The 61,162-nt window shown below is 42.1% G+C and overlaps 2 protein-coding genes across 7 annotated transcripts; both read right to left on the bottom strand.

Annotated features, from left to right (window-relative positions):
• Window positions 1-4,741: 4,741 nt before the first annotated feature.
• Window positions 4,742-15,991, bottom strand: GTF2H2 (general transcription factor IIH subunit 2). 6 transcript variants are annotated; one of them, XM_009948035.2, is made up of 15 exons: window positions 15,936-15,991; window positions 15,771-15,848; window positions 15,021-15,057; window positions 14,304-14,390; window positions 13,420-13,470; window positions 12,911-12,965; window positions 12,004-12,109; window positions 10,860-10,950; window positions 10,610-10,697; window positions 9,960-10,067; window positions 8,685-8,748; window positions 7,716-7,819; window positions 5,659-5,761; window positions 5,319-5,358; window positions 4,742-4,896 (listed from the first exon to the last, which is right to left on the bottom strand). In XM_009948035.2, exons 1-15 carry the CDS (start codon window positions 15,989-15,991, stop codon window positions 4,777-4,779), a joined length of 1,188 nt encoding a protein of 395 aa, XP_009946337.1. In that variant the 3' UTR covers window positions 4,742-4,776. The 6 variants fall into 6 exon arrangements, with proteins under 6 accessions (XP_009946337.1, XP_086336688.1, XP_086336691.1 ...); XM_086480562.1 differs by having other exon boundaries at window positions 10,613-10,697; XM_086480565.1 differs by lacking the exon at window positions 9,960-10,067.
• A 6,312-nt stretch (window positions 15,992-22,303) lies between these two features.
• On the bottom strand, window positions 22,304-29,282 carry MARVELD2 (MARVEL domain containing 2). Its single transcript, XM_009960717.2, has 6 exons — window positions 28,194-29,282; window positions 26,570-26,602; window positions 25,308-25,444; window positions 24,264-24,435; window positions 23,794-23,844; window positions 22,304-22,420 (listed from the first exon to the last, which is right to left on the bottom strand). The coding sequence occupies exons 1-6, from the start codon at window positions 29,280-29,282 to the stop codon at window positions 22,304-22,306; spliced, it is 1,599 nt and encodes a 532-aa protein (XP_009959019.2).
• Between the last annotated feature and the right edge of the window lie 31,880 nt (window positions 29,283-61,162).

Genomic DNA, 61,162 nt, shown 5'->3' with positions numbered 1-61,162 from the left:
TGTGCTCTGTGTTGGGGTGCCGGGAGTGAAAAGGGTCGCACCTACAGGGAAGAGCGAACCGGACAGGTGACCCAAAACTGACCAACAGAGTATTCCATCCCATAGATGTCATATTCAGTATAAAGCTGAGAGATCACGAGGGCCAAGCTCTCTTCTTCAATGGCCAACATCCGAGCAGGACTCTGTCTGTTCTTCTGTCATCGATCCTGATCCCTGCATCCCTGAATCCAGTGCCTGAGTCCAGCTCCTGCCTCTGTTTCCCATCGGCTGTCGAGTCCAGCCTGGGACTGCCCCAGTGCCAGCCCTGCAGTGTGGTGGTGACGTATCGTCATCAGGGTGGGGGCAGTTGTGTTCAGTATTGGTTTTGTATATATTTGTATCTATTTGTATGTATTTCATTATTTTCTTATTTTTATTGTTTTCTTTTATTGTTATTTTTTCATTAAAACTGTTCTAGTTTTCTTTTCCAAACTGTAAGTCTCTCTCCCTCATTCTCTCTCTCTTCCCCTTCTGGGAGGGGAGAGGGATTAACAGAGAGAGTCTGTCACTTGTTAGTGACCGTCCTAGCTGCAACCCTTGGCAGATTAATTGGCACCCAACCTGGAGCATAACCAGAGCTCCAATAAATTACCTGAATGGCACAAATTCCCATTTGCTCATTTTAAAAGAGCATATTTTTTTCTTCTGAGATTCTTGAACAGCTGGAAATTAAAACAGACAGCTCACAAGATGATAGGCTTCTTAATTTTAATACATGGGGTTCCATACTAGAGTTTGGTTTACAGTTAAGTGCCATGATACCGCCTTATCTGCTATATGCGCTGAATTATTGTTTACTCGTTGTTAGCCTTATCTTTCGGGTTATCTGGTCTGTGTGAAAATTACCACTGTGCTATCTATGGTGCTTACTGCTTGTCTATGCTGGGATAAATTGGCTAGTGAATTTACCTGGGTACATTTTGCACTACATAGTGGATTCTGTTACTAGTTACACTTTCGGTTACACGTTCGGTAACGTGGTAAACCTGGGTAAATTATACTGCTCCCTTCTATAACAAGTTGAGTCCATCAGATTGTGAGGGTTCTGGACATGATTATCGCCATCAGAATATCATGATTTTCTGTATCACACTTTTACTATCGATTCTCCTGAATGTGTTTCAGGGGGTGTGGTAGTATGTTAAATTTCGGTGTAGGTATAGGTCTTATTCATCCACAGTCACTGCAGCTACTCAGACCATGTGAAAGAAACAGCGAGTTAGGGTAACATGCACCACAGCAATTCAGACCCAGCAGGCCCCCCGGCTAAGAGCTGCTGCCGCTGCTCCAGCTCCCGCAGCAATTGCTGCTGCTGCTCCAGCTCCCACAAGCACTGCTGCTGCTCCCACAGCAAGTGCTGCTGCTGCTCAAAATCTGACAGTGAGCGCTGGCACTACTCCAACTCCGACGAGCACCACAGCTATACTGATAACTACTAAGGCTCCCACTAAAGCTGTAGCAGAACCAGTTGCCCCTGTGGCTAGAAGGAAATATACAAAGAACCAGATCATCCAGTGAAAGATGAGGAAGATTCAGATGAGGGTCCTTCTAAAACAAAACCATCAGAGAGGGAGGAGTCAAAGAGGAAAGCAAACCCTTCTCTAGGGAAGAGATGTGTAATGTAAGAAAGGTCTTTAGCCATCATGAAGGAGAGACAATTACCAGCTGGTTGCTCTGATGCTGGGATAATAGGGCCTATACCATAGAGCTGGATGGTAGGGAAGCTAGGCAGCTGGGATCCCTGGCTAAGAATGAAGGCATTGATAAAGCACTTGCGAGAAAGAAAAGCAATGTCAGCCTCTGGAAATGACTCTCAGCAGCTGTAAAGAGCAGGTATCGCTTTAAGGAAGATACTGAGTGCTGTCCAAACAAATGAACACTATGGAAAAAGGCATTAAGTACCTGAGGGAATGAGCTGTGCGAGGGGTGATCTATAGTGACTGGTGAGCAATTATAGATCCTGATGAAATGCCATGTCAGCAACCCATATCGAGGAAGTTTGTACAGAGTGCACCATCAATGTATTCCCACACATTGTCAATGATGGTCTGGGGAGGAGATGCCGAGACACCAACTGTGAATGAGGTGGCTAACAACACAACAGTATGAAGACAGCCTCTGGTCGCATGAAGGCCTGCGTCTCAGCTGTAGCTAAGGAAGTGGCTAAGGGAATATCTAAGGAAATTGAAAACACATATGAGAAACTGTCTAAGAAGAATATATCCCATTTTTCCACTGAATGGACTCGTGTTGAAGCCACTAGGAGAAGACGCTATCCTAGAAGACCAGCTTGAGAGGAACAGTACATGTTCCAAGGTATCGTGTGGTCTTTCCTGCATGAGTATGGAGAGGACATGAGTCAATGGGATGCCAAACCTACTTCTGCCTTGCGGGCTCAAGTACATAGGTTACAAAGAAAAAACAAATAAAGAGAACAGTTGCTTCATTCAGCAGTGAGCAGCCCTCTAGTCTAAATATAAGTAGGGGGAATGACAATGTATTCCACGTAGTTCACTCATAATCTGTAAACCCTGTTAACCTTATAAACCATCCAAGCCTGGTAAGACAGGGAAATGCTGTAAGCCTTGTAAAAAAATTCAAGCTTCACAGACCCAGGGAACACAAACCCATTTGTTGACGGGTACTATGCTAAAAAGTAGGGGGTGCCTGCCTCCAGCCAGGTGGAGGAGAGGGACAACCGAATTTATTGGACTGCGTGGATTCGATGGCCTGACACGTTAGAACCACACAAGTATAAAGCCCTTGTAGGTACTGGCGCACAATGCACCCTAGTGAATTGTAAAGGAACACAAGCTGTTACTATTGCTGGAGTGGCAGGAGGATCTCAAGAACTGACTGCTGTGGAGGCCGAAGCAAGCCTAACTGGGGACAAATGGGAGAAGCACCCTATAGTGACTGGTCCTGATGCTCTGTGCATCCTTGGCATAGACTTTCTCATGAAAGGGTAAAGACCCAAAAGGGCATCAGTGGGCTTTTGGTATAGCACCTGTAGAGGCTACAGAACTGCTAACTTCATGGCCTGAACTTTCAGAGAAGCCCACCACTGTGGGACTGATGAAGGCTGAAGATCAACAGGTGCCAGTTGCTACTAAAACAGTGCATCGATGACAGTATCGGCCCAGCCTCAACCCTTGACAGACTACTAGACTACACCAAAACCCATGAATATGTCCTTTTCCTGCTTGTTTTTAGGAGACCCTCACAGTAACAGGTGCTGCAATCACCTGATAGCACAAAGGGGTTACAGGGATTGTTTGACTCCGCACTAAATAGAAACACAGATGCTGAAACAGTCATTTTTCTGCCAAGAGTAGAATTACTGCATTCCAGCCAGCCTGCAGGCATAAATAGTGGAAAAAGCACAGCAGGATCTATGTTAACAATTGAAAATTTGCATATTTGAAGGACTTCAAATGAGAACTTCCTGTGAAAACTGAAAAGTAGCATGTATTGTTTGTATGTGGTGAGTGTGAAAAACAGAACCCAAGATAGGGGTTTGACTTTTGTGTTTGTTTGTTTGCACTTTTAAGATTCGGTGGTTGTCAGATTAGGAACAGCAATAACTTAACCACCGAATCTTAAAAGTATTAAGTCAGATACATCAGCAACTGAGTTACTCTGGATGTATTACAATGTCACAAGATGACTTCAGGCAACCAGATGTGACATACTGCTTCAGACACCGCACCATCACAACCTCCTCTTACTGAGGTGCACCACGTTACATCCTCACAAGTTCAAACAAACTGCAATCACACTTTGAGCCGACAATGTAAAATGGCAAAGAGTGACTTGCATTTGTCTCAATTTCTATTCTTCAATGTTCAGACAAGGCCACATGCTCCCCCTTCTCCCCTCACCTTCCTGTCTGTTGCTCTGGGGGTCTGGCCAAGGACAGAAGATGACCTGCAGTTCTGGCAATTAATTCCAGCCTCAGAATCAAAACAGCACCACTGCCTTCAACAATGCGACTATCGAACGACAGTCTGTATAAACCTCTGCAAAGGTCTTACACCTTTGCAAATTCATTGCCTTTCAGTAACCTTACACTCCTACAAGGAAGTGAAACTTAATGACACAACTACAGACACAGCAGTAACAGAATTCAGTTAGCTTTGAGTTATGCCGTTAAAACCTAAAGTGCGCTTTCAGCACATTTATAGCAGCTGTATTTGAGTTGCCTACTGAAGGCCAAGGTGAATAGCCACAATCCCCCAAATTAATATTTTAAATGTCCCCCAACTAATTCCTCAAAAACATCTTTGTTAAACCCTTATCAAAAAATATTTTGATCTATAGAACTCGACCATCCACCAAAACCAAGAGCTTATAACAATTGATATATAAAATATACTTTCAGGGCTTCTTTTCTGAACAAATAATGAAACAAAGACGACTCACAACACTATCATAAAAACCAGTTTTATCACTTTCACATTTACAAATACACGTCTCTCACAATAAGAAAAAACCAGAGCTTTTCAGGTAAGAACAAAGACAATAAATCAGATACAGGTAATTCAAGAATATATTAAAAGCAACAAACTCATTAATACATTAGGCAAAAATTAAAGTTTGCTCCCAAGCCAGTGTTCATCCTTCTGTAATCATCTAGGTCCTTCTTGTTTCGAGGTGCCTCAGTGAAAGCTATGGCTGAATAAACAAAATAGATTTATGCAAGAATGACATAGATACAATTCCTAAAAAAGGATGACATCATATAGATATGGGAGCAGGGTGCTCATTAATGCAGCCAGGACAGCAGTGCAGAGAATCATGAACAAACAAATCGCATTCCACGCAAAATGCACTCTGACACACTTTACATCTATAGACCTATGAGGAAAAGATAGAAAAACAAGTCAAATTAGAAAAAATTTATCACCATCATAGCACTCCAGTAGGGCAACAATTGTGTCATCAAGACAGTGTAAATAAGACTGTATTGCTAACATCACAGAAACCCAACAGAATTAAAGTTTCAAACAGCAAATGAGTCCAAAGGGCTGAGCTTGAGTCACTGTAAGTGCTCCCAAACAGCTGAGAATGCAAGCTGATTTATGCAACTCTCTAGGAAATCCCTTCCCACCCTTTTAAAGACTTTGCAGTCTAAAAGGCGTGACTCGACAGAGGACTCCAGTTAACCACGAGATAAACTTGCACAAATATTTTTCTGGTCTTCAGAAGACTATACTAAAGGATCATCTCTACTTCTGACACCCCTCAATGCAAATTCCAGTGCAGTTCAACGTACTTACATTTTGATCTTTCATTTCTCCCTGGCAGCCTTGACAACACCTAAAAGCAAAATTGTGTATTTTAACTGAAAAAAAAGTGTCAAGATTGTGTAAAACAGTGTTTAAAAACCAGTTCATACATAGTAAAAATCTATGGCAATTATTTCGGCCATTCAACTGAACACACAGGATAACTGTTAATGGGAGCCACAAGTATTTCTTACGGCCAGGTGTCCCAAAATGCCCAAACATTCAACAGTGCCTCCAGCAGCCAAGAAGCTGCTGCCAGCTATTCTTACTTTTGTGACAAAAAAATGACAGGGTGCACAAGTAGTCATTATCACAAATATGATTTGCATACCGTTCCCCCTGATATTCTTCCAGTGGAACTTCCTGAAAGGCATCCAAAGGAAACAAGTGATGGTAAGACCGAGCCAGGTGAGGTGCAGACACTAATGTAAGACCTACAAGTAAAGAAACATAAAAATTACTACAAGAGAAGATTTACTAAAAAGCTTGAACAAAGCAAAAAGGAAAAAAAAAAAGAAAAAGTCTTTAGGTACTCAGTGTTCAGAGCTTTTAAGAATTAAATTATTTGTTTGTTAGCTTCCATAACCCAAAGATGTAATCCTTTTCAGAATTAAATCCAAATATAAAGAACAAGTAAATTGCCCAAATTTCCAATTAAAAGGTTTAACTCAGTCTTTTTAAGCACATTTACAATGCACACTTGTAAAGTTAGCAAGTGTTTCATCTTCATGCCATAAACAAAATGCAACCATAAAAGAGTGTTCTGATTAAATTTAAACGCACAATGTCTCTTTGGAAATGACTGTTCCACCGTTTCACATCACCAGTTAAAACGGTGCCTAACCACAAAGCTCTGCCGCAGCCTGCTATAAAAGTGCCAAAGCCACACCATAGCCCTTTTTCAGCTAATACAGGTCTGCTGTCTCTTTGGCTCGGGTAGAGCTAATTTTTTCCACAGTAGCTAGTACGGGGCCATGTCCTGGATTTGTGCCAAACACAACGGTGATAACCCAGGGATGTTTTCGCTACTGCTGAGCAGTGCTCACACAAAGCCAGGGCCTCTTCTGCTTCTCACATCACCCCACCAGTGAGTAGGCTTGGGGTGGGTAAGAAGCTGGGACAGCTGACACCAACGGACCAAATCGGTATTCCATACCACATGACATCATGCTCAGCAATGAAAACTGGGGGAAGAAGGAGGAATGGGGGGACATTCGGCATGATGGTGTTTGCCTTCCCAAGTAACTGTTACATGTGATGGAGTCCTGCTTTCCTGGAGATGGCTGCTGATGGGAAGTAGTGAGTGAATTCCTTACTTTGCTTGGCTTTTGTGCACAGCTTTTGCTTTACCTATTAAACTGTCTTTATCTCAACCCATAAGTTTTCTCACTTTTACCCTTCTGACTCTCTCCCCATCATACAAAGAGAGCATGAGTGAGGGGCTGTGTGGTGCTTAGTGGCCAGCTGGGGTTAAACTACAACAACAGGTGGACTGGGGCATGGGCTGGCACAAACTTCATCTCTCACTCACATGCAGTGTAAACTGATGAGCTCTTGTTCTGCTGACAGCTGCAGCTGTGGAGAATCTGTTGCTGATACACAGGATTTCTCCAGTTACACTATTACCTTGCTGAAACAAAACTCATGCTGACATGAAAACCTTGACATGAAACTAGGACAAGGTGACCCAAAACTAGAATTATTTCATTCTCTTATCAAATACACGTATCTTGATCATACCCATCACGTTTTAATCACATGCCTGCAGAAGCTAACAGGAGGACAGCTGTCGCTCACACAATATTAACACTATAACAAACATTAATCCTCCCTCCTGCCCTCATTAAGCAGAGGCCAGTGCAGGGGGCAGCACCATTGGTCGCACAGACTATTAACATTTATGAGACCCAAGGGCTTCCATTTACAGCTCTACAGCCTGTCATATGTCACTGTGCAGCCTGCCCTTGGGTTCAGCTTTGAAACCTGTCATCCGCACACTCCCAGAGGTGACGGGGTACTTCTGTCCTCTTACTCTAAAGCACTCTTTTATCTTCATGGCCTTGCACTGATGAGCCTAAAACACTAGTGCGTCTGTCAAATCAAGATTCTTGAGGAAAATATTACATTCATATGTGAATCATCCTTCTTCTCGCTTTTGCTTTAGGGCTTTTAGTTTCTAACATTATACTAGGGAACATGATACAGCTTTACTGTTACAGATATAGTCCTGAAAGTCTCTTGTATGAAGCTGACATCTCAGGACACAGGAATGCAGGCTTCTTGAAGCAGAGCTGGCTTTTAATTCCTAAGTATATTTGAATTTTTCTACCCCTTAACTGTCCTACCATTAACTCATAATTCATCTGCCCACCTTTTCTTGCTACTCACCACAGATTTTGCATTCCACAGGAAGTTCACAGTATTTGGCTCTGCACTGGGGACAGAAATACCCACCGAGTGTAAGACCCGGCTCACTGTTGTTTTCCAGTTGCCTAGGGGAGACAGAGACAAAAAGAGGTAACACCATACTACTACATAACTAGAAAAACGATATAGTTCTCACAACAAATACTTTAAAAAGTTTCAGTAGCTTCCAGGCAACAGTTCCACATGTATGGAAGTGTCAGAAAGCAACTGATAGGGCGAGGTATCAGTAACTACATTTTCCCACAGGAACAGAACAAAGACCAAATTTTCCTACATAAAGGAGTCAATATATCTTTAAAAAATAAAGTTATGAAAGGTAACAGAATTAGTATTTCTATTTACACACGCAAAAATACTCTGTATTGACTTTAAGATGCATGTTAGTACCTATTCTTTCAAACAGTAGATGCTGTTTCCTTCTGAAAATTCAGACTCCCTTGTCATCCTTGAAAATTGATTCCTTTCATGGAGAAGAGCACTGGTACACTAATCAAATGGGGCCTCTATTTTAAACTTCCCTTTAAAGTGACGTTAGTAAACAGATACAAAATACTTTATTCCAGATAATACCCTTCATCCTCTTCATTATCTTTACAGTGACAAAAATACTTGAAACAAGAAATGCAAGAAAATTGTATTAATTACTTTAATACCTTGTGGTACCCCTGTGCTCTAATCACTGTACAACACAACTAAAAGCCATTTACTACCTTCAAAAAATTTTAAAAAACTTATTCAACAGAGGTAACTATGGCCACATACCAGATGGGCAAATGGAAATAAAATTTCTGCTGAGAAGTCACAAAGACATTCCTTACTATTGTTTTCCTGTTATTTTGCAATATTTTCATTGACAAGCAGGTTTTCTATATATGGCTAACTATTATTGAATTCTAATCAGCTCATTGAATTCTAACCAACTCTACTTACGCCATGCTAAAGGATGGCTTTGCATCTTGATCAGACAGAGAAGCAATAGTATGCTGAGGAAAACCTGAAGAGAAAAACATCTTGTATTATCAATTTTAAACATGCAAGTAATCTTTCAGTTTCTTACTTCAATGGAGAAATTCAAACATTATTCTAAAGATTAAAGCCTATCTCTGTTTGTTTGTTTGTTATTACAGGAGAAGTAATACATCCTTACTAGGTATCAAATTCTTCTTAAAGATCTCTGCCTACATCAACCAACAAATCCCTCACTATATTTCCCCCAACTGAAAAAAACACTTTTAATAGACATCATATTAACTGAAGCTCACTGGAGCCCCATTTTTGAAGAACAGCTAAAAAGAAAATGATGTGCAATTGTAGGAAAGCAGAAAGAGCACTACATGAATGTTCACTTGAAAAATGGTTTCAAATTAAGGGGAAAGTATTTTTATTTGCAGACATCAAGTGTATATTCACCTTCCAAGAACAGCGTATGACAGATGAGACTATAGCACTTTATGACGGCTGTAACAGATACCATTCTTTCTACCACTTATTTTGTTACAGCTCATGTCAAGTGGGCAGCTAATTTTTCTGACTGCTGCTCAGGCTTTACCTATAACAAGTGTATCTCTTCAGTATTTAAATCTACACATAAAAATACATACATTCTTATCTGTGAAAATGCGTGAATGAAAATGAGAAATCAGTGCTCTAATTTGTGGCATTAAGAGTTCCTACTCTGGTTTAACTCCATGCTTAAATTTATTGAGAAACATATCAGGAGAAGAAAAGGTACCCAATCCATTTGTTGAAAGAACACCACAACAGTGCTCCTAACAAACATGTGCTACATGGCCAAACAGATGGCTTTTACAGTCAATTAAGCTTATAACAGTTGCCTTCTGCAAGGAAAAAAAAAAACAACAGAGAGAGACACAAAATAGGTTTTCATCCTTCATTTCTAAGTCTTACATCTATACCAATTACTGTACAAGCAGTATCATTCCACTTTATTGTTTCCAACTGCAGCTGTCATCTGTCTTACTTGTTTTAATTCCTAACTTTATTCAAAAGCTGACTACTTTGCAGGAACAACATAAAAAAAACTCTATCAACTTAGCAAAATAAAAGTTAAATAAAAAAATGGATCATGTCATGTCTTCTTTATGCTTCTAACTATTTGTATGGATTTCACACACAAGATGCACAGAAAGAAAAAGACAAGATTCACAAATCTTGTGCTAGGAGTTTAACAAAACCATACCCTACCCATTCGAATAAGGGAGCACTCAGAACTTGAACTGGCAGGTGGAGGGCTAACATGATGCATCAGCAGTTCCTTATAATGACTTTCATCTAAAATAACGTGGTATGTTCCTGTCATGAAGAAAGACATGCCTTACTCTCAGATTACGAGCAGATAAGAATGCAATCATGTTCTCCAAATGACAGAAAACTACTTAAGTAACAAAAAATAATTTAGCCAATCCTGTTCCTAAAGAACCATCCTGTTAATGCTACTGAAAATTACAAGTTTTAAAACTAGTAACAATAGAATGTTTAAGCCCATAGCTTTTTCTGCAACACTACGCTGTAGTAATGATACTGTAAGAGTTACCACTGCAGTAATTGATATTAACATGTTACACTAATTAAGTTCCACATCACATAGCTTTATATGTGGAACACTAGGTTTTAAAAACCATGTACTTATCCAGAGATGCAGCTACCAGCTGATAACAATTTCACTAAATACTGTGTATTTTGTAGATTTGAGAAACCCTTAAGTTTTCTGTCAGCACAACAGAATATTCATCTCTAAATATCAAAACACATTAATGAATATATGACAAATTAGTTACTTAATTTTGATTTTAAACTTATATTAGTAGTATAAATACTGAACTTCAGATACATACCACCAGTTTCTCGGGCCAGTACTGTACAAACTCGAACTTCAGCACTTAGGCCAATGACAGACACTCTGATCTTAACTGCTTTTAAGCACTTCAAATGGAAAAAGAAAGCATACTCAAATTCATATGCAGAACACAAACAGTAAAAAGATTCAAAGGTTTAAATGAAAATTAATTGGTGATGACACTGTAACTGTCTTTTTAGTCTAATAGCTTGGACCTTCAACGCAGTAGTCAAACTTCACTTCTGTACCTTAATCAGATCGTAGATGTTGGCTGGATCACATGTCGTCAGACTGCTGAAGACTACCAAAACCTCTCTGCTTGTATGCCCTGGCATGTGCCTAAAGAAAGTGTATAGTTAATTTACTTCCATAGGCTAAGCTACTCGTATGCTAAAGTTTCTAAGTACCAAAGCCAGATGACATAAGTCCCCTACAAATTATAAAAGACCGTGGTAAGAGCCTTCTCTGAGTACCAAAATTTTACCTTCCAAAAGCCAAACCTTTGCAGTATCTAAAATACAGCATTTGATCATGTAGTTATCTGACTGTTTGCTCTAATGCTTAAGTTTTCCCTGTACCTCATCTGAACTCTCACAGGTAACATTCACCTTCAAACTAGCAACACTGCAGTAAGTCTTCTGGACTTCTTAAAATAAAAATCTCTAATCAGTTTATAGGTGTAAATTCATTACTTTTAGTTTTTCATATATATAAATATAAAATAATATATATATATCTAATAATAATAAATACTGCCTTCCAGTTCTTAATGGAAAACTCTCTTCCAATAGTCATTCAAATAACTTTTTGACACTGATGACTAGCTTTGTTCTGTCAGTGTTTCTAGCTATAAATATTTGTTAAAACAGTCTTCCACAAATGTTTATCCCACCTCAATACCTCACATAGCAAAAGTTTTTAAAATCTACCCTCCCCAAAAATCTACCTTTCTAAAGTATGCCAAAACTCCCACCAGATTATTGTGATTCAATGCTGTTTCTTATCCTGTTCATTATTAACCCCTAACTCTGCCCTCTCTCATACCTTAGCCCTTTAGTAAAAAATAATTGCTAGGTCTTTCATCACCATATTCATACACATCATAAAATAATCTACCTTGTTTTAAAACACTGTTGCTTTTTATAAGCAGCACACTCCTAAATAGAAGCATCTTGTGTAAGAAAATTAACTTCTGCGCTACTAGCATATTTAACTTCTTAACAGTTTGTATTGTAAGAGGACATAAAGCTTCCTTCTAAAGACTCAGGTCAGCACAATGCAAGGTGCTACTTGTGAAAAATACTATCTCTGCCCCTACAAAAATGCACAATCAGCATTATGCTGATCATGGAGAACAAAGAAAACAAAAAACCCCTCCATGTATATACTAACTTTAAAGTCTCCATGGCCAAATTTAGGGAATTATATAGAGACGGCTCTCCACTGCAGTTCATATCCACTGCTTTCTTCAGAGCAGTTATGTTCTTTTTCAAGTTACCTGTAAGTGAAAAAAAGAATTCACCTGAAATAGCAAGTTAAAAGAATTGAAATATTTAAAGTATATATTTAGTGAAGTGTACTTGTACAACAACAGTTTTCAAACTGTGACTTGTAACTTTATGCTTCTCCTCAGAAATTTGCCTCTTGAACAGAACGCAGAAAACAGTAAAACAATATATTAACAGAAACGCATTGACTTTACAGGTACCTAATTGTCAGAAACTTTAAGAAGTCAAAAAGAACAAAATCACTGTCGCATATCATTAAGTGCTTAAGAAGAGTGTGAAGTCTCTCACAAAGTGTGTCCACAGAAACAGAGACTTTCCTCTGTTACCCTCAAAGTACTGCTCAAGGATTGACTCAAGTTCCTCAATAAAGTTGCTCCAGTTTTACAAGTCAATAAAGAGAAAAAAGGAAGACTCATCTCTGAAGCCCACAGACTGGTAGTGACAGAAGGCAGGAACCAAAGAATCCTTACTTCTTAACATCTGATCAGTTCTCACAGAACACACAGATGTCATAAAATACAAAATTAACAAACAGGGTGAGAAATTAACTTCAGGGAAAACAAAACATATTTTAGTTGCAATCTGGGTAAGACTTGATCATGAACAAGCACTTGATGACAACTCCAGATCAAAAGACACCAGAAGACCCTAGTTTCAGATAACTTGCAATAGTTTCTCTTTTAATTTAAAATTGAAGTATTATGTTAACACTACTTCACTTTCAGCAGTGTCACCCCGGTAGAACTTAAAAAATCTACAATTTAAAAAAAATAAATATGCTACCTCCCTACCTGAAAGTTCTGTCATTTTTTCAGCTCTTTTACTCTTGGTTACAATTAAGCCAATCTGGAGAAGGGAAAAAGAAGGCAAAAATTTCTTAGCAAGCTGAAAAGTAAATTAATTCACATTTTTGCTATACTTTGCTAAATACTTCTTTATGGATCAGAATTACTTAACTACACAAATTTTTTCTTGTAAGTCTACCAACAGCAGCACAACACTACCCATCAGTTAACATATATTCCTGTATTTCCAGTACTTTTGCCACAAGGTACAAAAAAAAATCTTGTAAAATTCTAAAAGCCTGAAAAAAAAAAAATCAAGTCTTCCGTGTTAGAATTTATGTTTAGGAAAAAGGGAATAGATTACTTCTCATTTTCATTAGTTCAGGCAGAAACAAGAATTTCACTGGACTGAGAAGGAACACATCAACTGAAAACAGTTTACTAGGCAGTGTTAAAACTAAAACTAACTTTTAAAATAGTCTTCAGTTACTTGTTTCTTGCATGGTTGTACATACCTGACTAATAGGATTTTGGTCAAAGTACTCTTCAACAAAATATTCCAGTAACTATAAAGAAAAGACAAAGCTGTTAAAACCAAAATATTTTATTCCACATGCATTAAGTAGGCAGTACTCGCAAAATACCTGGTATCGTTTAAAAAAACCCCAGTAAAACAGTTGGGAAAAAAAAGGGGGTAAGGAGCCCTTCCTTTCCATTCTCCTTTCACCCTAGCGCTTCTGCCCTTCTCCCATGTTACCAAAGCAATGTAAATTTCAGAAACTAGTCACCCCTTATTTTATTCACTTCATATGTTAAAGTTGTAGATTACTGTTGGTTGAAATGCAGTTTTATGATACACCAAAGAGCACTAACCCATACAAGATCACCAAAACCCAGGACTTGAGTGCTTAGTGTACAATACAAGATGTACAGTTGAAGTCCTCCCCAGTCTGAAGCAGCAATCCAATTCTACTCCTGCTTAGCACCCATTCAGACCAGAATTCATCAAAACACAAGTGTAAGTAAAAAAACAAATCACATTCTAGATGTGGAATGAAAGCATGTTTGTTCTTCTTCCATCCCTTCCTACAGGTAATGCTTCAGCTTAATTTCCACTTACTTTTCATAAAGTGTCTTTCCATTATATGTCCTTACAAAGTGTTTTTACTGTGCAGAAGTACTCATGCAAGGCAAACTAACGTCACACAGATTTTACAAAAACCAGAAAAAATAAAGACTAGCAACAGAAACAAGGGGAAAAAAGCAGGGATGAGAGGAGAGATGAAGCTTTGCATATCATCTAGTCACAGGAGATTGCCATTCTTTTAAATGCAAAACCAGAACTGGTTTACAGAGAAACAGTGGATTAATAAGAGAAAAATTCTGAGTACAGAAATACCTTCAAAGTGCAAGTAAGTCTGTTTGGTTTTAAATCTTGGTCCTCCATAGTTCTTGATCCATCAACAACCACGTAAAGGTGACGCATCTGCATTTTCACCATAAGTGATAATCACTCACACAACAGGTATTTAAATGTACTGTTCATTATTCCATTTACTTAAAAAACCAAACCCCTCCTCCCTTACACAGGGAAAACTCAGTATATTGAGCTATGCAATCATCAGCAACTGAAAAAGTAACACATTTTTTTACTTTCCTTCAAAATGAAAAAAAAGGCTATCTTGAAAAATACACACTGTTCTTTTCCTTGAATAGTAAGCCACTAAATACACAGTTTGCACCTTCACCTCTTCATCCAAAGAGCTCAGCTTTGTATAAAGTAATGTAATTTACAACGCATTTAAATTATGCCCATTTTTCATATGAAGAAAAATCAACAGTGCAAGTGTGTGTGATCTGATTGCTTTTGCAATCACACCCTGAAAGAGCAAAGGTTTGGCCCTCCACCTCTGAATACTCATATTTCACATCCCACACTGCTAATGAACAAAGAATGTGTCTGTTTTTGTTTTTTTTTTAAAAAAAAGTTGGTGGAAAATGCAAGCTTTGGTCTCAAGCACATTGAGCCAACAACGGTGTATTTGAGATTAAGAAATACCACCTCTACTCAGGTTGCTTTGGGCTCAAACAGACAAGGGTGAAGACATTAACATACCATTCCAAGTCGAACTTGTCCATGGTGCTCATAGAGTCTAATAAAACACAAAAGGATTTAAGTAAGATGCAAATGAATTAATTGTTCCTAAAAGAAAAGCCTGGAACAAACCCAATACTAGGCTTCTGGCAAACTTGAAACAGTAACAAACCACAGACACTTTACGCTGAAAAAAAGACAATTCAATTACAAACAGATTTCATGCCTCTCAGAAAACAAACAAAAACTATTTCTTCCTACCAGGTTTAATGGAACTTTAAAGTTTCATCAAAATTTGAACATTTTAACATAGTCTGAAATAAAATAAATCTAGATTTCATCTAGCAATTTTCCTGACAATTGGCAACACAAATCTGATACCAAAACCCATCTTGAAGCATGACTTGTATATTAAAAAAAGGTTGAAGGATTTTCTCCAAGCAGTGCAAACTGTAATTGCGGCGCTTTGCACCGTGTTTCACCAGATCAAGGCCTCACCTCTTTGGCCAGTGTACACCTGGGGTGTCTAGCCTGTATACACTCAGTCTCAAGATTAAAGATAAAAATAAATTTTACTATTCTTTCTAGCACAATTGGTAAGTAGCAGGCAAGAAGCATGCAGATGAAGCTGTGAAAGGGTAGGGGCACAAAATATATGGCAGGTGAGCGAACGTGCTTATTCGACCTAGAGGACCCCGTTTCAGAATGATTAAGTCCTTACAACTGACCAAGCCAGTGCTATTAGCAGGCTCGTAGCAGCACATAAAATACCTTTTCCTCTTTGCCTTGAAAAGAATGTCCTCGATCGTCGCTTTCAGTGATCCGGATTCGTCTTCTTTAAGAATTTCCCTACGCAAAACAGACCGTTATTGAGTAGAAGGGAGACCTCTCCCGTCTTTCACCGATCAGAGGGCGCGGGGGGAGAAGGAAGCCTACCATGTTCTCTCGTAGCCTCCTTCCCAGCGCTTAGTCCGCTCAGGTTCGTCATCCATCTCGGCGGCTCGGTCCTGCCGCTGCGGAGGGCAGCGACGGGCGTGCTGCTCGCTGCACGGACAGCCGCTGGCCCCGGCCGGGGAGGCACAGCTCCCGCCCAGGGCGGGGCCCTGTTTCGGTGCCGCACGGCGGGCGAGAGGGCTGCGAGAGGGACCAGCCGGGCCGCCGGGAAGGCTGAGAAGCACCGGACTCGCGCCCCGCCCGCGCCTGCTGCCAGGCCCCGCCGGCCCGGAACCGCCCGCGCCAGCCCTCTTCCGCCCCGGTGCGCCCCCAAAACCTCCCGGCTGCCGCCCGGGCCGCAGAGCGATCGTTCCGGGGGGGGAGGGGGAGGGCGGCAGTCGCCTGCAGCCGGGGGCCTCATGTCCCCGCGCAGGAAAGAGAGCGGCGAGGCCCGGTGGCTGCCGGCGGTAATGCCGCGTTTAACGTGCCCTGAGCTTCAGAACGCCGGGAGGCCGCGCCCGCCCGGCCCAGTCTCGGCGCCGGGCGGGACACGGGCCCTTGGGGAGGCGAGAGCGAAAGCTGCACCTCCTCGCAGCGGCTGAGGAAAATACTGCTGCTGCCACAGTTGAGCACAGGATATTTTTCACACCACCACCGAAACGCTCAAATTGTTAAAAGGATGGTGGCGCAGGGAAAACGCGCCGCGGCTACCTCAGTAGTCCGGGCACGGATCCCGCGGCCGCCGCCCGCCCGGGCAAGCCGGCCCTCGCCCGGCGCTCCAGGCGCGCCCGGCAGGGTAGGGGCGCCGCCTAGGCCTGCGCCGCGTTCCCGTGGTCAGCTGAAGGAATTTCAGTAACCGGCAGACGAGTCCGGGAGCCTGGGAAAAGATCGTTGTTTACATATACTGCAGCACTGAATTTTAATGCATAAGGATGCTCATCAGGTACTTAAAGAAAATAACGACCTATTACTCCGGTAGCAAAAGCCCCGCTTTAACCCTGTTCTGAAACTCGGACTAGACACTAAACGAAAGCATCAAGAAGAAAATCAGCTGCAGTTTTAACACCCAGTAGAAGTACTGGGGTTTTGGCTGGTACATGAGTCCGGCAGGAGCCTTTATTGTTCTCCCCAAAGCAGAAATCCAAAGCACTTGTCGTAGTCACTATCTTCACATGCAGGCAGGGAACAGATTTTGATCCTCACACTCAAAATGCAGTTATACTTATAGGTGTTGACAAATCACCTTTCACAGCTACTGCAGTCAGTAAAGGTTATAAACCTACATTTATCTACGTAACAGCAACTTTCTTCTATTACTTTACTATGCTGAGAAATGGGCAGACAATTCTGCAGTACTACCATACCAGTTGATGCCAAATGAGGCACAACACTGTCCCTACATTCAGGGGTTTACAACAGCAACAAGTTCACATTGTTAAACCTAGAGGATGATTTGTTTGAATACAAGAAAAGCATTTTCAGTTGTATGGATTGATGTCAGAGTACTTGAGAAGAATACATGATGGCAAAATATGATGGATTTGTCTTGGTGAGCATGAAGCGGCAGGGGAAAAAACACAAACACAAGAGTGCAAGGGAGTGGGGGGACAGATTTGTCAGCAGAACAAACTCAATAATAGAAAAACAGGATCAGAACTATGAAACATTCAAAACTACCAAGATCTGAAATCTGATGTGAAAAAAAGAGAATTATTTACATACAATTTACGCATGCCCATATTTAATTTTTCTGCATCTCCAGAACAGAATACTACACACAGTGGTAGAAAAGGAAAATTACTGTAACCACTCAATTATAAGTACAGAGGAAGAAACTCAATGGTATCTACAGAGCGCACATATTTTAGGAATATTAGAGAATACACAATCTTTCAGGTTGAAAGACTACATCATAGCTATTTTACATGTTCTGATAATTCCACAAGGTCTTTATCTATATTTTAACAAAATTATAAGTGCAGGTTCTGACACTGTATGTGTATCTCAAATTTTTATTTTGTTAGAGTGAAAATTACATGTAGTTTTAAAAGCTTGCAAATGTTTGCTTTCCGACAATGCAAGCAAAAAGAAAATGAAGTTACACAAAAGTGTGCTCTTTCACACGCAGAAAGTGTTTAAGATCTTTTCGAATTAACATCAAAATACAGAAAGAGGTAGCAAATTAGTTTTAGGTATTTTGATGTTATGTGATTTGTTTTGCTTCTACCTAAAGAAATTCAGAGCAGCACCAATCCATCTCATGTCACCAAGAGTTTCCATTTCACAAGCATCACAGTGAGGATTAGCTCAATAAAGCTAGACAGACTTTTAGCCAATTTCTCTGCAGAGCAATCATAACTTTACTGGGTGCAGTGGAAGTGTGCCAAGGCCGGGCTTGACTTCTTGAATTACAGGAAAGTTACTGAGCATCCGTTTCTAAGGGGTGTCACTCTGCATCCAAGTGAGACAATATATGAGGAAGAAAACATTTAAACAGTAGTAACATTTCCTTAAATAAGAGTGGGGCAAAACTTACCACTTCTGTATCCTTCAGCCTGTTGCATTTATCAGGAGGAATTTATAAATACATTGGAAACAGAGGAGAAATTAATTAGCTTTCAATTAAACCATACCTTGGAAAAAATTCAAAATATTTTCAAGGAAAGCAATTAAAACTACTGAAGATGGAAAAAGGGGAATTCTTTAGTTTAAGAAATCAAGATTTGCTTCTAGGAACTGAAATAAAATTGGAATTTGATCTACATTAGATCACATGTCATCCTTTCTTAAGAAGGAAAAGGTGCAATTTATAAAGCATCAAAATGAATGACAATTTTAATAGAGGAAGAGAGAAATGAGACTTCTTTCAGAACAGGGATATTTTTTATTGTCAAGGCCAAGAATTTCAATGCTGGACAGGAACGCAGGATATACAATAATTTTGTAGATTATGATTGTCCAAATGCTTCAAATCCCACCACAATTTTGAGATTAATATACTAAATGCTGGATAGCTGTCTCTAAAATCAATTAGATCTTTCATTGCCATCAGTATTTTTAGTTGATATGCTGTCATGAAAACTAGCCCACTCTACTATGCAATACAAACTTTTGGTTATATGTTAGGCACCGCTTTGTCTGCCCTGCAAAAAGGTACAGATTAGTAAAGAGTATGCAGATGTTGCCACAGTTATCTTGGATATCAAGGATATCCAGCTGTTTATCAAGACAAAAAAAAAAAAAGCGCTTTTATTGATTTATTCAAGTCCAGTTTGAAAACTGTCCTGGAAACTGTCAGTCTCTTGGACATTTCCTGGTGTAGACCTGTGGAGCCAGGTGGGCATTTTCCAAGAGGAAGACCGAAGGACAAAAGCTCTTGTTACGTACACTCAGCATCTGAGGACAGTCTACAACTGAAAGCGGACGCTATATGCCCATTGATGTAGGGCAGTATTACTTGGTAAGATTCAGATAAATGTTAACTACCTTCTGCAAAAACCCAGTCACACCACTAAGACCACACAGCAGACTGCTTATGCGTACAGGCAACAACTTATCCACAATGTATTCACAGAGCTGAAACTAGAGAGACTGCACAGAGAGGCCGAGATGGTAATCATCTAATAACTTCAGTTTTGTCTGAGGGATGCCTTCTATTCTTTAATGATAATCAAGAGACCACAGTCCCTGGTAGTTCTGATTGTAACTAATTCTCACACAATTTCCTTCTAATTTCCATCTTGCATTTGACTGGCTGCAACTCCCAGCCATTAATTCTTCTTTCATTAAAAATGTTTCTTGGACTAATATTTTCTCTTTGGCATGTTCAGAGCACTGTGGACGTGACCCTTTTCAGTCCTCCATTGACCGGTTAGAGCAAAACTGGCCGACCTGCGGGACTTCCCAAGCTGTGAAGGTGCATGCCTTCTCCTGGGGCTCTCTGCTCAGCGCGCCCCACTGCCATGCACTGCACTAATCCTACTGGAAGCCCAAAAGGCTGGCAGAAGGGAATATTCATACATCTCTTCCTGCCTTTTGGAAAATCCACTCAGCCACACCTGTGGCACCTTGCTGGGAAGCATGGAGCAATCCACATGCAGCTGACTCTGCTTGGTTCATTTCCTCGTTCCAGCTACAGGCACAGTTTCCCCTTTTCCCAAGCCATTTATTGGGAACTTTGCAGAAAAGGAGAAGTATGACAGCTCTGCAGAGGTGATGCAGGCACTGTCTGAGGGGCCAGGAGTCAGTAATTCAAGAGACTGAAACTCACGAGCACTGTCAAGGGAGCCTGGAGATAGGTGTTCGCATCCTACAGCAAGAAGACCTATTAAGGGTGCAGACTGAATCTTCCAAACAAAACAGTCAGCTTTTTTTTTATCACTTTATAAACATCAGTTGATCCTTAAACTTGGATTAATCGTCTTCTCCTGGTACTGATGCAAGGCCTAGGACTCCCACTGAGAAAAAATGAGACACCTGGGTGTACAGTGAAAGTTCATTTAGATTGCAGGGATCTGGGCAAGGAAGTTTAACAAGTATACAGTACAATAGGTATAAAATACTTGGCCCAGCTCCTTTATAAGGTAGCGAGGTTTCCTCTTCTTTGAAAAGAACAGAAACCTGAATCAGAGAGAGGGGCACCTGAAAAGACAGGGAGAACAAGGGATAGCATTGACTGTATCCAATTTCAGACTGATGAAAATATTGAAACACCTTCCAGGTACACAAGACCAAAGGCTTTCAAATGAGGAGCTGCCAAGTTCTCAAATTCTCTCAGTGCCCATGGTGTCTTGTGTTCATTTGCTAAAACTCTTGGAATTAAGTGGCTGATAAAACTGGAATGTCAACTGTATAAATGTGAAAGTGGGTTTGTAGCTACCAGGACAACAGCGTGAATGATAAGGGCTCAAAAATCAGAACGGACACAGATGCCAGAGTGGGGTATATTAATGCATTTCTAGTACTAAGGAAGAGAGGCAGTATTACCATCACTGTTCTAAACTCAAAAAAGCTTTCCTGATGTCTTGCCTTTGAATTAAGGCAAAAGTTGAAAACTTTCTTTCAAAGAAAAAGTGATTACTGACAGAAGTCTGAAATGATCTTAATCAGAGCATCTTTTTCTAACAAAATGCCTTTATAAGCAGTAGAATAACATGGCTACACTGGTGTTGGTTTTTTTTTTTTTTTCAAATTAAAATACATTTCAGAACAGAGAAATGGCAGTTGTAGAAAACTGTACAAAGCAACTATCAATGCTTCTTACAATTTTACTAAGTAAAAAAAAGGTAAACAAAGATATGAAAAAGGATACAAAGAGAAAATTTTCTGGCTTATTGAAACATTTGCATATACAAAACTATCCCCAAGATAAAATATAAAAATGTATATTGAATTCATGCAGAAATGCTCTGGAAAGCATGTCTATTAAAACATTTTGCCTGGCCTTATAAAGGATACTAATAATTCATACTTTGAATGAGAATTAATTTTGCTGTACTTACTCTCTGAATGCCAAGTTCACAAACAGCTGCTGCCTACACAAAAAGTCCTGTTACTTACTGATGAAGCATAAAGTGTATTGCCTTTACACCCATGGAGTCCTACTAAGATGACCCAGAAGAGGTATGCAGAGCCTATTGCAACAGTAATGGAACACAAACATGAGTCTCATCCTGCACCTCTGTTCCCTTAAGGCCATGTGTAAGTTTGTTGCAACACTTCTAATAATAACAGAAAAATCCCCCAAACCACATCAAAACTTCAACTCTTTTCTCTAATTCTGCACGATGGTTGCTTAAACTGGAAGTTATTTTGCACCTCTTGTTGGGTGAAATTCCAGATAATTTTTGACATATGGCAGAGCATTTGGAAATACAAGACAAAAGGTCTTATTAAACTAATTTTCAACTGGCCAAAATTATTCAATATGATTAAGCACTCCACCAAACCCTATCAAGAAAGAACAGCTCAACTCTTTCTGATATTGTTAAGATGTCACCTATAAACTGTTAACGGAATTTCTGTGCAAACTTTTGACACAGTATTTAGAACTGCTTTCTCTGGTAGGATTTGCAAGCTTGCAAATACAGCATTTTCAAATAAAGTATTCATATTTAAGACGACAGGCTGTGTACTGTCTAAAGAAAACAGAATGTTAGCACAGGTTTTCTAAACTTATCTGATAACTTTGTTACATTGATTTAAAGTTGGATCTGCATACAAAACCTACCAGTATCATACAACATCTGAATAAGTGACGAAGTGATTAAGCAATCCCCATAGGTGTACTGTTCTGACAGTAAATAAATAGTTCAAAATATGCATATTGATTTTCAAAAATAGAAAATATTATCCACGAAGTGAAGATGTAGCTAAGTTTCCACATTCCAATTCATAACTTTATCATAGTCCTGAATTCGTTGTTTTATGTGAGAAAGCTTATTCTTTAGGTATTCACAACGTTCCTTTTTCTCCAGAAATGCAGGATCCTGCCAAAAATACAAAAACCTTTACATTAATATATTACACTTTCAGACTCTTCCAAGAATAGCCTATTACCAATCATATTCTTGATTAAGGACACTATATAAATATCCTCCAAATATTTTTTTTCCCTGGCCACAATTTCTTCTTTCCTGTTTCCCCTTTGTGAAAAAGGCCTGAAAAAGAGGTCCTGCTTTTGAACAGAAATCTGCAAATATAAAGACATCCTACTACATAATTTACATTTTGTAGGTGTGTTGTGGTATGTCTAATAAATGCCCACCCTCTCCCCCCCCCGAAAAAAAAGCAATATATTTTACTAACATGGACTCAAGGTTTAAATTCCATTAAAAACATAATACATTACAAATATATTTTTCTTCCATGGAACACAGGCACACATTTACTGCCTGCATTTAAAAATGACAAAGTGAAACCTCTTGGATTACTCCGAAAATTACTTTTTCAGAGTCTAAGCTCCATGCCGCAAAGAAAATACAAAACTTCTTTCCAATACCTCTCAGTTCAAGGACAGGGAACTGCTTGAATGAGTCCAGCACAGAGCCACGAAGATGGTTAAGGGGGTGGAACATCTCCCTTATGATGAAAGGCTGAGGGAGCTGGGTCTCTTTAGCTTGGGGAAGAGGAGACTGAGGGGGGATCTCATTAAAGTTTATAAATACATAAAGGGCGAGTGTCAGGAGGATGGAGCCGGGCTCTTCTTGGTGATGGCCAATGACAGGACAAGGGGCAGCGGGTGCAAGCTGGAGCACAGGAGGTTCCACATCAACATAAGGAAAAACTTTTTCCCTGTGAGGGTGACAGAGTCCTGGAACAGGCTGCCCAGAGAGGTTGTGGAGTCTCCTTCTCTGGAGACATTCAAAACCCGCCTGGACGTGTTCCTGTGTGATCTACTGTAGGTGGTCCCGCTCTGGCAGCGGGGTTGGACTAGATGATCTTTCGAGGTCCCTTCCAACCTCAAACATTCTGTGATTCTGTGACTATGTTTTCTGTTGTTAATGTTAGCCATGTCAGTCAGTGAATATAACTGAACTGGATCCCCCAAAATAACCAGTCTTCTGAATGCAGAATGCTAAGAGATGAGACATACTCTTAAAAAATGAAAATGCTTAACTGTTGGTTTCCTCCCACCCCCATCTGGCTAATGGAATTATTATTCCAAAACTGGTTGTTGGCATGAATGGAGTGGGTTGTGTCCTGACTTTGCCAAAGTGTTAAAAAAAAAATATGCAAAGCCCTGTAGTAGCTATGGATACCCTGAGCCAGGGAACTGTACCTGGTGTCAGACATGTTGGCTATTTACACTCTCTTAGGTATTCATTAGATCCACTAGCAATGTAAAGCTGAAAGCACTCACATTTTTCTTCTTCTTGTATTCTTCCAGAACTTTTGATATCCTTTCCTGTTCCTAATGAGAGAGACCACACATTTTTAAACACTTTGACTGTGCTCCATATCTTCATGTAAATTCTACAAAATACTTGTCAGAAGTAAAATTCTCATTTGATCACGCATTCCAGTTGTAACACTTTAGTTGTAAATCTTGTACTTGAGAAATGGTGAAAATACATTAACTGTAACTCACTCAAACTTGAAAGCTACTGGCATGAAAAAAAAACCCAACCCAAACCCAGAAAAACATGTATACAACTTAATTGCAACTTGGTATCCTTGACTGATGACCAAACAAGAAATAACGTATCTTGGGAAATTTTCTCTCCCACCGCGTCACCACCAGCATTACAAGACCTTCTGCCCTGGCTAAAGAAGTCACAAACCACCTGACACCACACCCCATTTCCACAAGGCCATTTCACAGGTACTTACATACACGCTTTCAGGATGGTGAGGAAGATGTCTCAGCAATGCATCCAGCTCATCAAACTTTTTTAATACAGCATGAACTTCCACAGACAGTTCTTTATACTCAGCAAACTGATCATTGAATACTGCTTTGTACCGATCTCGCATTTCATTTGTTTGAATTGCTGGGTACTTCCTTAAAAAAAAAAAAAAGAAAAAAAAGAAAAAAGTTTTCAAGGACTAGTTTTAAAGATAGGAATTCAACAAACACATGGCCCTTCACCCTGATAGTGTATTTCTGTGTTGTTTGCTAATCTCATAACCTGCTGAAATTTGCATGTATGTAAAGCACTGAAATCACAGAATGACTGAAGGGTTGAGGTTGGATGGGACCTCTGGAGATCATCTGGTCCAACCCTCCTGCTCAAGCAGGGCCACCTACAGCTGGTGGCCCAGGACTGTGTCCAGGCAGCTTCTGAGTATTTCCAGGGATGGAGAACCCATAACCTCTCTGGGCAATCACTGCTAACCCTGACAGCGAAAAAAAGATTTTCCTAATGTCCAAGTGGAACCTCCTGTATTTCAGTTTGTCCTCTAGTCTATGACAAACAGTATAAAAATTAATTTACCATCTCATACTTCACCATGGAAAGGCCTACCCTTTGAAATGGAGCGTGTTATAGATTTAGCACTTAAAGTCCAAGAGTCATCAAATTTCAGGGCCTAAAAAGACAAGGTATTTCCCATGTATTTTATTTTTTTCTAAATTGTCTGTGTGGTGGTCTTCTGTTCCCTTGGCAGTTATTGTACTTGATAGATTGTGCTTTAACATTTCAGGTTTGCATGGCTTGTTTAAAATTTAAGATTCTTTACTTACATTATCTCTTCTATACAATTGATACCAGGCCCCATCCTCTCTATTTTTAATATTAACTTAATAAAGAATTATGAGTCCCTGTAGCACATGCATGGCAGAGAAACCGTGAGTGTATATTTGAGAAATGCTGAGTGAAAAACATCATTCAAGCATTCCCTGTTAAGTTTGTTCACCAAAGTCAAGTCACTTACGCTAAGTAGTCTGGCATCACGATAGGTTTAGGAATGTGGCCTGCAGGTATATGGCCATTAAGTAGTTCTGGTTTTCTTTCTACTGATTGAAGCCGCCTGTAAGTGACCTCTTCTCTTGGTCTGTCGTCACTTTCATACTGTTTAAAAAAAAAGAAAAGTTCTAAATTAAGTCAGTTTTACTTCAAATGCAGTATACATAAACCACAAAATACTCAACTCATGTGAAGATGGAGGTACAAGTATTGAGCAGAAGTAGAAGCAAATCACAGATATTTCTTACAACTCTACTAATTTCTAACTACAATAAGAGTTAAAGCGATGTTTCTTACACAGTATCCACCTTTAGTTTGTCCTAACCGCAGTACCAGTGACAGGTTAATACTTCTTGGAGCTTGGAAATAATTTGTCTTGTACTTCTTAAGAAAATAACTTAAGGAAGTTTCCTTGGATATCCATCTAATCTGTGAATAAACAGGAATCACTCAGTTCTCCTTTTCCCCTTGTTTCCTATTGCACAGTTCCCTTGATCCAGAAACAAAAGCACATGGAGTCTTTTTGGAACACATAAGAAAGCATCCTGATCCAGTACTGAAGCAATAGAGAAAACAGTGGTAGGAAATTCACAATGTCTAACAGGAGACATTTAAGACTGAAATAAATACACCATAAATTCTCTGGGAATCATCAGTATCTGCTGTTAAGGTCCTCTACAATCTCTGTAGTGTATCCAAGCGCATCTTTGTGCTGCAGAAGCACTGAAATTGCTATTAGTTCAAAATGGGCAAGGAGGTCTTTGGACTAGTCTTGGAGGCACTGGAACAAGCACAACACTCGGAGCACCCACCACTGTGCTCCCACGGGCTCTCCTCCATCAAACGGAGCGGATGGCCAGGATTAAAAAGAGCCTCTGAAACTGAGAGCGCATCAGGTGAACTGCTGTTCCAGCCACGTCTGCCACACTGTGTGATAAATGCGACAGAACTTGTCACTTCATAAAAGAAGGTAACAGCATGCACAGAGGTAGTCATCAGATTTGCTATTCACAGTAAATTTTATAACCTAGCCTAACAAGTAGTAACTTCCTTACAAGCTTCTTCTGAATCTTCTGGGTAGGAGACTGTTGTCTGGACTACGTTAAGGAATTAAGCCTCACCTCTTCCAAGCCAAATGAGTAAACAGATAAGTCAATCAAAATAGTAACAAGAAAAAGAACAACTATTTGGAAATACCAGTAAACAGAAAAATAAATTCCTATTTCCTACCTTCTTTTCTGGAAAAGAGGACTGTGTTTTCATCTATCAAAAAATGGAAAGAACTGTAAGTTTTATTTTCAGCAAAAATAGCATGCAAAAGCACAGACTCTCAAAATCTATGCTTTTTCAAAATTATGCTGTAGAGAGACATTACATTTGTATTAGGTATGAAGAAATTTAGCATAAGAAATATTTTCAGATCAGTTGATTTAAAGACTGTTTAAGAAGAATGGAATGAAAACCACCACCCAAAAGCAAGAACAACGATGGGATCTCCCAGAGCATGGCTGTAAGGAACAGCTTGCAGGAAACACTCCCAGTATACACTTCCCAGTCTCCTTTATGACTTCACATTCCAGCCCACATTAACTCACTAACACTTTGCAACCTAATTCATGGCCTACAAAATACAATAGTGCATGAACCGGCAGCTCAACCAGCAGCTGTTTCGCACAGCACTCTCCAGAGCCTAACCTGTATTATAAAAGTATTCCCTTCAGAAATATTAAGTAACTGGAATAAAAGAACATGAATAGTAACAGGGAAGAGAGACTGAACATCTGTATAATTCCAGCTATCACCTCATTCTTGCCAGACAAATTAAAAAGTTGGTTGATAAAATCTTTTATCAAAGAGCTGCCATGTACTTTTCAAGACAGGAGTATGTTTTATGCAAGACAGTGGAATGCAAACTGGTATTAAATGAAAATGCTGCAAACCAGACAGCAGCCAGAGAGCAGAGGAAATGGAATTTTACACTCGCTCTCTCCTAGTAAAAATCACTTAAATGCCTAACCCCTCCTTAAGTTTATGTAGACTCCACATATGTTAACTTTTATGCTATATTTTTTATTAATTTTTTTAAAGGCTTTTCGGGTGGTGTTTTCACATGAAGGAGGTTTTACACAAATGACTTTGAATTCTCTAGTTGAGAGTGATCAGTCTCTACTATGACAGTTTATCATTAACCAGGTGAGTACTGAATGTTTCAGTAAGGGCAAGGCCAGTAGCCATGCAAAACACTTGATGTGAAAAAGGTGAAGTTGACTGAAATATGAATCACCAAAATCTAGCCAACTCTGCTATAACTATTATTTTCTGGTAACTATTGTAAAGAAAGCTGAAGAGACATAAAGAAGTAGCTTGGAGTTTTGTTTGCCAAGTAAAAATCAGTATTTCATGTTCTGGTGGTCATTCATGCTAGCACTTGATGTGCTGAAAGCAGTCTTCAAATAAATGCTGTATGGCTTTAAGCCCAACCCTACTGAGCCGCTGAACAAGCACACAGTTCATTTCTTCCTTGTTTGGAAAACACACCAGGAAGTAGTTCATCAGCTGATGCAGGAAGAGAGCAAGGCATTACAAAGAGAACAGAGCCAGCTCCTTACAAAGTGGATTAAAAAAAAAAAAGAAAAAGTCCAAGAATTTGGACCAGATATCTTAAAAGATCGGTCTAAAAGATAGGTTAGCGATCCAAAATACTGTTAAGACTGGTTAAAGTTCACCCTCAAAGGCTGTGAGCCTGCTACAGAGAAGACATCTGATAGGGCTCTGTCTACAGCGTGGAACCATCTGGCAACTGCTCCCCACCATACCATACCCAGCAGATACAACGTGATGTCTAACAACTTACCTCCTGTTCCATCAATTCCCTGTGTCTCCTTGCTCCTTCGTGCCTCCATAACTTTAGAGAAACCACTGCACTAATCAGATAGACGATCACTGTGACAAACAAGAAGATGATGGCTGCTGTCTGACCTCCCTCTACACGGCAAAATGATGCATTTATCGGTGTCTTAAAGAATTGGTAATAGCAGAGCCCACCTCGGTTGGTATCGTTTACGTACACGATGGCGGCCGACATGTAGAGAAAGAACAAGGCCACGTTAATGCCGAACTCAGTCAGAGGCCACCAGTTGGAGTCAAGGAGGATGGTCCGGTAGTACATTGACATGCCCAGCACCAGCAGCACTACCGTGACCACCCACGCTGCTCCCGCCACCACCAGGATGAAGGGCGTTTTGGGCCCGCTGTAGGCATAGCCGCCGTAGGCACTGCCGGCCCCGTAGCTGTAGGGCTGCGTGTAGCCGAACATGTTGTACCACTCGTTGTCCTTGTGCACGTAGGCCGTGACGCAGGCGAAGACAGCGGCGCCCAGCAGCAGCTCCACCGCCCCGAGGAGCCTAAGCAGGCCGGCCCAGGACTTCATGTAGCCATACCGCTGGTGGTAGGCCTCCACCCGGTCGCTGTACGTCTGGCCGGTGGCAGCGCGGCGCTCCAGCGAGGCGAAGGGCTGCCCGGGCAGCATGGCCTCGGCCTCCTGCCGCCAGCTGTAGCTCCCACCCGACCCTCCGTAGGGATCCTTGTAGGAGCCGGGCACCGACTTGGTCTGCGGCCGCAGAGGGGCCGGGGAGGGTGGCGGCGAGCACTCGACCCCGTCCGAGACGTACCTAATGTCCGAGGCCGTACCGTCCCAGCTGGAGCCGCGCTGGCGTCTCCCCTTGAAAAAGTTCTTCCACGAGTCCGGGATGAACCGCCGGACCGGCTTCAGCTCGGCCGGCTCGCTCGGGCCGCGGCTGCCCTCCCCGGGGTAGGCGTCGGGGCCGAAGGGGGGCTGCAGGGGGAGCGGGGGAGGCGGCAAGGCGGCAGCGGCGGGGCCGGCCCCGCGGGGCAGCGGGGACCTGCCGGGCCGCCCGCCCTCCGCGCCGGCGCTCCGCGACATGGCCGGCGCTCGGCCCGTCCTCAGGCGCTCCCCGGCCCCGCTCGGCCGCCCCTCGCTCAACCGGCCGCGGGGAGCTGCCACGGAGTCTGAAAGGCAGCCGGCGCCGGACGGAGGAAAAGGGACGGTCCCGCTGGAGAGTGCGCGGGAAGCACGGCCCGGGAGCACCCGTCGCTCCTCTCCGCTCCCGCCGGGCCGCCCACGGCACCTGCGCCCGCCCCGCCCCGGCGGCCTCACCTGCGGCGCCCCAGCGGCCTTCGCCCGGGAGGCGGGAGCTGCGGCCGGCGGGGGGCGGCGGGCCGCCCCAGAGCTTCTGCTGGGCCGGTAACTCTTCACCTGAGTAAATTACGGAGGTGTTTTCAAAAAAGGAGTCCAAAATAATCGACCGTACAACATGTCTTCAATTATATGTATATACTTTTTAAATTTTAAAATGTATGTTCATGTAAACTATTGGGGACGACAGGGCCAGGGATGGCCGTGGGGCTGTCCTCCTGCTCCTCGGCATCACGGGAGCCTGGGAGGTCCATGTGCCGCTGGATCACCTCGCTGCACAGGTCTGCGGCGACAGTGATGAACCCACGCACAAAAGTCACTGTCTGGTCTTGCAGCAATGGCTGCAGGGCCCGTACCAAGGCCTCCTGGTCCAGCCCGTGGCGGCACAGATTTAAGACGATGATGCCCTGTGCTGCACCACCTCCCACCAACGGGCCCTGCACAGCACCGACAGCTCCTGGTTCAGCCAGGGCAGCAGGGGCTCAAGGAACTCCAAGGAGCCCCGGAAAAGGCCTGCCCAGACCTTGGGTGGGAAGCCAGCCACGTAAGCCCTGGGCACTGGCTCCACAGCCCCCTGCTCGTCCTGGTGATCAGCAACTGATTGTGTAAGAAAGATCTCCAAAAAATCTTCCTCTGACCACACAAAGTGAGTGATGGTGTTGACCATCTGCCTAAAAAGGGGGCACAACACGTTCCCCTTTGCCCACCACTTAGCGCAGCCCAGGCAGAACTGCTGGAGACAGGGGTCACATAAGTGATGTCATTTTGAGCATTGTGGCACAAGGGTGAGCTCTACTCTGTCTTCACAGCCATGTTTGCGAGTTGTGGCAGGCTGGGGAGAACTGAGGACAAGGAGCTGCTCCCTGTTGCTGGTATCACATGTTACAAAATGGAGAGAGGCCATGGTCACTCGCTGTCTGGGGTAGGGGAGGAAGAAATGCCCAGGCACCTTGAGAAATCGCTCTGTACCTGCCAAATACTGTTACCCCAAGGCTTGCTTCTGGCTAAGATGCCCCTGCTTGTTGTCCGTGGGTCCTTGACAGCCCTCACTACAGCGAGGTTGACCTGGCTGATGTCAGACAGTGGAGAGAAACAAGAGCAGAAGTGTCGGTAGCTGGGCAGAGAGAAGGAATGGAAGCAGGCTGAGGGCATTGGGCCTGGAGCAAACCCAGCTTTCCCTCCTGCCCTCCCTGCCCTCCACATCTGCTGCGTTGCAGGTGTGCAGCTGCAGCAGGGTTTTCTGTGGGAGGAGACGCCGCTGCTCACATGGCCCTGGGGCTCTGGGGGCCCTTGGCCGTGCCCCCCAGCAGGCTGGTGCCACCCATGGTGGGGCGTGGAGGGCAGGGAAAGGCATCAAGAGAAGCGGGAGAAAGCAGCACCCAGAGACTGGATCAGGGCAGTAGTAGTTTCTTTCTTTCTTTCTTCAATATTTTTTCTTCAATAATAATTTATAGTCATTAGTCCAAGTACTTGTTAATTTTAGAAGAGCATTATGTGCTACTTTAAAGTTTTGGTGAGAGTGAAGGGTGCTGTTTAATTTGCCCACATGGATCTGCCTGTGTTTTCTATTCACAATGCTTCTCATCTACATCAATGGGAGAGGCAAACACATGCAGACATTTCGGGCCAGTCTCTGTGCAATTTTTTTGCCAGTTTGATTTTAAAGTCAGAGTTTTTCCTCCCTACAATCCCACTGGATTGTGGGTGATGAGCACAAGGACACTTTCGTTCTATTTGTAGGGCTTCACAAATTTTCTGCATTGCTTGCCCAGTAAAATGGGTTCTGTTGTTGCTATCTAGTGGTAGGGGAATAATAAAACCAGGAATGACTTCTGTGTGTGATTTTTTTTTGCAACAGTTGTTTCCTCTGGATGTTTACAAGGACAGGCCTCCATCCTGAGAACATATCTGAAATGACAAGGACATACTCAAAATTACAGCATCTAGGCCTCTGAATAAAGTAAATTTGCAAATTTACAAATGGTGCCCAGGGTTCTGGGTGTGCAGCTATACCTGTCTTCTCCTTCTGTCTTACATCATTTTGTTGAAAAATTGTCCTAACCACATGAAGACTTAAGAATTTGAAGGGTACTGTGCTAGTAAACTTCGGTTGTTTACCCCTTAATTTCTGACAAAATGAAAGCCCCTTCCTGATCGTTCAAGCTACAGAACTGTTTGCATAACTAAAAATGTGTATGAATTATACAAATGCTAAATTTATGTGGACTATTGAAAAATAAATAATATTTAAAGTTCTTCAACTTTCCGTTTCCAGTATTAGCTGTATCTTCAGATACAACAGCATTTTAATGGTGTAGTCATTAGCTCAGTGACTTCATTAAAGCCTTCTATTGCTCTCACCCCATTCTGAAATAATGTTGAGAATGGACAGATAACAGAAAAATAGGTGCATAAGCAAAATTTTGGCAAGCCCACCAAAAATGTGGAGCAAACTTATCCTGTCATTGAACTGCAATCAATCCCCCTGTGCTGGTGCCCTGTGCAAGCACAGGCCTGTTTGTTTTTCTTCTTGCTGTACTCCCAAAGCTGCTTTGCCTGCAGCTTACAGGGTGCTGTAGTACAGGCAGGCTCACAACAGGGTATTGTCTGCTACCTTGGGTTGCTGGGTACAATTAGTGGGAATTGATCAAGTGTGCTACAACTTGAAACCAGGGTGGGAGAGAAGGGTTTTTTTTAAGCAGTAGGAGAGTTTCCCTACTTCTCCTTTACCATCTTCTCAGGAATATCTCCTAGGAAGAAATCCCTGGGCACAACACAGGAGTTTGAACAACCCCACCTTCTTCAGCCTTAAATACCTAATCTCTATTGGTGTTGGCTGAGAATGTAGTTTAGTTCATATTCAGTACAAACTGAAACTTACAAAGCAAAGTTCCTTCTGCTTTGGTGAATGAGCCTGGTATTTCTGGTTCTCCATCAAAGGGAGGGTCAGTCTGAGTGTTGTCTCAGCTCTTTCCTTTCACTGGCCCCCTTCAGCGCCAAGGATAGCTCTGAAACTGTCACCTGGCACATCCCTGTGCCTGGATTTTGTCATTCTTAAGGGCAGGGTCTTTTAAGAATCTCTAGAATGGTTCTGGCTGCTTAGGGGTGGAAAAAACCCCATATATGTCCTTGGATCAGGGACTTACCTCAGCATTCTTGGAGATGAGGATCTCTTGTGCCACTGGCAGTCAGACTGGCTGACCCTGGGTTGTCCTGTCCAGCCACCTCTTGTTTACAAGCAGGATGGGGTGCGTTTGTCTAAGGAGGTTTGCATTTCCACTAGGTACATTATTTATGGAGCCCTGTAACACTTCTGAGTGGGGAAAGGAGCCCATCTGCCAGGTTTTGGAGGCTTGAGGAGTGCCCAGCTTGCTCCCCATCAATAAAAGGTTCTACCTCTCCTGGAGTGTGAGTGGCCTTTGGTGGCTGCTGTGCAAGCTGCAGATAGCAGCTATAATTCACACTAGAAAACACTCTCTCTAATGCATATTGGCATACTGGTAATGAGGAATTCAATGAAAATTGCCCCAAGGGAAATTAGAAGAAATATTGGTCTAAGGGTGGATGGAGGTTGGAAGAACTGTAGGCTGTTAAGGAAAGGAAACATGAAGAACACAGTACAGTAACAACCAGGAGGTGCTGTCACTTGGGAAATATCCTGCCTCATACTAAACAGGCCTTTAATCCCACTGATACAAACCCAGAATGACTCCACAGCTCTTGGAGTCATTGCTCATCTTGAACTGATGTAAGATGATCATCTGCCATTGATTCTGCACATCCCTTTCACTCACAAGGATGCGTAAGACATTAAAGGCTGCAGTTCGTACCACACAACGCTTGCTCTTCTCTAGAACAAAAGCCCCAAATATCTGAAAATTCACAGGGCAGAAAATAAGGCTGTGTTCCATCACTTTTACAGATCCCTGGGCCAAGCCCTTAGTGGGTTACACCTCATTAAGTGAGTTGTACGGCAAAGGGAACTTCCACCCACTTTCAAATTCCACCTTAGAAAGAAATCTGCTTGCATTTCAAAATACGATCATGGTATTTGAAAAGCACTGGAAAATAATATTTTCAGTGAAAGTATGTGACGTTTCCGTCAACACATTGCAATTTAGTTTCCATTATAAACTGTTGTTATTTACAACACACTGGAACAGAACACATGAAAAAACATCTGAAGCAATGTATCAAAACAAAGTTTTATCTTGCCAGAATTTCCTTTTGGAAAACATCTTCCTAAAGATTACTATACTTGCATGTAAGAATAATCAAAACCTGAAAGCTCCCCTTAGTTGTACTGTAAAACCCCAGGAGTTGAAAGTTGAGTCTGAAGGCAGGTGAAAGTCCTACATGCACTGCAGTCAGCTGAAGAGGAAAACACTTGTGGGTGTCCTGGAAGTCCCTAGCACTCTGTAGGGTTGAATCTGGGATATCTGTTTCCTGTCCATAACATATTCTCATGACTGTGTGCATGCAGGACTGCTATAAAATAAGATTGCTTCTGAGCATCTGTCTGGAAGCACTGAGTTTAGTGATGCACTTGCTTGAACAAGAGTGTGAAGGAAGAAGCATATTGAATGCACCGAGAAAAAGAAATAGGATAAATGGCACATGTCTGCAAGTGTAAAACCATACAATTCATGAACGCCAAGACAGGGACAGTGCTGCCTACCTTCAGTTCATCTCTGTAGGAGAGCTTGTGAAACCTAATAACCCTCAAACTTGTTGCTTATGCTTTCAGTCCACACAGGCCTGCATGGCAGGTATCATGGATTAAGTTGCTTGGCCAGGGGAGAGGGAGGAGGGCAGATGCAGCAGATCGCTTCCCAGCACTTTGCCAGGCACCTACAGGGACATGGAGCATTGGGCAACTTACAGGTGGCGGTGACTGACAATGATTCAAAACTGTTTCCCAGTGTCTAGCACAAACCTTGAGCCGTCGTCTATGTCTAAAGGACAGCAGATGGCAGTGGAAAACCTGTCTGAGGACAGTGCTACACTCTTGGTATGTCCTAGGACAGAGCAGGCTGCTGCTGATTAATTCCAGCTTCTCAAAAGCCATGGGGAGCAGGTGGAGGGGAACATGTCAGGAAATTGATTTGAAAGGTTTCTTTTTGGTATCTTTTTTTCTCCTGATTTGACTGCTAACAGGCTGTCAGGATTTTCCTTCACTAACTTTTTTTCATGAAACTGCTTTTTAGGTATGAAAAAAACCCCAGATCTTCAGTAGCCTACATTATTAATGCAGTACAGCCAGCAGATGCAAAGAGCCAACTACCGATTTTTCTAGCAACACAGAGAGACTTGCAAGAACAAAAATCGTTACTGAATGACTTACGCACCTAGATTTTTTAGGTAACACAGCATCATAACAAACTCCTGAGGCTGAGTAGCTGCATACTTTGTATGAATCCTTATATTTTCTAGACAAACAAATAATGCTTACCGTGCTCTGCCAGGCACTCTGAGTAAAGGCAGGATTCCGCAGCTTTTATGTACCTCTGACTTCAAGCTCCATTGGTGCTCACTTGCCTTTTCCCCTTAGAACTGGTGTGTATGTTGAAGTTGGCTTGGGTGTTTCCAAACTACAGTGCCCTCAGTTTTGCCTGCCCTGTGGCTGGACTGTAAGACTTCTGTTGAGACATGATTGCTTTGCACTTTTCTGTGTATATATACATAGTGAAGAGAAGAGAGGAGAGGAGAGAGAAGAGAAGAGAAGAGAAGAGAAGAGAAGAGAAGAGAAGAGAAGAGAAGAGAAGAGAAGAGAAGAGAAGAGAAGAGAAGAGAAGAGAAGAGAAGAGAAGAGAAGAGAAATCCAGCCTTAAAGAACCTACAGTTTAACTGGGATAAAATACAGGAAGTGAAGAATGCTCACTTCTATCCACTTCCTGCAGGCAGGAAGAAAAATGCAGCATTTAAAAATGGAACCCACACAATTATTCAGGGACTTTATTTTCATTAATGGAAGTCAGCATCATCTTCCTTTGAAGTCTTGTGGTTATCATAAGGCCAAGCACAGGGAGTGAAACAGTGGCTGAACAGAGACTGACCCTAGACTCCCTTCTCCCCAGCTGTCTTGTAGGGCAGGACCTTCTCCTTCAGCATGCATAGTGAGTGTTTAGCACAATGCATTCAGGCTTAATTATAGAGAGATCCTAGCCTTTCTTGCTCAGCCTGTTGCAACCTGTGTTTGCCAGATAATGTGGCTATGTTGCTCCTCAGCGTTTTTTTTTACAAGGCTAAGAACTTGCAGCATGCTGCTAGCTCACCTTATTTCCAGGAAAAGAGTATGGTTTTGATCTAGGCCCTTTCACAAAGGCAAGGCATTATCAAGGAGAGCCAAATCCCTTGGTGCCCTGTAAGTGATATGTCTTTCTCATGTGACAGTCCTCTGCAAATTACGCCCCCTTTGGACTGCCTGAATTTCCTAGATGAGACTCATCCCACAGCTGGGATCACAGTGCACCTTGAAGGCAGCAGAGAGTGTGAAGAACAGCAAAAAGCAGCTGGTGCTGTCAGGAAATTCTCTTATTAGACCTGGGTAGCTGGGCTTGTGAAATTAAATCACAACCTGCTGTTAGGCTTAAAGGCAGCAGGCACCTTGCAAGATCTAGATCTTTGTACCATTGATGCAGGTAAATGGAAGAGGCTATTTTGGCTGTCAGGCCAGTGGCTGAGGATCAGGACCTTTCATTCATTGAAACACTGCCAATTCCACATGTGAAGCCAGGGATACAGAGAAATCCAGAGTCTTAGTGCCTGAATGAGATGTAGAGAGAAAAGACTTAGATCCATGAAGCACTAGGAAGCCTTCTGGGACAAGAGGAACCTGAACAAGAAGAGAAGGCTGCACTGTGATCATAAGGAAGTGAGGCTTCTGGCACTGAAAATTCAAAGGCTCCTGGAGGAATATTTAAAGTAGAAGCTGGGGGAAAGCACACAGGCGCAGAAGAGCACCCAGTTCAGACTGATGTGATCTAAAAAGTGGATACAGCTAGGATTCCATGTCCTTCAAGAAGTACCAGAAGGGAAATGAAAAGAACAATTGCAATAAATAAAGACATCAAATTAGACTGCTAGTGTCAGTTGACTGACACGTGCAAAATTAAATGTTGGTGTAAGAGCAAAACTTACAGGTGCTGCACACCCATGCATGAAGACTGAAAAAGAAGTTAGAGGGACTGAAATGGTTGCCTTCAAGGAACACCTTGATACAATGTGCATCTCAGAGAGCTGGGATATGGAGGATCAGCGGGATTCGATATTATGTGGCTGCCAGTTTCATAGCAATGATGCAATAAATCGTTCAGAGGGCAGAATGGCACTCTATGTGAAAGACTGAAAGCAGTAACAGCATGAAAACATTACAGAAAATAAAAGCATCACAGTATCTGTGGGTGGAAATCACAAACTGACAGTAAAAGTGTCCTTTTCAGATTGTACCACTGACCTCCTTGATCAGAAAGGACAGAGTGGACAAGAAGTGGCAAGTAGGATTCCCGAAGCTGTGAACTTCATATGGATGATAGGGAGATTCCTACTTTTGGGTGAATGACTCCTCAAGAGTGAAGTGCAGAGAGAACATCTTTGGGTGCAATAAATGACTGCTTCCTAAGACGTCTAGTCCTAGAGCCTGCAGGAGAACATGCCGTACAGGATTTGGTCTGGAGTGGTGCATTACATGCATGCAAATTGAAGAGCTTTTATTACGTGGGCTGTTCTCTAAGAAGAACAAATGTACAACTAATTTTAACTATGGACCAGGGAAGATAGACCAAATAAATGCTACATTCAGGTATTCTTATACTCCTGCTCAAGAAAGGGGGAAAGCACTGTGGATCAAGTAAACACCAAACTCCTCTTCGCCACTCAGTGCAATTTGAGACATAGAGGAAGCCCGATGAAACCACCAGGAGATCAATTTGAAAGATAAAGGGAAAATACTACTTTGCACAGTTGGTGTCAATCTTTTGGAAGCTGTTATCCCAGAAGCCTGTGAAAGCAAGTAGTAGCAGCTGATCCAAAATGGGATTAGGCAAATTCAAAGGCAACAGGTCTATAAACAGACACTGAAAGTCTTGGCAAGCATGTGTTTCTTGTTTCCCCATTCAAAATTGTGCGTCCTGAGGAACCAAAGGTTAATGGACTACAGATAGTGGTCAGAGCCACATGCTCTGCCTAAATAACTTCCCCTTCTGCTACTGCCAGAAACAGAGTACTAGGGCAGCTGTAGCACTGATCTAACCTGGTAGGGCTTACTAGTTTGTAGACTGATATCCTTGTTGTTTTGTTGACTGAAAAGTAGGCATCTGTATTAGAAAGTTGTAATATACATCATAAAAATTAAGCAAGGCTTTCTTTACTATTGCACCGTTGTAGTTTACCTTTTAAATGCTTCCTCAATTCAAGAAGGCTGATTATTAACTACCCATGTGATTTCTCCTGGACTGCTATAGTACTTCAAGTTATGCATTTGCTAAAGTCAATTGCTGGATCAAGGTTTAGGGAGTTAGTTCAATCTCTTTTAAATTATCTATAATGTACATACTACTTTTCAACCATGATGTTGACAAAGGAAATACTAGTATTTCCACTTTACTGAGGCACAGGAATTACTTACTATGGAGAACAACTGCGAAAACAGTAGTAGGATTTGAACTCCTGACAGAATCAGAGTGGTTGTTGTTGGAAGGAACCTCTGGAGGTCATCTTGTCCAAACCCCCTGCTCAAGCAGGGATACCTAGAGCCAGTTGCCCAGGACCATGTCCAGACGGCTTTTGAATATCTCCAAGGGTAGAGACTCTAGCACCTCTCTGGGCAACCTATGACAGTGCTTGGTCACCCTCACAGTGAAAAGGGATGTTCCGAGGGAACATCCTGTGTTTCAATCTGTGCCCATTGCCCCTTGTCCTGTCACTGGGCACCCCTGGAAAAAGCCTGTCTCTGTCTTCTTAACACTTCCTCCTCATCAGATATTTATATACCTTCATCATTTCATCCCTAAGCCTGCTTTTCTTCAGGCTGAACATTCCCAGCTTTCTCAGCCTTCCTCATAGGAGAGTTGCTCCAGTCCCTTAATCATCTCAGTGGCCCTTTGTTGGACTCCCTACAGTATGTCCATGTCTCTTTTCTTTTTATGGGGGAGCGCAGGACTGAACCCAGCACTCCAGGTGTGCCTCACCAGTACTGAGTAGAGAGGAAGGATCACTTCCCTTGACCTCCTAGCAACACTCCTCCTAATGCAACCCAGAACACCATTGGCCTTCTTTGTGGCAAGGGTGCGTTACTGGCTCATGTTCAACTTGGTGTGCATCAAAATCCTGAAGCCTTCTCTGCAGAGGTCCTTTCTAGCTGCCCCAGCATGTCTTGGTGCCTCATGTTGTTCCTCCTCAGGTGCAAGACACTCTACTTTCCCATATTGAACAGCTTGAGGTTCTTGTTGGCTCATTTCTCCAGCCTGTCAATGTCCCTCTTGATGGCAGCTTGACTCTCTGGTGTATCAGCCACTCCTCCCATTTTTGTGTCATCTGTAACCTTGCTGAGGGTACACTCTGCCCCACTAACTAGATCATTAATGAAGATGTTAAACAGGACTGGACTCAGTATTGACACCTGGGGTACACCACTAGCTACTGGCCTCCAAATAGACTGGTCACACCCCTCTGAGCTCAGCTATCCAGACAGTTTTCAATCCAGCTCACTGTCTGCTCATGCAGCCCATAATTCAACAGCTTGTCTGGGAGACATTGTAGAAAGCTTTACTGAAGTGAAGGCAGAGAATATCCACTGCTACTCCCTCATCTACCAAACCGGCCATGTCATGGTAGAAGGTTAGTGAGTTGGTTAAGCATGACTTCTCCTTGGTGAACCCATGCTGAATATTCCTGATGGCTTTCTTGTCATTCACATGCTTGGAAACAGTTTCCAGAATTAGTTGTTCCATAATCTTCCCAGGGGACAAGGTAGATAAGTACTGTGAGTTAGCACAGGGCCTGTGGTAGACTGATAGGATGCTCAGGTAGAGTCTTTCCAAAGCCACACAACACTGCTGCCTTGAGTTTGTACTTCTGTTGCATATAAAATGGGCCATATATTTACTGTCTTTTTAGATATATTCAGTATTTTTTTTTTAGTTAATTATTATTATTTCTCTGTTTCCTGAGTTCTGGGAAATCACTGTTGTTAAAGTAGGCCTGTAGTCTTTTCTGACAGCCCTAGAACCTACCATGTTGTTTCATATTATGGAGTATATTTGCTGAGTTGAATCAAACAACACCCCCCCCCCCCCCCCCCTTGTGCTACCTGTGCATAAAAGGCATGAAAAAACCCCACTGAGTTGTATAGTCTGAAAGCATAAACAGCTAGAAAGAGAGCATTTCACAGGGTAGCCTTGAGATAACAAACGGAGTTACAAGATGGGTAAGTTTGGTCACGTATATCCAAGAAGAGTGAAGAGTTCATAGGGCTTTGTTTCAAAACCACTTCAAACGTTAGGTAACAACAGAACTGGAAAACACATAGACCTCTAACTTAATTGTTTGCATCACTTGTATTCTTGGGGTAATCAGCAGGCACAGGCCAGAGGGTCACCTATTACTGATCTTTGCGACAGAGGAAACATGAGAATCTAGTTCCTTCTGGGCTTCCCCAAAAAAATAGATGATGGCTGGGAGGGGAAATAAAGGTGAGGTGCCTTTACCTGGGGCAGGGGGAACTGGGGCTAAAACCTTGCTGTCCTGTGCCTCACATTGCTGGCTGGAGCATATAGTCCTGTTACAACCTGATGGTAGGCACTACCATGTATGTGAGGCTAAAAGTTTCCAGTCCAATGCTCAGTGCTTCTCTGACCTGAGCAGGTCTTCTCAACTTCCCTTACTTCAGTCTCCCTACGTGTAAAATCAATTTTCTATTATTTTACATAAGTCTGCAATGTGCTCCATCACTTCCAAAGCTGCTATAGGGTTATTTCTGGCAGCTTCTGTGAAAAAGATGAGCCAGGAGTTCTTCATAGCGATTACCTTGTAGGTAGATCAGCCTGAACACATTCAAGTTGCTCACTGAATGTCACCCACCTTTAAAGCAAAACTGTTAGTGCCACTGCTGCAGTGGTGAGCATAAACCAGCAAACCTGAGAATATTCACTCTGGTTGCACTAATGCACTTACATGGCTTTTGAATCGAACTAGCTCATGACTAATTAGAAGAGCAAATTAGCATCCACTTGCAAACTGATCATGTTTCAATTGCCCAAATTTTCCTCTCCTTCATCTCCTTCCTTTCCTTAGCAGAAACGGATTTGCATAAAGTTGTTTGATAATACAAATGGTATGGCACTGCTAAACATTCAGAGGACAGTAAGTGCCAAAAGAAATGCAGCAAAAGAACTTTTACCTACGTATTACAGCCTAGGTTATGTAGGTGCCCTGGTTTGGGCTAAACCAGAACTAATTCTGTTTTAGTGCTTTTACTTTTCAGTTAAGTCTCCTCTAACTAACTGCACTTTCTGAAACAGCAGCAGGTTTTTCCAGACAGTGACTGCTTCTAGCAGTGATAAGGCCTGGTGTTTATAGTTGGTACCAAGGAATGGTGTGCAGAGAGGCCCTTGCTTATACTTGTTCTTACAGTGACCAAGGTCGCTGCTAAATCCTGTGCTCTGTGTTGGGGTGCTGGGAGTGAAAAGGGTCACAGGCACGAAAAAGGTCGCACCTGCAGGGAGGAACGAATGGGAGAGGTGACCCAAACCTGACCAACAGAGTATTCCATCCCATATACGTCGTATTCAGTATAAAGCTGAGGGATCACGAGAGTCTTGCTCTCTTCTTCAATGGCCGACATCCGAGGAGGACTCTGTCTGTTCTTCTGTCTGTGATCCTGATCTGTGTGTCCCTGAATCCAGTGCCTGAGTCCAGCTCCTGCCTCTGGTTCCCGTCTGCTGCTGAGTCCAGCCTGGGACTGCCTCAGTGCCAGCCCTGCAGTGTGGTGGTGACGTATCGTCATCAGGGTGGTGGAAGTCAAGTTCAGTAGTAGTTTTGTAGCTGTTCGTATATTTTTGTACATATTGTATATATTTCATTATTTCCTTATTCTTCTTATTATAATTTCTTTTATTATTACTGTTTCATTAAAGCTGTTCTAGTTTTCTTTTCCAAACTGTAAAGTCTTTCTCTCTTGTTCTCTCTCCTTTTCCCTTTTGGGAGGGGAGAGGGGTTAATAGAGAGCGTCTGTCATTTGTCAGTGGCTGGCCCAGCCTCAACGCATGAAAGTAGGGTGCCATATAATGAGTACGTAGGGTCCTCAATGGAAAATTCTGCAACGTTTCTTCATACAACTCAAAGAAAAAAAAATGAATACCCTACCACGTGGAGACCTCTCAGGTATGCAGCTGATCACTGACTGTGCCCTATCGTGCATGGCTGGCAGGAAGTTGTGTTGTCCTTCCTGTGGGAGCGCACCAGCAAAATGCATTCAGCTACGAAACGTGTACCTGAACAGTGCAGCCTTTTGAAGGGATGGCATCCTTCTATATTGCGTCTCATTTGCTGCATTCCGATCTGGACACTGTCTTGTGGTAAGAGATACAGGCTATGAAAATATTTAGGAAGTCCTGTTCAACAGCCTGTATTGATAGCCAAATGCACAGTTAACAGCAGTGAAGTTCAGGAATGTGGTGTTCCTATCAAGATTACATTTTGCACTCTGTTAAAAACACAGCACAGATGATGACTCCTCAGCAGAAAACTCTGCATCTTGAAAGCAGGAGGATAGCAACAAAGCTACAGTACACTCTCCGCGTCACTCCTTCTCCTGTTAGCTCACCAGCAAAACAGCCTGTCATGCTAAGAAATTCACACCATGGAGGCACAAGGCAGTCGAATTGCTTAAAATCACTGTGTTGCACACCAGTGATGCAGACCAGACCACTTGTGCATATGTCCTGGTTCTTGTCAACAGTTGGGGGGGAAGGTGTGAGTGGGTCAAATTAATCTGCTTGGAAGTATTGCAAAATAAAATCACCTTACGCTTACATAAGATCTTGCCCTGAGGTTTGTAACACAGGTTTTTTAATAAAAATAAAAAACCTTTTGAGAGCTGCTATGGTCAGGTAACCGGACTATTTCCTTCCTAAGCCGAGATGAGTTGCCGTTTCCCCTCAGGTCTCATAACACTTACTCAGTCAAGACCTGTAGCATCCTCTGTATGAACACAATGTAACTTTGCTTTTCTGGAGCTTGATTTGACAACTGTGGAAGTCAAGGGGAGGAACGTGAGAAAGACGTTGCATCTGTCTCATTTAGGGCCTGTGTTAAACTCTTGATTTCATCTCACCACTGGAGGAGCACTCCTCCACAGAACTGTATAGAAAAAGGAGTTTAATCTGGTTTTGACAACGAGAAATCAGGTGATGTTGGATGATTTCGATCACTTCAAGGAAGATGTCCATGGTCTTACTGACAAGCAGAATTATCACTCATCAGCTGTAAATGCAAAGAGACTAACTCGGTGGCTGAGGGAAATAACTCAGTAACGGTAATGAGGATTGCTAAGACTTAGTTTTAAATAATCATTGACGTTAGATGATAATCCCCCTGCTGGTGGATTTCTCCATTAGTTAAGTATGGCTTCTCCCTATGAATGGCCCAATTAGGCAGAAAGGAAAGGCACAAAATGTTTGCACATCAGGAATAATGATGAGGAGACACACATTGATGGCGCCTGAAGGAAAATCCACACAAAAGCCTCTGAAGTCAATAGTAATAACACTGGAGTTGTGTTAGATGTCGCTTACCACAGAAAGAAGTCAATCACAAAACAGTGTTAGAAGCAGGGAGAAAGAGCAGATGAGAGCAGAATTATGTCCCCCGGTTTGTCATAAAGAAATATAACAAATAAAGTAAAATTTAAAAAGCCTGTCCCCTTCTTCCAGTGCTATAAATAGAATCATAGAATCATAGAACAGTTTCGGTTGGAAGAGACCTTCAAGATCATTGAGTCCAACCTTTGTCCTAGCTCTATCAACACCACTAAACCATGTACAACACCTACCCGTCTCTTAAACACCTCCAGGGATGGTGACTCCACCACCTCCCTGGGCAGGCTGTTCCAATGCCTGACAACCCTTTCAGTAAAGAAATTCTTCCTAATATCCAGCCTGAACCTCCCCTGGTGCAGATTAAGGCCATTTTTCCCTTTATTCTGTCGCTTGTTACTAGGGAGAAGAGACCAACCCCCACCTCGCTACAACCTCCTTTCAGGTAGTTGTAGAGAGCGATAAGGTCTCCCTTTAGCCTTCTCTTCTCCAGGCTAAACAGCCCCAGATCCCTCAGCCGTTCCCCAAACGAGACATGCTCCAAATCCTTTACTAGCTTGGCAGCCTGCCTCCGTACCCTCTCGAGCACTTCAATGTCCTTCTTGTAGAGAGGGGCCCAAAACTGGACATGGTACTCAAGGTTCAGCTCTAAGAGACTTCTGAATGCCTCTTTGAACAGTCCTGATGTGAAACTCAGTGAGGAAATGTTGTGAGAACCAGGTTCTCCTGCACAAATTCCGTATTTGCTACCCAGAAATACTTCAAGGACATCCTCATAGCAGAAATGGCTCTTAAAAGCACCTCTTTTCCTTGGTGTTTCACTGTGTGAAAGCAAAGAGGTCCTCAAAGAACATTCTGCTTGGCTGTGGATTAAGCACACTCAGACTCTTTCTGCTTGAAAGGTGTGCACAGAGTTTGAGCACGAAGCTTTGAAACTTGGACAAAGAACAGACTATTAGTTAGCTATAGCATTAGCCAGTAATCTGTGTCCTTCAGCTATACTAGTGTGTAGGTTTGGTCTGTTTGATTTGGTCATTCTGCACCTGCCATCTTCACTTTTTCCGTCTGAAAGCCCCAAAGAGCTGCGCCAGCATTTGTCTGACAGCTTCTCTCACACGGGTTCAGTCTCTCAGATGTTGTAGAACAGGCCTGCTAATAATGGGAGTATTTTAGCTTCAACAGAATAATTGGAAATTGGATTTTTCTTTCTGGCTTGTCCTTTGGGATCTTCTAAAATTGAGCTATTCGATGTTTTGATGGATAATTGTGAAGGTAATGGTGGTGGTGTAATAATAATAATAATAATAATAATAATAATAATAATAATGAGGATGATTATACATATTTCTTTGCAGTTGAATAGCAGCCTGTAAAAGTTATTTGGGAAAATTTTTACAAGAAGCCTCAACATATGCCCGGAACAAACCCATTAATCCACCTTCTATTGTACTGATAATGGGAAAAAATATATTTTACTTACATTTATTAAAATTACTCACCTTAGGCAAGCTGAGAAGAGAATTTTTCCAGTCTGATTTATTTAATCCTTATTTTCAATGACTTCACAACACTTTACAAAATAATTAGCCACCATGTTCCCCTGAGCTCACTACACCTTCAGCTTATCATTCATGCCAACAGAGATACTATGAGGAAAATCTCATGGTCACAAAAAGAAGTTGGTTTTGTTACTAAAGCCGATGCTCAAGATTTGCTTCAGTCACATGGATTATAGTGAAACCCTGAAGGCTCGGCCAAGCCCTGGCTGTACAAGGGCTATGAGGCATGCTGTAAAAGAGCATTCGTGCTCCCACAGCCTGCAATGTAAAAGGGGAGAGCAAAAGCACAGGGAGATAATGTGAGAGGCAGAGAAGAGGGGACCAAGCAAACTCACAGCCCTCTGCTCTGGAGCTTGTTGCCTTCTGCTTCCAGCTGCCCCTTGCATTACTGCCAACACACTGAAACAAATTTGTTGTTGTCTGACTGACTTCTGCTTACCATCACAGCAGGCAAGCCACACTTGTTTTGCAGACTTACCGTCTCCATAGTCAACCTGTTTTTCTCCAGGTGGAAGAAGGTGAGGTCAGATGAAACACAAATGCTTGTCTTTGTTTTGATTGCTACACTGTGATGCTAGGGGAAAACAAGTGACCTGAGCACCTCCATGGAAACAGTATGGTGATGAATTAGAGTAGAATAGCATAGCAAAGCAGAAAGGGAAAAGGGTAGGGGAAAAGGAAAGGGAAAAGGGAAGGGAAGGGAGGGGAGGAGAGGGAAGGGAAGGGAAGGGAAGGGAAGGGAAGGGAAGGGAAGGGAAGGGAAGGGAAGGGAAGGGAAGGGAAGGGAAGGGAGGGGAGGGGAGGAGAGGGGAGGGGAGGGGAGGAGAGGAGAGGTGGCAGGTGCTCAAATGTTACCTCTTTGCATATATCCTGTGCACTGACATTCTCCTAAAATCTCATGGTTACAGTACCAGGAGGGCTAGGAAGTGTCCTCATCTAAGCTGAATCCTATCAGCACTAGCTCTGTGAGAAAGTACAATGATGCTTGTGTTGGGTTGAGCTGGTTTTTGAGCCCATGTCACACATCTGTAGAAACTGCAAAGCCATCAACATATGCTGTCGTCTTGTGTCTCCAGAGCCTTTCCAAGTGTATGTGGAGGGATGTATTTTTGGGGAGAGATCTGCTGTTCATGGCCTTCCAAAAAAACCCAAGCAAGGCAAAAAAAAGAGAGAAAAAGAAAACCGAAGTCAGTTACTCCCACAAAGCTGTCAGCCCCTCCTACCAGGGCTAGGCCTTCGGTCCCTCTGTCTGGGTGGCCTCCCCTCAGCCCATCTGGTTTGCTGACCTCTGTGCTGTCCAGGGCCCCAGATGGGACACGGTTCCCTCAGGGTCTGCCTTGGTGTGACGCCAGTCCTGTGCAGCACTGCGCCCCTGCACTGAATGCCATGGGGCTGGCCCTCTGGCCAGGCAAGATCCTTGCTGGGACAGGACCTCTGGGTCAGGCCTGTGAGTTCAGGGAAAGTGATCTCAACAGGGAACAGTTTTCCAGGGGATGGCTGTTGACATCTCTGCTTGCATGAGAATCCAAAGCGGCCTGCACGGGGCCTAGTGTCTCCTGCCAGTTTTGGCACTGCTTTCAGCAGGAGGCTGCAGAAGGTGACCTCTAAAGACCCTTGCTGCATGCATTTTCCAACTGTTCCTTTGAGCACACAGAGCACTGAAAGTGAGGAAAGGAGGACCAGAGGCAGGTGACATCAGAAAAATTAACTGCAAATACTTGTGATTGCCAGAGGACCATGGACTTGTGGCTCTCAGGGTATGTTACATCCTTGGGTCTGCTCAGCTTTTTGCACTGGTTTAGCAGACAAAGCTCCACCTCTACTCTGCAGTCTGTCCTTCCATTCAATAGTTGCAGGGCAGCCCAAGTGAGGCAGGCACTGCTCAGGAAGGCTCCTGTACATCACTAGCATGTTATTTTTTATCCACTTGCAGTATTTTCTGCCTCTCTTAGCCCATTTTAATCCCGTCTGTAAGGAAGAGAGAGTAACAAACTGAGTAAAAAGTTCACCGAATCACTGAATTTTTGCTTGCAGAATTTACGAACTGTAATGCATACGTCTTGGTGATTTAATATGTTCTTTCTAATCAATGTGATAATGTCCAAAACTCATACGTATGCTTTCAAAACAAAACCTAAAAATCAAAATGATTCTCCAGAAACTGATGAAAACGAGGCATCCAAGAATGAACTGATTGGAGCTAGGTCTGAGTACTACCTCTCTTTGATGGAAATCACTAGACCTTGCATGTCAAGGGACTTGTCAATTGCTGCTTCAGTGCTCTCATAACTCAAAGAGGATACTGAAAATCTGACAGCTTCTGGTTTTCCAAGGGAGCTGAAGGATTTTGTGCCACTGCCTCCGGTAAAAGGAAGCAAACTAAGAGAAATCTGGAAAGCTTAACACTGAAAAACCTTAATGTTTATGTTTCAAACATAAATAATCAAAAGAGAGGTGCAATATTATGAATGATTGAATATTAAAGTCGAGGTCATTCTAAGCACTTGCACACACTAAAGGACTTTTCCCATGTCCTCTGAATGCCTGAGAAGTCGGGTGTTCATTCATTCCATTAAAACATAAAACGTATGTAGGTAATTACCACTCAGTGTGCAGACACCCATGTCTTTCCAAAACAAAGTTACAACTGGACTCAAAAAACTATTGCTGAACATTTTCCTAGCTTCATTCTCAAACAGCAAATAAGCAAATATAAAAGAGCAGTTTGCATCTCAGGAAAGCGAGGAAAAAACTATAAGGGACATAATTTACTCCATGCCATAGGACAAATTCGTTCCTAGAGTAACAAATATACAAATAAATAACAATTTATTCAGCTACAGTTTTCATACAGTTTGCTTTTGAATTCCTTAGGTTGACATGACACTACAGCTAGAATTTAAGAGCTACAAGTTCATTGTCATGGTTTGGAATAAGGAAGGTTATTCATATACTACTTTTTCATATGTATGCTCTGTTTTCTGTGATGTTAGCCCAAATAATCAAGAAGCCTCTATAATTTTACTATCTTGGCACCTGAACTTCTGCAGTGTGGAGAACCCTGAATACTCTCAACGTCTGAAAGACCTGTGTGTTAGGCACTGCAAAAATCATATCATGGACAGTTTGAAATGAGAATTTTGATAACAATAAAAAAAGTCAATCAAACCCTGGGATATCCTTGTGGCACTTGCGTTTAGTGGTTGTTGCTGCATTCCTTGGTTACTTCAAATCCCTACTGCCCTTAGGGAGGACAAAGAAGAAAAGGAGGCTAAGGATCCAATTCCAAAGAGAATTTAGCATGACTAATAAATGCAGAGAAGTCCTCTCTGACTAGTGTGAAGCTCGCTAAGAAATATACACACGCTTACATGCACAAAAGCACACACTGCAGCTGATGCTTTAGAGCGTAACACAGGGGAGATGTTCTGTATACTTCTATCTCATTGCCTTCTTTAAAAGGAAGATGCCTTACGCATTCAGGACTGTGCTTTAGGTCAAGTGACCTTCTTTGTCAGTCATGCTTATATTTTGGTAATGTAGATTTTAACTGGTTTTATCTTAAATGATAAATGATTTTGTAAGTGGGGAAAACTTGAATAAAAGCATGGATGGCACTGGCAAGCTGAGAGGCAATCACATAATTAGAAAAACTCACCACTTGACATGAAAGTCCTGTAGGGAAAGAGGTAAACTGATTTCCAACTGTGTTTCTTTAGAACATACTCCCATTGCGACAGAGATATAGAAATGAATCTGTTTAGATAAAGAATATGCCATCATTATACTAAGCAGGAAGGAGAGTCAATAAAGCAGGAAACCAAATGGGAGGTAATGAGGAAAACAGATAAAAGGAAACTGAGTCAGGGCCACCCAGATGTGTTCTGATCAGACCTCCCCAAATAAAAAATTGCTCTATCTTTCAATTATTAATTTTCATAAAACTGTTCTATTTCCATGAACCTATAGTCTTCCATTACTATATCATTACACTGTGCATCTTTGACAAAGGTACCACTGTTGTAATTAAGTCATTTTTCAAGACCCCCAGCTGGTGGTGGTGAGATTCCTAGGATGCTGATTGTCTGGATTTTTAAAGCTAGGATGGTAAATATAATTACCAACATAAGGACTGTGTAGCCTGAAGCTCTGTTTGGGTTCACAGCAGAATTTTATGCTAGCCTGCACAACTTCAATCAATTTCAGGGCCAATCAGCTGGCAGTTACTGCCTGTTCAACTTTTAGAAAATAAAGTAACAGTAAATGAATAAAGCAAAATGATGATCAAGGTATAGTCCAAGGTGCCCAGACTTTCATTTCTCTGACTGAAACCAATGTGGCCATTACAGATATTCCCATTGGCAATCACTGAAATGTGGTACTGTCTCGATATATGGCCATGCGAAGCAGGAAAAAAAGAGCAGCACTTCATTCAAGAGCTCTGCCTCTCTCTGTACAATTATTAGATTTGTATTTGCCAGCTTTATCAACCTCAGCAAACCAGAAATTGGATATTATTCCATCTTTTGCTTCTTTGGGACTCAGCAAACAATTCTGCCAGAGAGATGCTGCTAGCAGCGAACAGCCTGAAAACATGTGATATGGCTGCACATGAAAAGAAGAACCCCAGCCTGTGCTGGAGGTGCATCCTCCAGTGATGTCACTTATTGTTACCACAGTAATGTAACTGTGTTAGTAAAATGAAGCTGAGTTTGACATCAAGCTGGTTTTGGGGGCAAATGATCCAATAGAATGGAATTTCTGACCAATATGCTCGGGATATTTAATACTCAGTGTATTCATCAGGTGTTTACTGTGAAACTCTGCAATGCTTTTCAGCAAATTACACAGCCCTCCAGCCTCAAGTCTCTACCTGGAAGAATCACCTTCCCTGTTGTAAAATGTCTGTTTCAACTCGAGGCACACAAAAATTTGAGGCCTGTTTTATAACAAACCTCATAACTAGAGCTATGTTCAAAAGTCAGCCTTGTACAAAGAGAAATACCTATTTGTTTGCACAGCTAGACTGAGATGCATGTGCTATGTAATATGCAAATGTGCGACTGGATTTTAATGAGAAAAACCAGACATGTTTATTATTGGGAGTCCATTCTTATTCCCCTGTTTCACTAAATGAAGTGACAGAACTTAGATATTCACTAATTCAAAGCAAAGGGCTGATTTAAAGCATTTCACAAGCTTAGTTTTACTGTTTTCTATGTAATCAGGTTCATAAACAGGCTTGTTTAAATGAGGCAAAGAGTTATTACACATTTCTATTAGCAGTTCTACAGATATTTAAAATATCTCTGGCTGAGTGTTCTTTCCTCCCTAATCTAAAATCAAGAATACCAAAAAGACTCATCATCACAGTAGTTCTGTTTCCACTACATTTTTTTCCTTAGGGCAGAAAGATGAAGATTCTAAAACCCCAAGCCTTTCAAAATTCACTGATATACGTATTTCTTTCCAAATCTAAGTTCTGATTACAATGGTTCACAAAAATATTCATTATCCAACCATAAAACCTCACTCTTTCCACCCAGCTTCAACTCTTTTTCCTGTCATACTTAGTGGGGATCTGTGGTGTCAGATTTTAGCAGCCTAGAATTCAAACCTGATACTAAGGAAGAAATTCACCTGTCAGGTGCTTCCCACAGCTTTGCAATTCAAATTACTCCTATTTCTACTTACTTTCAAATTCTTCTCCTTGATCCCACTCGGCTAACATTAGCTTGTAAATGCTAGCTTGTAATAAGAAGAATTTACCGCACTTTTACATCACCTTTCATCCACTAATCTGCATTTGAGGGACGTCTGTTTTAGAGATGAAGTAATTGAAGCAAGGAAAAATGAAATAACTTACTTGCAGAAAAGCGGCAACAGCTAAATGAGAAAAAGGACTCCTAGCCCTCATCTAATGTACTGATCCATGTTGTACTTAGGGTTCCTAGAGGCATGCAGAATTATGTTCAAGATCTTGTGGATGAAGTTTAGAGACGCTCAAAAGGCAAGTGAACAATTACCTGGAGAAAAAATGCCACCAACCTTGTATTCTTTCAATAAAAAAAAATTTTTGTTTGTTTATTTAAGAAACCTTTCAGCCACAAAGTATTGCAAACTTGTAAGGGTATCCCACTCTAAATATCAGTTTGTTCTTCCATGCTTCCTGGGAAGTTTTACTGGTTGCTGTCCAAGATCAGGCCTTTCATTTGAGAATAGCGTTGCCATTGTATGCTACTTTACAGTCTCTTTGGGCTAAATGCATTAATTTATTCTCAACGTTAGAGCATGTTTGTATATCCTGTATTTCCCCCCGGCCACTTGCACAGACATGACCATGCACAAACACATACACCCACTTGTAAAATCATTCAAGAAGTGGCTGTGTATGCCTTCCTATCAAAAATGTGAAACTTAACTGCTAATAAAAGTATAAATGGATTTTGGAGAGACAACATTAGGACGCTCTTTCAAATGCTGCCATTTGATGTGGATTGAGAGCGTGAATCCATGAACACAGGACAAACATTTTCCTCAGCACATAAGTTAATGGAGCAACTGTAGTCCTGCTCCAGAGCAGTGTTTCTTTGCAGCACTAGCATCCACCTGGACGCATTCGACTTGAACTGAGGATGGTAAGGAAACGCTCCTGCCATACAACTATCCCATTACCCACAGCTCCTCTTTGAATGGCTGTGATCTCTCTGGTGTTCGGAGTGCCACTTTGGTTTGTATTCCTTGCCCCATATTCAACTGCCAATTTATGAACATGTACTTACAGGATAACAGAAGTGACAGCCATCCCATAGGACCACGTAATAACTCAGGCTGGAAGGGACCTTGGGAGGTCTTTGGTCCAACCTCCTCCAAGTCATAAGACTTGTGCTCTAGACCCTTCCCAGCTTTGTTGCCCTTCTCTGGACATACTCCAGCACCTCAATGTCTTTCTTGTAGTGAGGGACCCAAAACTGGACACAGTATTCGAGGTGCAGCCTCACAAATGCTGGGTACAGGGGCACGATCACCTCCCTACTCCTGCTGGCCACACTATTGCTGACACAGGCCAGGATACTGTTGGCCTTCTTGGCCACCTGGGCACACTGCTGGCTCATGTTCAGCTGTCTATCGACCAGCCCCCCCAAGTTCTTTTCTGCTGGGCAGCTTTCCAGCCACTCACCCCCAAGCCTGTAGTGCTGCATGGGGTTATTGTGACCCAAGTGCAGGACCTGGCACTTGGCCTCCTTAAACCTCATACAATTGGTCTCGGCCCATTGATCCAGCCTCTCCAGATGCCTCTGCAGAGCCTTCCTGCCCTCGAGCAGATCAACACTCCTGCTTGCGGTCTTCTGCAAACTGACTGAGGGTGCACTTGATCCACTTATCCAGATCGTTGATGAAGATGTTAAATTATCTTTATAATATAAAAAACACCTGAGTGCTGGGGAACACTGCTTGTGACCCGTTGCCAACTAGATTTAACTCCATTTATGAGGACATGGCCATCCAGCCAGTTTCTATCACAACGAAGAGTACACCTGTCTAAGCCATGAGCGGCCAGTTTCTCCAAGAGAATGTTATGGGAAATGGTGTCAAAGGCTTTACTAAAGTCCTGGTAAACAACATCCACAACCTTTCCCTCATCCGCTAAGTGGGTCACCTTGTCATAGAAGGAGATCAGGTTAGTCAAACAGGACCTAGCTTTCATAAGCCCATACTGACTAGGCCTGATCACCTGGTTGTCCTGTATGTGCCATGTGGTGGCACTCAAGGTGATTGCATGGCGATGGCACAACCTCTCTGTGCAGCCTGCCCCACTGCCAGACTGACCGCATGGGGAAAGTTTCTCTTGATCTCCAGCCTGAACCTCCTTAGGTTCAGCTGATTCCATGTGCCTGATACTCCCACCAGGCATTTCTGTGAAAAGCCTGGCCCTGGCCACTCGATCCCTTCGCCATAGACACAAGGGTTCCCCAGAGCCATCTCTGCTCCAGTCTGAACCAGCCTCAGCCCCACAGCCCCTCCTGCAAGTTATTCGTTATTCTTGCACAATCCTAGTGCAAGAATATTGCTGGAGACAGAGTTGAAAGCCTTGCCTCTGTGCTTGGACACTGTTCTGTTGCTTAACGTAGGGGACAATAAACTGCACATGCAAATATTAGGTCATTCATAGGGTAGGTATGCTTTGTGCTTGCCATGATCTACAGAGGATTACTGAGGTTTCTGAAAGGATTTTTTTGTTGATGGATTTTTTTTTTTTTTCATGGAGAGTGACTCAGTGAGTCCAATTTTCTGCGAGCAGCTATTGAAATGCAAATAATTTTTTTTTGTATTTTAGGGATAAAGCTATTTCCAGAAGTTCTCACAAGGAAAACTTCAGGAAAACAAGGGAGGGAGTTGTGATGTGAGCTGGGTTTGGTTTCTCTGTCTGTCTCTCCCTCCTCCTCCCATTTTTTCTTTCTTTGCCTCTTTCTTTCTCTCTTCTTCCCTCCCTTTTTCTACTGTCCCTCCCTCTCTACTCCCTCTCTCTCTTTCTCCTCTCTCTTTCTTCTCATTTTGAAGCTTAGTTCTCAGTGCTAGCAGGTGTCTTCTTCAAAAGGCAATTATAAGTCATTGTGTTTTGCATTCGCCCAGCATTCTCTGAGTTGGGCCACTGAAGTGACCACCAGCAGTGAAGGCACTGCAAATGCAGCCACTCACAGTTAGCCAGGAAGGTGTTTGTCGCAGCTGTGTTCCTTCTTAGATGTGAATCCATGACAAAGGTGGTGGCATTTGGTCAGGTTTTCCCTGTCAAAACTTACAACAGACTTACACATCTCTCTGTTCTGTTCTTCTAACACAGAGCAGTCACCAAAACCAGGGAGATTTTTCTGAAGGACACAATATATTAAAGTAATGCAGTGGTTTTTACTTGTTCTTTGTTTCTCACCATCCAAATCTGTTTTGATTGGCAATAAATTAGTTTTCCTCGAGTCAAGTCTGTTTTACTGTTAAGCTGAATTAGTAAGTGATTTCCCTGTCTTTTTCTCAGCCTATGAGCTATTTAATCTTATTTTCTCCCCCTATCCTGTTGAGGAGGGGGAATAAGAGAGTGACTGGATGGGCATCTTGCATCCAGCCACAGTCAACCCACCACAGCGCACTTCTGCTGGGAGCCCTGCTTTTATTTTTAGATAGAAGGATGTTGGCCAATAGAACATCACACCATGCTAAGTGTGGACCTACCAGTTGTCATTCTTGTGTAAACAGATTGTTTGCTACCAGTGAGAATCAATTATAACATGCTGTGCTCTGGGTTTTGTTTTGTTTTATGGCTCCAAAGTTTCAGCAGAAACTTCATTGTCTCTAAAACTAATGTATAGGTGAAAAACATCCTCCTTTGGGAGAAATATTTATTGTGTGGAATCAGACATCTATCTTATTATTTGTGCTCTGATTGCAAGCTGAGTTCAGGACTGTGCCCTGCTTTGCTGCTCATATCAAGAGACAGCCTGCAGCTGAAGGAGTGCGCACGGCTGTCAAGGCCACAGCTAATGATTTGTATTAATACAGCACCAGAGCCTAAAGTCATGCTCTGCTCTGCCTCCTGCTCTCTGGTTTCTGAGTTTGGAAAGTGTACTTTTGGCAAGGTCAGATGGTGGATAGTAGACTTCAATTCCTGTGGGAGTTTGCTGCCTGTATGTATTTGAGGTCCAGGACTTGATCTGCAGTGTGGATTAAATCTCTTCCTAGAGAAAACATTTTCTGACATCAAAGTTACGTCTTTTAATCTGAAGGCAGCTCTGCTATGGTTCTGGAAACAATTTTCTCTTTGGGAAACTTTTGAAATCTGATGTCATTTACCAGTTAAACCTACAGGTTGTGCAGCATGCCTTTTAAAGCCTGAATAAAAATAAATGCCACAATGGTCTGAATGTATTTAAAGCTGGCATTTTCCTTCACTGCTCAAGTAGCCATATAGTAAAATGTGTGCTTTTATTATTCACGTCAGCTGGATTTCTTCAGAATCTGGCTTTGTGATTGCTTGTTACAGATAATTTTAGTATGTTGCATAAGAAAATTTAAGGAAAATCTAACCAAAATACTCGTTCTTTTTAAAATTTACTTAGCCTAGTTCTGTATGGAGATACACTTTCAAGTTATCTTTTATCCAGTATTTAAGCCTTGGAGTGAACGTTTTTAATGTAATGTTGGGACTAGTTTGATACATCCCCTAGTTCTGAACCAAAACCCCTGATTTAAGACAGCATGAGAGCACAAAATCAAACAGGATATCATCTTAGCAAATGGAAGGTTGTACATTTACTCAGGCAGTTTCTGTTTCCAAACTCTTGATACACCTGTAGGAGAATTAAAGATCACCCAGTAAGCATAATCCCCGAAGAGTACAAATAATTATAAACATTTCTCTCTTGCTAGATATGTAAACTGTGAAACTCAGATGTGGGTTCTCTTCTGTTTATATACAGTTCTTTTGATTTACATACAATTTCCCTTCCCATTCAGACCATGTTACAGGTAGGTGCAGACAATATTTTGTAACCAAAACCATTGCAAAACTATCTTTAAAAAGCCAAGGATGCTGAACTTACTCTTCATTTATGCAAAAATTATATTCTTTCTTTTCAAGCGACCAGAAGGTGTCTGTCTGCAACTATTGGCAGAAAATAAATAAATATCTCAGGACAGATACTTTAAAGATTAATAATGGCTGAATTTGATTAATTGCTTCTTTAGGGCATGGTAGTTTCTTCTATATCAATAAATGGAAAAGATAGATAGATAGATAGATAGATAGATAGATAGATAGATAGATAGAGATTTTGCATTCAAAAAATGGAGCAGAAAGAAGAGAAATGTCCTGTAAAACTTGCAGTGAAGTCAAGCTTTTGCCAAAAGTGGTAAATAGCCTAACCAAGGAAGCCCATCTGTGATTTCTTATTTAAGGGGAGGATCCATTTCCTGTTGGGTGATCCAGAAAGCCTGACGTATCACCAATTTGTATTATGTGTTATCACAGCAAATTCACAGTGTACATGCCTGTAGAGGTATAATGAATTCTTAATTGTTGCTTTTTTTTACATGACTATTCTCCAGTCACGTTAGCTGCTTCTGCAGCCAGAGTCACTGTCACTAAACGTAAATTTGCAATACTCTCTAGTGGCAACCTCTGGAGAAATTTCTGCTGGACAAAACTGGAGGAGAACTAGAAGGACAGAAGCAATAGGCAGATACAAGTTCTGACCCATTGTTTAACAGTTTCCTCCCCAGGGGCTATCACTTTTGAGTCCCTTTTGGAGAGAAAATGATGCTTTTTGGGGTCTTAATGGCACAGAAAGGTTTTAATTGGTTTAAGTGTCTTTAGCAAACTGAGATGCCAACATATTAAATGACAAAAAAGGAGTTTCTTCTGAACAAACTTTCCCCTCTGTTAGCTGAACATCCAAAGTACAGAAGACAGAACAATGTAAATTATTTTATGAACAATATTAATTTCCGATTTTTTATTAATTTGTAGAAAAAAAAATTAAAATCTAGGTAAAATTCTGTAAGTAAATAAAAGACCTAATGCTGCAGTTGGCAAAACAATACTATAGCAATATTAATCACCAAAAGAATTCAGAAAGTCTGGATGTTAGAAAAATGAAACAGAAATCAAAAATGTGTTTTGTTGCCAGTAGAAACTTTCAGACTTTGAAAGATTCGGCGTCTGAAAGTCTACATGCACTCAAGTATTGATGCATGAGACACATGGACACAGGTTAGTGGCTTTTCAGCCCTCAGAGAACAGAGTAAGATACACCCTTTTGTGTGAATATAAACCTGTGAATAGAAAAATCTAGAAATCCAGAGAAGAGAAAGATGGACAGTAAAAACGCAAAGGGGTGAAAAGCTTACCACATCTGACAGAAAAGCAGTATGTAGTTCCAGAGGTAAATAAATCAGTCACTGAGGGACTACCTTTGGAGTCCACAAGTGACAGTATATGTTGAAGAGAAATAAGGATGCGGTGATAGTGTCACAGAGACCATTGAAACTTTGGAGGTATAAAGACAAGGCATTGACAGGCTTGACTGACATGAGAGCAGAGGATAGACTCCATGTGGTGGTTCTGCCAAAAAACCCAAAATGGGATGCTCCAGCACTGTAATCGGACAACGCCCTTGTCAGAGGATGGCAAGATGTCAGGAGGAGCTCAGGGAGGGAAAGTATCTGAGGCCCAATCCTTCCTGCTGTACCCGTGTCTGGGTCAAAGCACTCGCAGAGACAGTCCGTGAGCTGTGGTTATCAGAGCTGACTTGCTGTTGCTAATGGCCAACCCTAAACCTGTCATTTCCCAGCTTCTGAGGGCCTCATCATTCAGCTTCTGCAGCAACCTCAGTTCAGCCTTGCTACATGCAAAACACTTTCACATTGATATCAAAATTTTGTGTTAATGTACTTATAAAACCACTGATTTCAACCACATGGATATGTGAGTATCCAGTCTGTATGTATTGGAAGACAGAGGTGCTGGAAACTCTTTACCAATGTCATCCGAGTGTGGCTCTCTATGCTTAACAGGGGAAGGAAGAAGGGCAGATTTTGCTTTTTAGTTCTCTCTACTTTCTTGAGATCGCTGTACATGGCTATTGCAGTGTGCCTGAGCTTTTGTAGTTATGGCAATAGTCTGAAAATTGAAAATAGAAAAGCACTGCACTCCCCTAACTGTGCCTTAATACCTGTTATTAGCAAAGAACATAATCTTCTGAGTCCCTCAGATACATATTTAAAAAACCTTGCAGCTTGCTAGAGAGCTTATCAGAGGTAATTAAAGCCTGGCTGAGCATACTTGCTTTTAAGATACCCAGAAGGACTTGCTCCGTTTTTATGACACAGAGATGCTGCCTCAGCACAAATCCCCACCTGATCAATGACATCTGCAAATAACCTATTAAACAGCCCTTCTTGAAATGGTGGAGGCAGTCTCTTGAAATGTCTGACTATTGCAATTTCCTATTAAGTTTTAAAAAAAAGATACTTTGTGAATGAACAGGGAAGAGATAAAACACAGGATGTATAGCTGTTCCTAACTGAAAGGAAAATTGACCCACTGGACTGACAGGCAGGAACTGATCAGCATCCTTGGCTTTTTAAAGATAGTTTTGCAACGGTTTTGGTTACAAAGATAATTTTGCACTGTTAAAAAAGAAGGACATTAATGTGTCTTATAACCCATTCATATTTGCAGTATTGTTTTCCTTTCTAATGTCTGTGGCTGTCACCTTTCTCTAAAAGCAAACTGCAGCTTACATCTTACATTTTGGTTACTTCTGCTGTCTATCGTGCCTTTACAATGTCTTCTCTAACTTGTTACAGATAACACTGCCAACAGCACCTGAAAAATTTTGCAGCTTAAGCTCTGGTTTTATTCATACCAGAATCATCTTGAACAACGGTGCTGTTCATGCACCGCAATCAAGTTGCTTCTCTTTTGATGGTACCACACCTGTGTAGGGCCTGCAATATTTCTTATAATGTCAATGAGTAACAAAATGTCACAGCTTAACCCCAGCTGGAGAGTTAGTGCTAGAAGTCATTGCAGTGCTGGGGTTATCTCAGGTTGCTTTATAACACTGATGCTGCGAAAGTAGTCATAGCACTGAGTAAAAGGAAGACAGATGGAATTTTCCCCACTGTTAGCCTGAAGTGTGCAATCCAGGTAAACAGAGGAGAGCTTAGATAGCGATGGTTAGTGCTGAATACTACAACAGTCTCATCCATCCAAGATTGTCAGGTGCTTCATTTGCATGCCAGTAGTTTTTTTTAGTGTGACTGCACTAAGGTAACAAAGTCAGAAATGATCTGTATTTAATTAATTTAGCAATAAATAAACATACAAAACTCTGAAGATCTAAGTGGTATAATTGCTCAGCTCCTGTGAAGGGCAAGTAATTAATTTTTTTATAATTATTATCAAACCATAGTGAGCAGAGAGATGGTTTTCCCTCCTTTGAATTGCCTCCTCCCCTCCAAGTCTGTATTTCAAAGAAGGTCTTTTATTGTTTAAGGTATCTGTCACCATCTGCCGTCAAGATAACATCAAGCAGATGCAAGCATTCTCATTTTATTATTGTATTATTTTCCATTTGTTTGCCTTGGGAAAGACGTTTTAATTGCTGAGGATAATGATGAATCCACAGATCTATGAGCTGTAGGGGAAAGAAAACAATGCCAATATTTGCATGACAGAAGGAAATCTGTCTGTTCGTATAGTTCTATAATTCCTTACATTACCAGTTACGATTAGAAAAAGCTGACAATAATAAGAGGAGAAAGTACCTGGAGACGGGGGAGGGTTGTGAACGATTACACAACCTCTGGTATTACAGCCATTCACAAGAACTAACAGCAGGGAAAGTGGAAACCAAGTGCCAAATATTAATCTTAGTGCTTCTAGCTCCACACCTGATTTCTGAGGGTAGGATAGGTCTGGGTCATACTACTGAATGCCATGAACAGTCTGATGAGGTCTGATTCATCCTCCACCTCCTTTGGAGAGCAAGGGCCAGACTTAAAATGGAAATAATAAACCCACAGTTTTCAATAAGGGATGAATGAATCAGCATTTGCTATGTAGCTCCCCATTTATCAGCCAACCATAAGTCTTGCTTGGATGATGAAACTGCATCCGCTCTGGCGTGGCTGAGTGAGCACTGCACCAAGCAGCATTGGGAGAGAGATGGTGAAACTGTACCCTTGACTGGCAGAGAGTTCCCTGTTAGAAGACTGGAATGAAGACAGAGCTCTTGAAGGGTGGTTTGAATTGAACACAGAATCACACAGAATTGCTCAGATTGGAAGGCACCTCTGGATATCGTCTAGTCCAAAGCCCTGCACAGACACTGGCCAGCTAGAGCAGGTTGCCCAGGACCACATCCAGTCATGGTTTGAATATCACCAAGGATGGAGACTCCACAACCTCGCTAGGCAAGATGTTCTAATGTTTAATCACCCTCACAGTAAAACAGGTTTTTCTTCTGTTTAAATGGATTTTCTTGTACTTTAATTTGTGCTTGTTGTCTCTCATCCTGCCACTGGACACCACAGAGGAGAGTCTGGCTCCGACTTCTTTACTCCCTCCCATCGGGTATTTATACACATGAATAAGTTCCCCCCTTAGTCTTCTCTTTTCCAGGCTGAAAGATCCTGCTCTCTCAGGCTCTTCTCATATGAAAGATGTTCCAGCTCCTTAATCATATTAATGGAAATCACTTGGGCATGCTCCAGTTAGTCCATGTCTGTTTCGTACTGAGGATCCCAGAACAGAACACAACACACCAGATGTGGCCTCACCAGAGATGAGGAAAGATCCCCTCTCTGGACCTGCTGGCCATGCTCTGCTTAGCGCAGCCCAGGAGGCTGCTGGCCTTCCTGACTGCAAGAGCACATTACTGGCTCATGTTCATCTGTGTGTCTGCCAGGAACCCCAGGTCCTTTTCTGCACAGCTGTTTTCCAGCCATGTGACCTCCAGCATGTACTGGTGCCTGGGATTGTTCCTCCCCAGGTGCAGGACTTTGCACTGCCCCTTGTTGAACTTCATGGCATTCCTGCCAGCCCATTTCTCCAGCCTTCTGAGGTCCTCTGAAGAGCAGTACAAAGGTGCCACTATTTCCCCCAGTTCTGTATCATCACCTGCAAACTTGCTGAAGATGCTGTGTGCCCCATTGCCAGGTCATTAATGAAGATGATTATTACCTGCTCCGCTGGGCACTCTACTGCGAGATTCACTCCTCCTACACACTCCTGCAATATTTTCACCTGGAATCAGCCAAGGAGAAACTAGACACCATAAACTCATAAAGTTGCATTGGCACCTCAGCTTTACAAGGGAGGCAGAAGTTTGTATTTCTTTATTGTTTAAGTTCTTTATATGAATAATGTGTATTACCTACATCCCAGAAAAGCACTTTGATAATTTCAGCATCATAAAAAGGATTTACATAAATATTTTTATATTTTCCTCCCGCCTTATCTGCCCTTCTTCACTGTGCAATGACAAAGTAAGACACAAAGCACACACTGAGCACAGGTCATGAAGTCTGCTGGATTTCAGCTTTGTTTAAAGATACAATGAAGTGCAACATAATTAATCTATGTAGGTTCATCCTCAGCAGTTCTTTAGAAAATGTGCAGATTTGACTCATTATTGTCATTTGGCTTCTGAATACAAATAGCAAAGGAAATGCATTT

This window comes from Leptosomus discolor, chromosome Z, assembly GCF_034619465.1.
Source record: "Leptosomus discolor isolate bLepDis1 chromosome Z, bLepDis1.hap2, whole genome shotgun sequence".
Taxonomy (NCBI): Eukaryota; Metazoa; Chordata; class Aves; order Leptosomiformes; family Leptosomidae; genus Leptosomus; species Leptosomus discolor.
This window is presented reverse-complemented; position numbering and strand designations above follow the sequence as displayed.

Bases quoted from the DNA above. Each gene is read 5' to 3' on its own strand.
- GTF2H2 (XM_009948035.2), bottom strand. From the start codon at position 15,991: ATGGATGACGAACCTGAGCGGACTAAGCGCTGGGAAGGAGGCTACGAG. The intron at 10,951-12,003 runs GTTAGTATATAC...CACTTTCTTTAG, and splicing joins TTGGCCATGGAGACTTTAAA to GCACATGCCAGGGCATACAA. The intron at 8,749-9,959 runs GTAGGGTATGGT...TTTTCTCTTCAG, and splicing joins GTGCTCCCTTATTCGAATGG to GTTTTCCTCAGCATACTATT.
- MARVELD2 (XM_009960717.2), bottom strand. From the start codon at position 29,282: ATGTCGCGGAGCGCCGGCGCGGAGGGCGGGCGGCCCGGCAGGTCCCCG. The intron at 26,603-28,193 runs GTAAGTTGTTAG...ATTTTTTGATAG, and splicing joins GGGAATTGATGGAACAGGAG to ATGAAAACACAGTCCTCTTT. The intron at 25,445-26,569 runs GTAGGAAATAGG...TTTTTTAAACAG, and splicing joins CCTCTTTTCCAGAAAAGAAG to TATGAAAGTGACGACAGACC.